General features: G+C 42.2%; 2 protein-coding genes across 2 annotated transcripts in view; both read right to left on the minus strand.

Moving 5' to 3' along the window:
• The window catches only part of LOC127183873 (tripartite motif-containing protein 43-like), a 4852-nt gene extending 2218 nt beyond the window's left edge, over window positions 1-2634 (minus strand). The window contains exons 1-4 of the mRNA XM_051139973.1: window positions 2224-2634; window positions 1576-1671; window positions 789-1019; window positions 84-106 (exon numbers count right to left, since the gene is read on the minus strand). Coding sequence (XP_050995930.1) covers window positions 84-106; window positions 789-1019; window positions 1576-1671; window positions 2224-2634 — 761 coding nt within the window. The remainder of the gene's footprint in view (window positions 1-83; window positions 107-788; window positions 1020-1575; window positions 1672-2223) is intronic.
• A 36260-nt stretch (window positions 2635-38894) lies between these two features.
• LOC127183874 (tripartite motif-containing protein 43B-like) lies at window positions 38895-44692 on the minus strand. The gene is made up of 6 exons (XM_051139975.1): window positions 44282-44692; window positions 43645-43740; window positions 42863-43087; window positions 42194-42216; window positions 41463-41560; window positions 38895-39391 (listed from the first exon to the last, which is right to left on the minus strand). The coding sequence occupies exons 1-6, from the start codon at window positions 44690-44692 to the stop codon at window positions 38895-38897; spliced, it is 1350 nt and encodes a 449-aa protein (XP_050995932.1).
• Window positions 44693-72089: the final 27397 nt, after the last annotated feature.

The following is a 72089-nucleotide window of genomic DNA, read 5'->3' on the forward strand; positions in this document are numbered from 1 at the left end:
AATGAGTATTTCTATATGAAACAGATTGGTAGTTTTATAGCAGAGTTCAGAGTATCCTGTCTTGCACTGGGAACTAAACTCACCTCATGAACATGGCCTCCAAATCCTGCAAAGAAAACAAGAAAAACTTAGTTTTCTGAAGGAATTGCATACAATGATGAATATAACATTCCTATAAATGTTAGTCATCATCACACTGATCGACCCTGCAAATTATTTTCCAGCCTCAGGATAATGTCCACCCTGCAGGTTAGCAGAGGGGGATTCTTGGTGAGAGCAGAAAGTAGGCCATCATGCACCACAAATAAAGACCTTAAATCAAAACACCAACCTCCAAAATAACCCTCAAAATACAGCTTGTAAAAACTAGAAATTAAGTGAGAGAATTCTTTAACTGTGCACGATGTCCAAGGAGCATGAAAATGGAGAATTTGCTGACAGAAACAACCTGATTTGGGCAAACTACAAGAGCTAAAGTGAGGTATAGATGAGGAATCTACAGACACAAGGTCAACAGGCTTGTTCTTCTAAGAGAAATCAATGGCTAATGGCTGAGTTGGCCAAACATCTTCCTACAGTTACTTCCAGCTTCAGTCTCCTACCCACCATCCACGGAGTTGACATTCTCTTCTCTTGTTCTATGATAAAATTTAGTTTCTCTGGATTGCCCATAAAACATCATCTCCCTGAGAACAAGTGCAGGTTACACAGAAAGCTCTCTTAAATGTGACATTCAACAGTGTGGGACTATGAAAATGCATGCTTTTCATGCACGCTTCCATGCTCACCTGGAGCAGCAGCACATATGGCTGCTGGGACATCGTCATCAGCTCTTGATACATCTCGATCAGCTGATTCCTCTTTTGGACCATCATGGCTTCACTTTTCCTGAGTTCCTCTAAAACAGTTTGGCCTTCATGGTTCACACACTCTAGATGCTGCCTTTCTTCCTCATAGAGGCGTGGGTGCAGCTTCCTGTACTCTGTCCTGATCATCTCTTTCCGCAGAGTCACATAGTCCTGAAAGAAAAGGGACATTCTAGAGCTATTTACAGAGTATTTTATCCTCTCCACTGACTCTGTGTATGTTTAAATTTGACCAGTGCATCTTATCACTCTGCTGCACACACTGATTTATTGTGCCCACTTTTCAGAATTGTAAATTCTTTGAAATCATTTATTTCTTCTTTATAATAAAACAAGCAGACAATCCCACTCTTTCCTATAAGCATTTTCATCTATGAAAGGAGATCTGGAGCTACTTAAAGAAAGGGAAATTGACAGTTCACATCTTTATTCTAATGTTGAACTCTGCATGCATTAGTTAAACATCATGGGGCACTTATAGAGGTGAATGCAGTGTGTGCACTGTCAGCAGTTCACTCATTAGCCTCAAACTTCTCTGACACATGTTCAGGGCATCCTTCTGCAGACAGGATTGTATTTTACACTAAAACCTTGAAGGGAACAGAAAATGTTTTCCTGGCATCACATCCCATGTCTTAGACTCAAATGACAAATGACCTAGTTTGCAATATCTGCCTCAAGCTGCTTTAAGCTTCAGTCTCATACTCACCATCCACTGAGACTTCACTCTTTTCTCTGCCTCTAGATTCTCCTGATTTTCTTGGGTCTTCTCCCATAAAGATGCCATCTGCTTTAGAAGTCTCTCCTGTCATAAAAGTAAGTATCCGGTTTAGATAAATAGATACTGGTAAATGACTCTTCAGCAAGGAACACAATACTTTAGGGAGAGTAGAAGGATGATAATGTTATTTTTTACTTTTGGTAACTATGAATTCTAGACATCAAACTATAGAAATATTATATATAGCAGTACTCATTGCTCAGTGGAGTGATTAATAAGCCTTACAGATGTGTGGATGATTTACATTGCATTTGGATGCCAAGATGTTTCTCTCTAGATAATTCCAGTGTACTTTCTACAATTTGTCTCCAGTTGTAAGTACTTTTTCCACACATCACTACCTTAGTTTTCTCAGCAATGGCCTGAGCATAATGTACCAACTAACTATAAATGATCTTTACACTTGTGGTTTTCCCAAGCGATGTTTACATTTATCATCACTCTTCCTCCATTAGCTATTTTAAAATTCCACCATTCAGGACACAATGGCTTCCCCATACTGAGGATAGGCATCTTCCTGTGCTCAGCTAAGCTCCTGCTCTCCACTTTTCATGTTCTCTCAGAAACATCACTTACCATTTGCCCCTCAGAAGCTGCTTCAATGGGACAGTGTCTGTGACCCATGTGCTCCTGGGAGTCAGAACACAACTGACAGAGGGGGATCCAGTTCTCCTCACAGAAGATCCTCTTTGTCTCCTTGTGGGTCACACACCTGTGCTCCTCAGAGCTCAGGTACTTCATGAGGCTGTGTTGTCTGGCCATGGACACCAGCCTCTTCAGAAGAATGTTGGTTCTGAGATCCTTCTGCTGGGATGGATGCCTACAAGTGGGGCAGGGAACAGGGAGCTGCTTGTCTTCCCAGGAAAGGCAGAGGCAGGCCCGACAGAAGCTGTGGCCACAGCTGATGGTGACTGGGTCTGTAAGGCTGTCCAGGCAGATGAGGCAGGTGAGCTCTTCCTTGAAGGTTTGTGAGATGTCTGACTCCATTTTTCCTAGGAAAGAAATCAAAATGCCTACTATTGGACCCAAGGGAAGCAAGAGACTACAGAAACTCTGATTTACATTTTAATTGAGTTCTGTTTATGGGAAAAGTATCTTCTTTTTCTTTTATGACCAAGAGAAAACTAAGCATTGGATTGTGGGTGCATATGTTTCCTGTTTCACTTTCCCTGATGGAAACAGAGATTGATCTCATGGCCTTCTGTGTCCTCCTATCTCCTTTTACCAGGTGACAAAGACCAATTTGACACCTGGGTTCAAGGTCAGAGAAAAATTATCAGTGTTTAGGGTTGGAAATATATATATATATATTCACACACACACAGACATATGTACCTGTGCCCAAACACATTAGTGCACACAGGAATTCCCTCCCATACCCATGCCCCCACATGGTGGAGTGCTCAAATTCCTTCAGTTTCCCAGGGTGACCTGACCCTGCAGACATATGTAGGTAAGACCCTCCTTCTTCATTGTCTAAGAAAACACTCCCCACCTCACAGCTTCTCTAGGAAATGCATGGGTTTTATCTCTGATTTTAGCTTTAGATACTCAGAATCTACTGTCTCACCACTGATACTGGGAGGCGTTACCATTTCCTCTCTCTCTGCTACACAAACCCTGAGAAGAATCAGAATCTATGTGGGTCCTAATCCAAGGGGGTGGCCACCACTGTGGGGAAGAAAAATGACAGCAGCTCTAGGCAGCTGCTCTCCTGGGGCCAAATACAGGAAGTAGGAAACAAGGAAGGCCTGTGCTCAACTCCTCTTCTCCTTTTCCTTCAGTCTGAGACCTCATCCCATGGGATGGTACAATGATCTCAGCAACATTTAGGGAGCATCTTGCACCTGAAGTGAATCTAGCCTGAGTCATCTTTCACAGACCTGTCCAGTCATTTCTATATCAATCCTAAGTCACTTCAGATTGAATACCAGGTAAATGTTTTGTGGAAACTTGTTTGCTTCCCATGGACATAATTCCTGGTTGAGTTCATTGGAAGAAACCTAGAGGCACAAGTGAAGCTGTCATGACTATTTGAGGCTCTTCTATCTACACAGCAGGGGCCTACTTTCTAGCTCTTTTAGCTTGTTATGTTTTTCAAGACAGGGTTTCTCTGTGTAGCCCTGGCTGTTCTTGACTCACTTTGTAGACCAGGCTGGCCTCAAACTCACAGATATCTGCCTGCCTCTACCTCCCGAGTGCTCAGATTAAAGGCATGTGCTACCACTGCACTGGTCTCTTGTACCATTAACAGGAGGAATTAATCTTGGTTTGATTAAGCCAAATGTCCTTCAAATATCTTAAGCTTCTTGATATGAAAACAATGGAGTCAAATGGCTTTACGTAAAAATACGCTATACCTCAAAAACAATATTAATATTCATCATCAAAATTTTGTTTAGCAAAGCAGCTGGACTCCAGTGCTTCCTCCTTTTTTATGTTTATTTTCATTTTCTTTACTTATTTTTTCAGACAATGTTTCCCTATGAATACATGACCATTCTGAATTCACTATGTATACCAGGTTGTTTTTGTACCCAGAGCTGGGACTAAAGGCTTTTGCAAACTCTCTCTAACTACTTATTTCTGAACTTATCTGATGGTCATATAGTTCTACTTTTTTTTTTTCTGTGCATTTTAGTTCACTCCCAAATAATTTGTAAATGCACTAAAGTAGCAAAAATTGAAAACAGTAGCAAAAAGATCCAACATTTCATGCACAATATAGAGCTTTGAAGAAAATAGATGAGTTAGTTTTCTCTACTTCAGGTACAGTTAGCCTTCCAATCTAACAAACCAATCTACAGAAAGAATGGACAGTCCCTTTCAAGATGGTAGACACCTATCATCTATGCTGAGATTTTCCTATGATTTACAGCAGAAAAATATTGAACAGATTTCTTTTTCCAACATTTATATTTAAACTTCTAGACTACCCCAAACAATCTCTAAATCCTGGCGTTTGTCATGAAATTCTCAACTTTGAATTGTCACATATTAGATGTGTATTCATTATTTAGAGGTCATGATTTAGCTTATATGCAATATATATAGAATAAAATGCTCAAAATGGTGTGGAATTTGGACAAAACTCAAAATTACAAATGTCTTATAAAAATGCCTCTCGGGATAATACATCACAGTAACTAGTGTTTGCATAATGAATTTTTAAATATTTGTAAATTTCACCCAAATTATATTCCAAGGAAGATGACCAGATGGGAACAGACTCATTTTAGCCAACTAGTTCCATTTCTAAGCAGAAGCCTCAAGTGGGTAATTAATTTAAACTAGTAAATATTAGTGCCCTTTCCCCTGCAAATGTGTACTCACCCAAACAACTGTCTCTGGCCTCAGCCATGTTTCTTAGGGACTCAGTAACAGTAGCTCAGCCCTAGGGTCAGATCACCAGCTTGTGGAGGTGACCGATCCTTCAGTGTCTGGAGTCAGATGGTGTGGAAACACACACTCTCTGGTCTGGAGAAGAGTGGAGCTTGCTGGGTCCTGGAGTCTCCTTATATACAGTCTCTAAAGACCCCACCCACTTCCACAATCCTGTTTTATCTAAGCTTCCAATAGATTAGCATAATCCTAAATGGATGGAAGCTGGGATAATCTGGGTTTCCAATGCCACAGCAAATCTCCACCCTGAGGTTTCCTGAGTCACTGCTTATCTGGGTGTGGCAGCTCACACCTTTAATCCGAGATTCCAAGGATCTGGGCTGCTGAGGCAGGAAGATTTTAGGTCAAGACCTACATAGGATATATGGAGAGAAATTCTCTACAATAGTAAATGAAGAAGAAGAAGACCAAGAAGAAGAAGAAGAAGAAGAAGAAGAAGAAGAAGAAGAAGAAGAAGAAGAAGAAGAAGAAGAAGAAGAAGAAGAAAGACTTTACAATGAATCAGCTATACATAAATATTTTGTGGTTTACTTATATTTTGTTTTCCCTTTGCTTTTCCTAAGAGAAGGGGTGATGTCATCAGTCTGTAGTTTTAGCAACTCTCTAGAAGAAAATTTTAAGTGGCTCTTCATGAATTTTGTTGAGCTTATTTTTATCATGTTCACTTCAACAGTGACTCCTTTAGAGTCTATCCCCTTTGCCCTCCTAATTTCTGCTTTGTAAAAACACAAAAGAAAACAACAAAAATTGAAATGGAATGTTAGTTCAGAACATGGCTGTTCTGGTAAGAGATCCCATCCAAAAACCACCTAAGGTCTATGTGATCCAGCTGGCAAGGGATCACACTCAAAGATCTAGGTCTGTGCGATCTGGCTGGAATTCAAACACACCTTTTATCCAGGAGACAGAGACAAATAGATCTGAGTTCCAACCAGCCTAGTTTAGAGTGTCAGGTAAAGAAAAGCTAATATCCAGGCATGTTGGTACATGCCTCTAATCCTAAACAAAGGTAAAGTGAGTTTGAAAGTGATGCCTAATTGATTGGCAAAAAAAAAAAAAGCTGACAATTGAGAGAAGATTTGACAGAATAGCATATGCCCTACTCTCCTGAGAAGAAAGAGGAAAGGGAAGCTACTTAATGGAGCAATGCAGAGAGAGAGAGAGAGAGAGAGAGAGAGAGAGAGAGAGAGAGAGAGAGAGAGAGACAGACAGACAGACAGACAGACAGACAGACAGACAGACACAGAGACACAGACAGAGACACAGAAATAGAGAAAGAGACAGAGACAGAGAGGGAGAGGTAGTTTTACCAGGACAGTTATAGAGAGATGGGTTGCAGAGAGAGAGAACTCAGGTGCAGAGGGAACAGTCCAGAAAATGAGAAGATGCCAGAAGATTAGAACAGATTGCTGAGTTAGTTTAAGACCAGGCAGAGCAATTCAGGGCTGAGAGAGAATCCAGATTACATAAATCCGCTGGGAGAAGAGTTTGAGGCAGAAAAGCCTACATGAAGCAGCCAGCTCAGAGCACAGAACGAACAAATAAGCATGAGTTTATTAAGCAGTAAGTCGCAGAGGATGTAGCAGTCTAGGCCTAGGTTAGATCATGTGGAGCCTTCCAGGAGTAAGCTGAGGTGACTAGAAGGAGGCAGTAAGCCTTCTAGACCACAAGTGTACAGGAGAGTAAAAGTTAGTTTTACAAAAAACATGTTCCTATAGATAATTCTGTTTCAGTTCCCACTGTGAAAAGTGCCCTAGAGTCCAAGCATGCCCATCTCTCTCATAATCTAGTGTTGTGGTAACCAGCCACAGAACCCCATGGAAATGCTGTATATGTGAAATCACTGCAACAGGCCCTTGTGTTCTGCTGCAATTTCCCACTGGATATAGTATTTTTCTGTTTTTACAGGAGTAAACTCCCTGAAATGTTCGTGTGGGTTCCTCTATGAGAAGGGATTTTCTCCAGCCAATTCCTGGCAAGCTTAACACCGACTCTCAGTCCAATCTTTGGACATGCTCAGTGGTCTCTGAGTGTTTTCCCCTTAACACTGTTGTGTGTGTTGTCTTCCCCCTTTTAGTTTGTTATACTGAGATTATTGAATACTGTTTAGGTGTTATTATCCTTTAAGAATACCATCTCAAGGACTGGATTCAGAGTAGGTATTAGTTAAATTTTTTTTTTATTATGGAGTATTTTTTGTTCTCCATCCAATGAGACTGAAAGTTTCTCTGGGTATAGAAATCAGGGTTGCCATCTGTGTAAATTCTAGGATGATCTCCTGGTGGGAAGGGTTGGTTGAGTATACCCTGTTGGTAGAATTGGCTATTCCTGCCAGAGATAGGTTTATTGGGTGGGAGGCTACATGTAGTTAAAGTAAAGAAATCTAATCACACTATTGCATTCATAGGCATTCAAGTTGGTTAAACTCTGATGAGAAATTTTAAATTCTCTGTTCAACTTTTGTTATTTCAGTTATCTTACAAATTATTTCCAAATGGAGTGTCTGATGTCTGGGAAAAAATGCCAAAGGAAGAAAGCATGGCCATCAGATAACAATGGAAGCACTGAAGTCACAATTTTTTATTAATTTATTCTTGTTACATCTCAGTGGTTATCCCATCCCTTGTATCCTCCCATTCTTCCCACCCTCTCATTTTCCCCTTATTCCCCTCCCCTATGACTGTTCCTGAGGGGGATTTCTCCCCCTGTATATGCTCATAGGGTATCAAATTTCTTCTTGGTATCCTGTTATCCTTCCTCTGAGTGCCACTAGGTCTCCCCCTCCAGGGGACATGGTTAAATATGAGGCACCAGAGTTCATGTGAAAGTCATACCCCACTCTCCACTCAACTGTGGAGAATATTCTGTCCATTGGCTAGATCTGGGTAGGGGTTTAAAGTTTACTGCCTGTATTGTCCTTGGCTGGTGCCTTAGTTTGAGTGGGACCCCTGGGCCCAAATCTGCCTATCATAATATTCTACCTGGAGGTTTCTAGGACCCTCTGGATCCTTGTACTTTGCTATTCTCCCATGCTTCTCTCATCTAGAGTCCCAATAGGATGGCCTCCCCTCTGTCCCCGTTTCCTGGTAAGTGACGGCTTAGTCATAAATTTTTTACTAAACTAGTCAATATCAATGCATATTGGTTTTCATGTATATGGGACCACCTGAAAGAGCTATTTGACTCCATCTGTGTCAAACACCAAAAGTTTAAGTTCTTTGGACAGAATTTGCTTCAATCAAACCAAAATCGCTTTTACTTTAGATATTTAAAGAGGTGGGAAATGGGCACCTGTTGGTTAGATAGCCAAGTCTCATGCAATCAGGGGAGTTTCACTTAGGCCCCAAGATTTTATCCCATAACTAGGAGGGCTCCCCTAGTACCAACATGATGGCAATTAGAATAGTGATGGAAACCTCTGGAAGGGTCTATGATGAATTTGTATCATTCAGTCACTTGAGTTGGGAAGCTCCTCCATAAATGGTGGTGTGATCTTCTACACCTTCCCTGCACTGGGCTCTGAATTGAAGAAAAGGGGAAAAGGAGCCGAGCAGCAAGTGTTCCTGCCGTGCCTGCTTCCTGATGTCTTTGGGATGCCATGAGGCCAGCTGCCTTGGGATCCTCCCACCATCCTTCCCCAACATAATGGACAATATTCTTTAATCATGAGCCCATATACATTCTTAGTCTTGTTAGGTATTTGAAACAGAAAAGAGAAAATTAACTCATAATGACTTCAAGTTTCAAGAGGTAGGATACAGGGATCTAAAGGATTAAGGTACTAAAATCACATTTCAAAGCACAGAATTTGATAAGGACAGTGTGAGGTACCAGTTTGGTTTCTGGAATAGACAACAACAAAAAAAGGACGTGATTTACTTACATGGCAACGCAGTTGTACAGCTGAAAGCTTCCAAGTTCACAAATAATAAAGATAGATAAGTTTGAGAAAAAAAGAACTTTCAGTCAGATATGAAAATGAATGGTGGGGGAATTATGAGAAATATCATATGGATCTCCTCTCTCTCTCTCTCTCTCTCTCTCTCTCTCTCTCTCTCTCTCTCTCTCTCTCTCCTCACCTGGTTTGTTCGTTCATTTGTTTGTTTGTTTGTTTGACAGAGTGTATCTGTGTTATAACACTGGCTGCCTTGGACTCACTCTGTAGACCAGCTGGACTGAAATTCACAGAGATCTGCCTGCCTCTGCCTCCCAAAAGCAGGAGATTAAAGGCAGGAGCCACCATGCTGCCCTGGTACTGTCCCTCTCATCCCATTAGGAAATTTTAAGCCTTAAACCAAGGACAAAAGACTGATGGAAGAACAATACCAAAAAAAGATGGATGGGCACCACTTTGAATCTAATTTGGAGAATTCTAGAGCAAAATATTAGATGAATTGGGTTTTTTAAGAACGAGTCGCACTGTGGGCTAAGCTTAGTGCAGAGCTTTGTAAACTTTCTCTTGGTTGAGCTGAGGATTATAGAAGGTGAATACATTGAGAAGGCTTCCGGTATTGAAGGGTTGCTGTGTTTGTCCTTTGAGTATTCTCATTTTAGACCTGGGTTTGGTTTCTTTGTTTGTTTGGTATTGGTTTTTCTTTGGGACAGAGTTTTTCTGTGTAATCTTAACTGTCCAATACACTAGAAGGGGCTGACCTTGAACTCATAGAGATCAGAATGTCTCTGCCTGGAAAGTGCTTGAATTAAAAGGCATGTACCTCTACTATCCAGCTATACCTCTTTTTATCTGCATCAACAGTTTACTAATTAAGCCCCTGTGTGGTGCCGCAGGCCTTAATCCCAGAACCAAGCCAAGGTTGTTAGAGGGATCATTGTGAGCTTGAGGCCAGTCTAGTTTACAAAGCAAATCCAGAACAGCCAATGGTACATAGAAAAACTCTTTCTGGGACAAATAAAAAACAAACAAAGAAAAAAGTCTTCACATGATTTCAAATATTTTGCGTCCTTTTTTTTTTTTGATTTTGGTTTTTTGAGCCAGGTTCCTCTGTGTAGCCCTGGCTATTCTGGACCTTAATCTGTAGACTAGGCTGGCCATGAACTCACAGAGATCCACCTGTAAAGCCTCCCAAGTGCTGAGATTAAAAGTATGTGCCACTGCCACCCAGCTTCTTTTGAGTTCTTTATGTATTTTAGATGTTAGCTCTGTAGGCTGCTTTGCTCAATGAAGTTGTCCTTTGCTCTGCAGTAACATGAGGTCATTTCCTGTCCCAGTGAGTTTAAGAGAATTGTCCACATTCTCTTTTCTCACATTCAATGTATCCAAAAGAGGTCTTTGATTCATGTAGACTGACTTCTGTACAGTACAATAAACATGGATGTATTTTGAATCTTTTTTTTTTTTTTTTTTGGTTTTTCGAGACAGGGTCTCTCTGTGTAGCCTTGGCCACCCTGGACTCACTTTGTAGACCAGGCTGGCCTGGAACTCACAGTGATCCGCCAGCCTCTGCCTCCCGGGTGCTGTTATTAAAGGCATGCGCCACCACGTATTTTGAATCTTTTACATGCAGCCATCATTTTGACTAGGAAATGTATTGAAGATGCTGTCTTCTGTTTTTGCATGTGTAGCTCACTTCTTTCACATTTAAAACTTAGGGGTTCATAGGTGTAATAAATTATACATGGATCTTCAGTTTGATTACATCAATCATTGTGTCTGTGTCTATGCTAATACCAAAGTATGTCTAGTTCTGTAGCTCTGGAGTACAATTGGAACATAGGCATACTGATATCTGTAGAAGTTCCTTTATATAAAAAAAAAGAAGTTCCTTTATTATTCAGGATTATTTTAGCTTTCTTTCTTTTAATATTTTCATGTAAATCTGAAAATTGTCCTCTCAATATCTATAACAAACAGTGACCTGGCAGTGCATTTGGAACCTTTACTCCCAGCATCCTAGAGGCCGAGGTAGGTAGATTTCAGTGAATTTAAAGCTACTCTGTTCTACAGAGGTAGTTCCAGGACAGCCACAGTTATACACACACACACAGAGTCACAAAAAGGAAAAATAGAGGTGTCAAATTAAAATAAAATTAGCCAACACCATAGATATTTGTGCTTGACACCATTAAGATAGAATCCAAAGCCTATACGATATACTTATGGTGTTAGAATCCAACTGAGGGTCCTGAGAAGACTTTGTTTTAACCTGCTTAAATTCTAGAGCCCTTCCCTTGAGACTTACTTCAGTTCCTAGCATAAATGTGGCTCCTCTGCTAACACCCGCTACCATTCTTAGCATATCAGAAATTATTTAGTCTCCAAGTCACAATTTTGATTATAAGATGAAATTACTCTACCTGCCTGGGAGCTTGATAGCTTTTTACTTACATTTCAATACTTGTTGAACATTCTGCTTAAATTAATGATCTATGTTCTATTTAAACAATACCATAATACCCTGCTATGTTCCTTTCACCCAGAGCAGTGGGGAATAGAAAAATCCCTGAGCCTATATTCTAGCCAATCACCTTAAAATGCTATGCCTAATCATCTGGGTACGTTATGCTCAGAAAAAAAAAATCAATTCTTCTTATGTTCAGCTAATCTAAATGATGCAATGATGACATCTCCCTTGTTTTCCACCTAGTTACATTTTTTCTCTTTTAATAGATTTATTTATGTTTTATACAATGTTCTGCCTGAATGTACTTATGCATGCAGTAGAGGGCATCAAATCATATCATGAGTCGTTGTGAGCCACCATGTGATTGCTGTGAATCGAACTCTGGACCTCTGGGAGAGCAGTCTATGTTCTCAACCTCTGAGCCAGCTCTCCCGCCCAACAAAGCCTGCCTTAGAGTCAGGCTAATGTCATGGTCTGAGTCCCAATTTTGGACTGTGGCCCTAACCAGTCCACTCTTCCATGTGAGGAATTCAAACAAACTTCCATAAATATGAGACTGATCTTCAAATGGTCATCCATTGGCTTTTCCTGAGCCCTCACAACAGTAAAAAAACAGCATTAGCACTGAACTAGAGCCTTAGTTCTTTTAAGCAATTCTGACAAGTATTCAAAAACTGATAAAAAAAAAAAAACACAAACAAGAAAAAACGGCTTAGTTCTGAATCACAGGTGATAGCACAGCACAAAACTGGAAAACAGCTGAGCTGCACATCCAAAACAGTCTTGGGACCTCTCAGACTGAAATTGGGAAGGTTCAGAAAAAGCCTCCCCTGCCACCATCCCGGATGCATACCCTCCTCCCCCTTCACTGGCTTAGGAACCACAAAACAAGAGCACTTCGGACTCCTCCAAATGCCAGGAGTGCAAACCCCTGGGGAACAGAAGATAAGAGGCCCAAAAGGACCTGTGACAGAAGATGCTGTGGATACAAATCACAGACTTGGGGCCTTCTCAGACTGTACAATTGGGGAGGGTAAGAAGAAGCTCCATCCCTACACCCATCCACACCATGGCTGGACTTCACCTGGGGCTGGAAATTACAAACTCTAAGCTCTCTGCACTCTTCTGAGTACTAGAGACGGTAGACCCCCTGTGAAACAAAGCATCAATACAGTGAGAACAACACAGCATTTTGGCCTCCAAGCCACTGTTCTACTCTGGCTGATTCCACAAAGGAGAACAAATAGTCAGAGGAACCCGACTAAGTGACAGATCCTAGGTGACAGAGCTAAGATCAATCTAGCTCCAAAAGGACAGTATCTGCCAATCCAACAAATGAAGCACCTGTCTTCCCTAGGTACTCACCCCTGTGACTCCTAGCTTAGAAATCCCAAGCCTCCTCAGCAGATGCCTCTGGGAAAGAATAAGAAGACAAACAATAACCAGGACAATATAGTTCCACCAGGAAGCACAGAAAACAACAGTTACTCCAATGTAGGTGCATCTCAGGAAAATGACCTTAAAGCTATGTTTATACAGTTCTTTAAAAATTATGAAGAGGAAACAAGCATATCTGTCCAAGAACTACAGGAAGAAACACATACATCACTATAAGAAAATATTAAAACAGAAAAATTCATGATACAAATCTTCCAGTAAATCAAAGATATCATGAGATGGCATACCCTCAGGATTATAGTAGAAGAAAAGGAAGATGGCACATTACAAGGACCAGAAAATATTTTCAAGAGTATCATAAAGGAAAATTTCCACAACTTAAAGAAAGAGATAACATTGAACATATAAGAGGCCTACAGAACACCAAATAGGCTAGACTAGAAAAGAAACGCCTCTCATCACAAAATAATCAAACCACGAATCAGCAGAATAAAGAGAAGGTATTAAAATTAGCAAAGGAAATTGCCCAGTAACATATAAAAGCAGACTCTTCAAAATTACTCATGGCTTCTCAACATAGACCATGAAAGCCAGCAGGGGTGGCACTGAGATCATCCAGACATCAAGAGACCACAGCCGTCAACCCATGCTAGTTTATGCAGCAAAATTTTTAATCATCATAGATGTTAAGGGATGTTCACAATGGGAAGAGTAAGGGGATAGTGATCTGGAGGTAATGGGAATGAATTGTAATAAATGAAATATGCATTTAAAACATTCTGGCTGTGCAGAGGAGAGACCTAGTGGAAGGCAAGCTGAGTCTGCTATGCACTGCTGAGCAGCTCCACAGAGTAGAGCCTGCCACCCACCTGTGCCCTTCTTCCAGTATTACCACCCAGAGCCCTGCAGGGATCCTGACACTGAGACTCATCCCTCTGACAAGGACTTGGCATTCCAACATGGCAGCACCGAGATGTGCAGTGTCTGATCTGCAGGGAAGGGATCTAAGAAGCTACTGGGAGCCACAGACCACTGTGGGAGGTGGAAATCACTGGGTGAGACAGATCTGCATACTGCTGACCACCAACCCACAAGCAAGTCTCTGCTCCTGACGTCCAGAGAAACACAGAGGAGGGCTGACCAGTCCAGACAGCCTGGACCACAGACTGCCTGTGACCTGGGAGCTGTGGCCTTGCTCAGCAGCCCAAATTTGATAAATGGGACTGAAATCATCCTGGCAATGGAGGTTCAGACCTCTTGGCCTAGGGAAATCTCAGGGAAATGGATGGATCTGTCCTCAGAAATTCCCCTGCCCCAAGCCAGTCAACAAAAAGCCTAGGTGCCACGTGGGGGCACAGAAGGCTTTGGACACTGTGACCAGGCTCAGAGCATGGTCTGAGACTTGAGTCACTACCAGCAGGCACAGACCAGGGGAGTGGGGGATCACTGCAGAGGCAGACTTTCATGGGCAGGTCTGACCTCCCGCCAGTCAGAGGCACACAGGGGAAGGCAGGCCAGTCCCCAGAGCTGTGGCCTTGCTGGGCAGTGTGAACTTGGTTAATGGGACTGAAATCATCCTGGCAGTGAAGCATGATATCTCCGGGATAGGGATATCCTGGGGAAAAAGGTGGATTTGTCCTCAGACACCCTCTACTCCACACCAGGAGCTACCTCTCAACATCAGAGTTGGCAACATGACTAAAGGCCTGCTTAAAAACATAAGCAATAAAAACCAAAACAATATGTCATCTCCTGATCCATACTATCCCAAAGAAATCAACCCGAAGAACTCAAATACAATTGAAATGCATGAAAATGACCTCAAATCCTTAGTAATGGATGTGATAATGGAGGAAATGAATAAAATACATAATCAAATGAAGGAAGATGCAGCCAAACAGGTGGAAGACATAAATGAGGCCAATAGAGAGGCATTGGAAAATTTTCAGGTCAATACAAACAACCAGATGAAGGAAACCGATAAAACAATTCAAGATATGTAGGCATATAAAGAGGCAATGGAAGAAACTCAGGAATACACAAACAATCAGGTGAAAAAAATCAATAAAACAGTTTAAGATCTGAAGATAAAAATGGATACAATGATAAAGACACAGACAGAGGACCAACGGGAATGAGATAGCCTAGAGAGGAAGGCAAGCAACACAGAGTCAAGCTTCTGTAACAGAATCCAAGAGATGGAAAAATGAATCTCAGGGCTAGAAGATACAATTGTAGATCTTGAAGCAACCGTCAAAGAAAATGCTAAATCAGAAATTTTATGACACAAAACATCCAAGAATCAAGGACACCGTGAAAAGAAGAAACCTGAGGATAATAGGCATTGATGAAAGAGAAGATGCCAGGCTCCAAGGCCCGGAAAATAGGTTCTACAAAATCATAGAAGAAAATTTCCCCAATTTAAAGAAGGAGATGCTTATAAACATACTAGAGGCCTACAGAACACCAGATAGAATAGACCAGAAAAGAAAAACTTCCTACAACATAAAAGTCAAAACAGAAAACATACAGAACAAAGAAAAATTATCAAAAGTGGCAAGGGAAAAGGGCCAAGTAACATATAACGGCAAACCTATGAGAATTACACCCGACTTCTCAGTAGAGACCAAAAAACCAGATGGCTACCAAAAGTACACGTGACTTCTCAGTAGAGACCATAAAAGCCAAATAGGCATGGACAGAAGTCCTTCAAACCCTAGGAGACCACAGATGCCAGGCCAGACTACTATACCCAGCCAAGCTATCAATAGCCACTGATGGTGAAAAGAAAATATTCCATGACAAAACCAAATTCAAATATTACCTATCTACAAATCTGGCTTAACAGAAGTTACTAGAAGGAAAGCCTCCACACCAAAGGGACAAGCCACATCCAAAACTACACAGGAATTAGATAACCACACTGTTACAAAACACAACTACACAAAGTCTCTACTGTAATCAACATAAAAATTAAGGCTTTGAACAGTCACTGGTTATTAATATCTCTTAACACCAAGGTCTCAATTCTCCAATAAAAAGACACAGGGTAACTAAATGGATGCATAAGCAAGATCCAAAATTCTTCTGCATTCAAGACACACATCTCAGCCACAAGGATAGACATTACCTCAGGCTGAAAGGCTGAAAAAGGTATCCTAAACAAAGGCACAACAAAGAAAAAGAATGTTAGACCAATTTCTCTTATGAACAATGATGCAAAATACTCACTAAACACTCGCAAACCAAATACAAGAAGACATCGAAGATATTCTTCACCATGACCAGGTAGGCTTCCTTCCAAGCATGGAGGGATGGTTTAATACATGGAAATCCATCAATGTAATCCACCATATAAACAAATTGAAAGAAAAAAACCACATGATCATCTCATTAGATGCAGAAAAAACAATTGATAAATTCCTACACCCATTCATGTTTAAAGTCTTGAAGAGATCTGCAATACTAGGCACATACCTCAACATAATAAAGGCTATATACAACAAGCCAATGGCCAATATCAAATTAAATGGTGACATAGTTGAGGAAATTTGGAGAGATCAAGGATACTAGGAACATAATTCAACAAAATAATGGCTATGTACACCAAGGCAATGGCCAACATCAAATTAAATGGAGAGATACTTGAGGAAATTCCTCTAAATTTGGGGACCAGCCAAAGTTGCCCTTTCTCTCCATATCTCTTCTATATTGTACTTGAAGTTCTAGCCAGAGCAATAAGAGAACAAAAGGAGATTAAGGGATCCAAATGGGAAATGAGGAACCCAAACTATCCCTATTTGCAGATAATATGATAGTGTACATAAGTGATCCCCAGAATTCCAGCAGAGAACTCCTACAGCTGATAAACACCTTCAGAACATTGGCCGGATACAAAATTAACTCTAAAATGTTAGTAGCCTTCCTATATACAAAGGACAATTGTGCAGAGTAAGAAATTAGGAAGACTACACTCGATCACTATAGCCACAAGTAATATAAAATATCTAGGAGTTACTCTAACCAAGAAAGTAAAGTACATGTTTAAAAACATTTCAAAATTCTGAAGAAAGAGATTGAAGATGACATGAGAAGATGGAAGAATCTCCCTTGTTCATGGATTGGGAGAATTAACATAGTAAAAATGGCCATCTTACCAAAAGCAATTTACAGATTCAATGCAATCCTTATTAAAATACCTACACAATTTTTTTAAAGACACTGAAAGACCAATTATCAACGTCCTATGGAAAAACCAAAAACCCAGAATAGCTAAAACAATCCTGTACAACAAAAGATCCTCTGGAGGAATCTCCATTCCGATCTCAAGCTGTACTATAGAGCAACAGTAATTAAAACAGCATGGTACTGGCACAGCAACAGGCTGGTTGATCAATGGAGTTGAATCAAAGGCTCAGAACTGAATCCACACATATCCAGTCACTTGAATTTTGACAAAGAAGCCAAATCTATTCAATGGAAAAAGGATAGCTTATTCAACAAATGGTTCTGGTCTAAGTGGATGTCTACATGTAGAAAAATGCAATTGGACCCTTATTTGTCACCATGCACAAAACTCAGGTCCAAGTGGACTAAAGACCTCGACATAAAACGAGAGACACTAAATCGGTTAGAAGAAAAAGTGGGGAACAGGCTGAAACACATTGGCACAGGAGACAACTTCCTGAACAGAACATCAACAGCCCAGGCCTTAAGGTCAACAATTGATAATGGGACCTCATGAGGCTGAGAAGCTTCAGTAAGGCAGGAGACACTGTCAAGAGAACATAGCGACAGCCTACAGACTGGGAAAAGATCTTTTCCAACCCTTCGTCAGACAAAGGTCTAATATCCAAAATATATAAAGAACTCAAGAAATGAAAGACCACCAAACCAAATAACCCAATTAAGAAATGGGGCTCAGGAGGTTCCCCTCAGTCACAGTCATAGGGTAAGGGGAGTAAGGGGAAAATGGGAAGGAGGGGGGAATGGGAGGATATAAAGGATGGGATAACAATTGAGATGTAATATGAATAAATCAATAAAGTATATTTTAAAAAAGAAATTGGGCTCAGAACAAAACAGAAGTTTCAAAAGAGGAATATTGAATGGCTGAGAAACACTTAGAGAAGTGCTCAACATGTTTAGTTATCAGAGAAATGCAAATCAAAACAACTCTGAGATTCCATCTTACACCCATCAGAATGGCTAAGATCAAAAATTCAAGTGACACCACATGCTGGCGAGGATGTGGAGAAAGAGGAACACTCCTTCATTGCTGGTGGGAAGGTAAACTTGTACAACCACTTTGGGAATCTATGTGGTGCTTTCTCAGAAAACTGGGAATAGGGCTTCCTCAAGACACAGCTATTCCACCCCTTGGAATATACCCAGAAGATGCTCCACCACACAACAAGGATGTATGCTCAACCATGTTCATAGCAGCCAAAGAATGGATAAAGAAACTGTGGTACATTTACACTACAGAATACTACTCAGTATAAAAAACAAAGAAATCGCGAAATTTGTGGACAAATGGATAGAACTAGGAATGATCAAACTGAGTGAGTTACCCCAGAAGCAGAAAGACTCACCTGTTACATACTTAGTTATAATTGGGCACTAGCCCAAGAGGCATGTCACATGAAAGTCTTCACTTACCAGGAGATTGGGATACTTGTGATGACATCCTCTTGGGACTCTAGGTGAGAGAAGTATAGGAGAATGGGGAAATAGAAGGATCCAGAGGGTCCTAGAAACCTACAAGAAGAATGCCATGATGGGCTGATCTGGGTCCCAGGGTTATACACAAACTACAGCCCCAACCAAGACAATAAGTGGAGTAAAGAACGAACCCTTTCTCAAATCTAGGCAATGGACAAGACATTCTCCACAGTTGAGTCAAGTGTGGGAACTGACTCTTCCGTAAACTCTGGTACCCCATATTTGACCGCTTTCTCATGGTGAGGAAGCCTGGTGGCCCTCAGAGAAAACATAAGCAGGATACCAAGATAAGACTTGAGAGCCTACCACCATATAGTGGGAGAGGAGGCCACCCTTGGTCACAGACCTAGGTGAGGGAAATGAGTGAAAGTGAAAGAGAGGGAGGAAAGGGAGGATGCAAGGGGTGGTAAAACAATTGAGATGTAATCTGAATAAATTCATTAAATAAAAAATGGAAAAAAATCACAGCTGCCAAAGAAAAGGATGCAACAAACAGGGACCAACCATAGTGTAGACCTAGACACTTGGCTCAGTGCCAATTCATAGGCAGCACAGTCTCCTTATGGGTCTCCCAGTGTGGATCATTTGCCCCTGGCTGGGCATCCTGGCCAGGCCTTGAAGAATGTGCATGCAGGTAGTACAGATGAGATTCAATGAGCCAGATCAGGTATCAGGGGAGGAGGGTCTGCCTGTTGTGGGGACTAGGGAAGGGAGGGAGAGAGGATGAGTGAGGAAGGGTGTGATCAGGAGGTGATGAGGGAGGGGACTACAGTCAGCATATAAAGAATTAAAACTGCAGAACAAGCAGGTAAGTCCTATTCCTAACCTCACTACATGGGAATAGCACTGAGAACAGCTGAGACATGAATGTCTATGCACAGAAAATGCTTCTTATAGGTGACAGAATCCCTGTGACTTAGGATTAGATGCCGTTCTTCATATGGGATGAATGGAGATTTACAGACGTCTTTCTACTGCTCATGCAAAGAGCAGAAACTAGTGGTGATTGTTTTGTGCACCCTGCACACCTCATATACTTATGGTTGTAAGACTGTTTAATGCAAGTGACACATCATATGTTTTCAGAACAAAAGAACTGCACTTTGACGCTGGATCAGACCAACCAGGATTCATTCCTCTAAGCATGCTGGACACTGACACCCTGTGTCCTTCATGATCCAGCTCCAAGTGCTTCAGTTTCTGGTCTCTATCAGAACAGGACAGCTCCTAAGACAGCATTGAAGAAAGCTTCTGTTGTCAATTGGTCCAGCATTTCAGACTGTCACACACAGGACTTCTATTAAGCCAGGAATCTCTCAATATTTAGAAACTTGGATCACAAGTGCAATTCCTAGTGGGTTTAATCATTTTCCCAAATTTTGTTTGGGCCCCTACAAAGGTATTCGTGGTCCCAAATCAGCCAGAAGAAATCCTAAGAGAGCAAAGCCCCAGTTCCCTTAAGGGGTTTGGGTAGGTTTTTGGTTATTTTCTTGGGCTATAGATGTTTCTTTTCATTGGAAGTTTGAAATATGTTTCTATGTCCCTTATCCAGAGAGAAAATGAGGTTGGACTCAAGGATATCTCTCTTTTCCCTTATTTCTCTTTCTTAGGTTTGGAGATAGAGGCTGAAAAGAAACAAGAGGGAATAAAAAATGTATAGGCATGATGAGACAAAAAGTAGATTATTGATTCAGCACCTCAACTTAAGGCATTATCTGTGCTACCAAGGTTATTTTTAATTCATTGGTATAGAAATTTGTATATTGATGCAAAGTAAGTTTAATTTTGATACATTGGCATAGAATTCAAATGTAAGATTATTCTTCAAACAATAGACATATACTTCTATGCTATATGAGGTATCATATCTATACCACTCAAGGAGAATACAAGGTTTACCTCGAGTTCCTTGAAAGTGCTATTGCAGGCTATCTAGGCACTATTCTCTCTGCAGTCAAAATGAGGACATTTTGTCCAGTGGCTTGGTTGCCACATTTGAAGCCATCTCCATAAGGAGGCTCTTTGATGTTCATCATCTTCTTTGAGGTAGTCTGGGTGTTGCCAGGAGCTTGCCTGTCTTTTTGTCAAAGAATCCTGAAAACAATAAATACATCTTTAAATGTCATATTCTGTAGGACTCTGATGTTTCTGAAGTCCTTATCTAGCTATTTTACCTTATCTGTCTATAGAATCAGACCTATCTGTTATGCCTAGGATGTATATTCTTGTGAGATAAATAGACTAGTAATTGACATGACCATGATTGGATCAATTGACAATTAACGTGTCTAACTAACATTCTGAACACCCTGCAGTAGCACTTGAGTGCTATAGATACCTTACCTCATATTAGAGTAGAAATATATACATATATTGTGTGAAAAATAGTCTCAATTGATGTGGCCTTGTTCTCTTTTGGTTTCTTCTGGCTGATTTCAGATGAATAATACCCTTGTAGCAGCCTGAAGAATTTGAGAAAATGGTTAAACCAGAGAGGAATACCGTTTGTGCTCCAGTTTCTGAATATTTAGAGATTCCAGGCTTAATAGAAATCCTGTGTGTGACAGTCTGAAATGCTGGACCAATTGGGAATGGAGCCTTTCTCTGATGCTGTCTTGGGAACACTCTTGTTCTGATAGAGAACAGCAACAGAAGCACTTGGACCTGGATCATGAAGGATGCAGCATGTCAGTGCCCAGCATGCTGAGAGGCACGAATCCTGTTAGGTCTGATCCAGCTCCAATTCCAGTTCTTTTCTTCTGAAAACATATAATGTCTCACATGCATTATACAGTCTTAAACTTATAAGTATATGAGGTATGTGAGGCCTACAAAACAATTGACACTAGTTTCTGCTCTTTGCATGAGCAGTAGAAAGGCATCTGTAAATCTTCATTCATGCCATACAAAGAATGACATCTAATCCTATATCACAGGATTCTGTAACCAGTAAGGAGTGTTTTCTGTGCAGAGACATTCATGTCTCAGCCAGTCTTAGAGCTATTCTCATGTAGTGGGATTAGGAAGAAGAATTACCTGCTTGTTCTGCAGTTTTAATTCTTTACATCCTGACTATAGTCCTCTCCTTCATCATCTCCTGATCCCACCATCCCTCCCCTAGCACCCAGAGCGGGGGCCCTCCTCCCCTAATAACTGATATTGCTCATCAAATCTCATCTGTCCTACATGCATCCCGATCCTCTGTGGCCTGGCCAGGATGCCCCGCCATGAGGGAGTGATCCACACAGGGAGACCAGAGGCCATGTCAGAAGCAGTCCCTACTCCCCATATTGTGGGACCCACAAGTAGACTGTGTTGCCTATGAACTGCTATTGAGAAGAGTGTCTAGGTCCTCGCCATGCATGATGCTTGGTTGGTGCATCATATTCTGGGGCAGCAAGGATGTTTTAAATGCATATTTTATTTATTATAATTTGTTCACATTACCTCCTGATTGCCTTCCCCTCACTCTTATCTTCCCATTGTCACCCTCCCGCCTCTTCTGCTCGTTCCCATCCCCTAGACCTCTGGAAACAGCCTATTATGTCACATCAGGATAGTCTGCATCCCCTTCCACTGTGGGTTCACTGGGCCTTCTTGCCTTGGGGTAGTAACCAAATAGTGGGCACTAGAGTGCATGTCAGAAGCTCCTCACCAGCCCCCTCACCCCAACATGGGAATCAGCAGTTCATTGGCTACATCTGAGAAAGGGGTCTTGGTTCTCTGTATGCATTGTCCTTGACTGGTGCATCAGTGTTTGCAGACCCCCCTGTACCCCAATAGGTAGGCCTTGAAGGGCTCCCTGTGGAGCTCCTGCTTCTTGCTCGACCTTCCATCTTCCCCACTCTTCCCTACAACTCTCAGCATTCTGCATAGATTCCAGCTTCTAGATCCAGGGTCTGTCTGGTTCAATCCCCAATTGGGTGGAGTCTCTCAGAGGACATCTATGTTGGCCTAATATCTACTTATAAGTCAGTATATACCATGTGTGTTTTTCTGGGTCTGAGTTACCTCACTTAGGATGATCGTTTCTAGTTCCATCCATTTGCCTGCAATTTTCAAGATTTCCTTGGTTTTAATAGTATTCCATTCTATAAATGTACCTCAGTTTCTTTTTCTCTTCTTCAGTGGAGGAACATCTAAGTTGTTTCCAGATTCTGTCTATTACATATAAAACAGCTATGAACATAGTTGAGCAAATGCCCTTGTTATATGGTGCGGTATCTTTTTTGCATATGCCCAGGAGTGGTATGGCAAGGTCTTGAGGTAGAATTTCACCAATTTCCTGAGAAAGTGCCAGATTGAATCGCAAGTGGTTGTACAAGTTTGCACTCCCAAAAGCAATGGAGGAGTATTCCCCTTTCTCCCACCAGAAGGTATTGTCACTTCTGTTTTTGATCTTTGTCATTCATATAGGTGTAAGATGGAATCTCAGAGTCATTTTGATCTTCATTTCCCTGATGACTAGGCATGTTGAATATTTCTTTAAGTTTTTCCCAGCTCTTTGATTTGCTGTATTGAGAATTCTCTGTTTAGCTCTGTACCCCACTTTTCAATTGGGTTATTTGTTTTGGTGGTGCATAATTTCTTGATTACTTTATATATTTTTGATATTGGACATTTGTCAGATGTAGAGTTGGTAAGGGTCTTTTCCCAGTCTGTAGGCTGATGCTTTGTTTATTTGACTCTGTTCTTAGCCTTATGGAAGCTTTACAGTTTCATGAGGTCCCACTTATTAATTGTTGCTTACAGTTGCGTCAAGATACTTTATATTGTTTCTGGCTACTGTGAAGGATGTGATTTCACTAATTTCTTTCTCAGTCCATTTGTCATTAGTATACAGGAGGGCTACTGACTTTTTTGAGTTTATTTTGTATCTTGCCACTTGGCTGAAGGGGTTTATCACATGTAGGATTCCTTCATTTGAATTTTTGGGGTCATTGATATATACTACCCTATCATCTATGAATAGTGAATCTTTAAATTCTTCCTTTCATATTTCTATCTCCTTTTTTTTTTTTTTTTTTTTTTTTTTTTTTTTTTTTTGAAGGCTTAACAATTTATTTACTCCCATATTTTGTCCAAAATATCTTTATGTCTTAAATTTATTAATAGTTCCCATGTTAAAATCTTTATAGAGCAACATGATGAATACACGACAGTAGAATATATTCTTATCAACCCAGTATTTCTTTCTTTACAGATCCCATCCCTGCTTGTCTGCAAGCTTAATACTTTTGAATGGATGATGAATACCATGTATGCCAAAATAGATTTCATGTATTTATTTTAAAGTGTTGGGTCTTGTTAAATAGGAAATTTTCTCTGAATGGGGTTCATTTTGAGCATTTTAGCCTACACTGTAGGTTGGACTTCATTCTGGGACTGTTTTAGCCCTTTAGTAAGAAATAAACACTCTAGTATTAAGCTGGAACCTATTAATTATTCATGAAATCATTAAACATCAATAGACATTCAGAAGTTTCTTCATGAGAGATGACCTCTTCTGCATCCTCCAATTCTCGTTTGGTGCATATACAGGACTCTTTTTTTTTTTTTTTTTTTTTTTTTTAAGTCATCATTTTTTTTTTATTAATTTATTCTTGTTACATCTCAATGTTTATCCCATCCTTTGTATCCTCCCATTCCTCCCCCCCCCCATTTTCCCATTATTCCCCTCCCCTATGACTGTTCCTGAGGGGGATTACGTCCCCCTATATATTCTCATAGGGTATCAAGTCTCTTCTTGGCTACTTGCTGTCCTTCCTCTGAGTGCCACCAGGCCTCCCCCTCCAGGGGACATGGTCAAATGTGAGGCACCAGAGTATGTGAGAAAGTCGTATCACACTCTCCACTCAACTGTGGAGAATGTTCTGACCATTGGCTAGATCTGGGAAGGGGTTTAAAGTTTACCTCCTGTATTGTCCTTGGCTGGTGCCTTAGTTTGAGCGGGACCCCTGGGCCCAAATCTGCCTATCATATTTTTCTACTTGTAGATTTCTAGGACCCTCTGGATCCTTTTATTTTGCTGTTCTCCCATGCGTCTCTCATTTAGAGTCCCAATAGGATGCCTTCCCCTCTGTCCCAGTTTCCTGGTAAGTGAAGGCTTTCGTGAGACATGCCCCTTGGGCTAGTATGCAGATATAAGTGAGTATATACCATTTGATTCTTTCTGCTTCTGGGTTAACTCACTCATTATGATCATTTCTAGCTCAATCCATTTATCCACAAATTTCGGGAATTCCTTGTTTTTAATAGCTGAGTAGTATTCCATAGTGTATATGTACCACAGTTTCTTTATCCACTCTTCTACTGAGGGACACTTAGGCTGTTTCCATGTTCTGGCTATTATGAATAAGGCTGCTATGAACATGGTTGAGCAAATTTTCTTGTTGTGTGCTGGAGCATCTTCTGGGTATATTCCAAGGAGTGGAATAGCTGGGTCTTGAGGAAGCCCTATTCCCATTTTTCTGAGATAGCACCAGATAGATTTCCAAAGTGGCTGTACTAGTTTGCATTCCCACCAGCAATGAAGGAGTGTTCCTCTCTCCCCACATCCACGCCAGCATGTGGTGTCGCTTGAATTTTTGATCTTAGCCATTCTGATGGGTGTAAGATGGAATCTCAGAGTTGTTTTGATTTGCATTTCCCTGATGACTAAGGAGGTTGAGCATTTCTTTAAGTGTTTCTCAGCCATTTGATACTCCTCTGTAGAGAATTCTCTGTTTAGTTCCAAGCCCCATTTCTCAATTGGGTTATTCGGTTTGGTGGTGTTTAATTTCTTGAGTTCTTTATATATTTTGGATATTAGACCTTTGTCAGATGTAGGGTTGGTGAAGATTTTTTCCCAGTCTGTAGGCTGTCGCTTTGTTCTCTTGACAGTGTCTCCTGCCTTACAGAAGCTTCTCAGCCTCATGAGGTCCCATTTATTAATGGTTGACATTAAGGCCTGGGCCGTTGGTGTTCTGTTCAGGAAGTTGTCTCCTGTGCCAATATGTTCCAGGCTCTTTCCCACTTTTTCTTCTAAGTGAGTTAGTGTCTCTGGTTTTATGTTGAGATCTTTAATCCACTTGGATTTGAGTTTTGTGCAAGGTGACAAATATGGGTCCAGTTTCATTTTTTTACACATAGACCTCCAGTTAGACCAGCACCATTTGTTGAAGATGCTATCCTTTTTCCATTGAATGGATTTGGCTTCTTTGTCAAAAATCAAGTGACCATATGTGTGTGGATTCATATCTGGGTCTTCGATTCGATTCCACTGATCAACCAGCCTGTTGCTGTGCCAGTACCATGCTGTTTTAAGTACTATTGCTTTATAGTACAGTTTGAGATCAGGTATGGAGATTCCTCCGGAGCATCTTTTATTGTACAAGATTGTTTTAGCTATTCTGGGTTTTTTGTTTTTCCATATGAAGTTCAGAATTGAACTTTCAATGTCTTTAAAAAATTGTGTAGTTATTTTGATAGGGATTGCATTGAATCTGTAGATTGCTTTTGGTAGGATGGCCATTTTTACTATGTTAATTCTCCCGATCCATGAGCAAGGAAGATCACGCCATCTTCTCAGGTCATCTTCAATCTCTTTCTTCAGAGTTTTGAAATTTTTTTCATACAAGTCCTTCACTTGCTTAGTTAGGGTAACTCCTAGATATTTTATATTGCTTGTGGCTAATGTGAAGGGTGTGGTTTTCCTAATTTCTTCCTCTGTAAGCTTGTCATTTGTGTATAGGAAGGCTACAGACTTTTTTGAGTTAATTTTGTATCCAGCCAATTTGCTGAAGGTGTTTATCAGCTTTAGGAGTTCTCTGGTGGAGTTTTGAGGGTCACTTATGTACACTATCATATCATCTGCAAAGAGGGATAATTTGACTTCCTCCTTTCCCATTTGGATACCCTTGATCTCCTTTTGTTGTCTTATTGCTCTGGCTAGAACTTCGAGTACTATATTGAAGAGATATGGAGAGAGTGGGCAGCCTTGCCTTGTTCCCGATTTGAGAGGAATTTCCTTGAGTATCTCACCATTTACTTTGATTTTGGCTATTGGCTTGCTGTATATAGCCTTTATTATGTTGAGGAAAGTGCCTTGTATCCCCGATCTCTCTAAAACTTTAAACATGAATGGGTGTTGAATTTTATCAAATGCTTTCTCTGCATCCAAGGAGATGATCATGTGGTTTTTTATTTTCAGTTTGTTTATATGATGGATTACATTGATGGATTTCCGTATATTAAACCATCCCTGCATGCCTGGAATGAAGCCTACTTGGTCATGATGAATGATATCTTTGATGTGCTCCTGTATTCGTTTTGCAAGTATTTTATTTAGTATTTTTGCATCTATGTTCATAAGAGAAATTGGTCTGAAATTCTCTTTCTTTGTTGAGTCTTTGTGAGGTTTAGGTATCAATGAGACTATGGCCTCATAGAATGAATTTGGTAATTTTCCATCCATTTCTATCTTTTGGAGTAGCTTGAAGACTATCGGTATTAGCTCGCCCTTAAAGGTCTGGTAGAATTCTGCACTGAAACCATCTGGCCCTGGGCTTTTTTTGGTTGGGAGACCATCGATGATTGCTTCTATTTCTGTAGGGGAAATGGGACTATTTAACTTGTTTATCTGTTCTTCACTCAACTTTGGCAAGTGAACTTGATCAAGAAAATCGTCCATTTCCCTTAGATTTTCAAATTTTGTGGCGTATATGCCTTCAAAGTAGGATCTTATGATTCTTTGAATTTCTTCAGTGTCTGTTGTTATGTCTCCCTTTTCATTTCTGATTTTGTTCATTTCAATACTGTCTCTCTGCCTTTTAGTTAGTTTGGCTAATGGTCTGTCTATCTTGTTGATTTTCTCAAAGAACCAACTTTTGGTTTTGTTGATTCTTTGGACTGTTTTCTTAGTTTCTAATTTGTTAATTTCAGCCCTGAGTTTGATAATTTCCAGGCGTCTACTCCTCTTGGGTGTTTCTGCTTCTTTTTTTTCTAGGGCTTCCAGTTGTGTTGTTAAGATGCTTATGTGCGATGTTTCCAATTTCTTTTTAAAGGCACTTAGTGCTATGAATTTTCCTCTTAGCACTGCTTTCAATGTATCCCACAAATTTGGGTATGTTGTTTCTTCATTTTCATTGAATTTCAGAAACTCCTTGATTTCTTTCTTTATTTCTTCCCTGACCCAGGTGTCATTTAGCAGAGAGTTGTTTAGTTTCCACAAACGTGTAGGCTTTTTGTTATTTCTGTTGTTGTTGAATTGCAGCCTAAGAGCATGGTGATCTGATAGGATACAAGGTATTATTTCAATCCTCTTGTATCTGTTGAGGCTTGCTTTGTGACCTACGATGTGATCAATTTTGGAGAAGGTTCCATGGGGTGCAGAGAAGAAGGTGTATTCTTTCTTGTTTGGGTGAAAGGTTCTATAGATATCTGTTAGATCCATTTGACCCATGGCATTGGTTAATGATGTTATTTCTCGGCTTAGTTTCTGTTTCAATGACTTATCCTTCAGTGAGAGTGGGGTGTTGAAGTCTCCCACTATTATTGTGTGGGGATCGATGTGTGGTTTAAGCTTTTTTAGGAGATCTTTTACATATGTGGGTGCCCTTGTATTGGGAGCATAGATGTTCAGAATTGTGATGTCATCTTGGTTGACTTTACCTTTGATGAGTATGAAGTGTCCTTCCTCATCCCTTTTGATTAATTTTGGTTGAAAGTCTATTTTGTTCGATACTAAAATGGCTACACCTGCTTGCTTCTTGTGACCATTTGCTTGGAATATTTTTTTCCAACCTTTTACCCTGAGGTAATGCCTTTCATTATGGGTGAGATGTGTTTCTTGGATGCAGAAGAATGTTGGGTCTTGTTTATGTACCCATTCGGTTAGTCTGTGTCTTTTTATTGGAGAATTGAGGCCATTGATGTTGAGAGATATTAATGACCAGTGACTGTTAAGAGTCTTAATTTTGATGTTGTTTCCAGTCGAGCGTTTGTGTAGTTGTGTTTTTGCCATGGGGTAGTTATCTATTTCCTGGGTAGTCTTGGTTGTAGCTTGACCCTTTGGGATGGAGTTTTCCTTCTAGTACCTTCTGTAAAGCTGGGTTTGTGGATAGGTACTGTTTGAATTTGTTTTTGTCATGGAATATTTTGTTTTCTCCATCAATGGTTATTGATAATTTTGCTGGGTAAAGTAGTCTGGCCTGGCATCTGTGTTCTCTTAGGGTTTGCAGGATCTCTGTCCAGGCCCTTCTGGCTTTTATGGTCTCTGCTGAGAAGTCAGGTGTAATTCTGATAGGTTTACCATTAAATGTTATTTGGCCCTTTTCCCTTGCAGCTTTTAATATTTTTTCTTTGTTCTGCATGTTTTGTGTTTTGATTATTATGTGGCGGGCAGTTTTTCTTTTCTGGTCAATTCTATTTGGTGTTCTGTAGGCCTCTTGTATGTTTATAGGCATCTCTTTCTTTAGATTGGGGAAATTTTCTTCTATGATTTTGTTGAGAATAGTTTCTGGGCCCTGGAGTCTGATGTCTTCTCTTTCTTCAATGCCTATTATCCGCAAATTTCTTCTTTTCATGGTGTCCTTAATTTCTTGGATGTTTTGTGTCAGGAGTTTTCCAGATTTGGCATTTTCTTTAATGGTTGATTCAATATCTGTGATTGTATCTTCTAGCCCTGAGATTCGTTCTTCCATCTCTTGGATTCTGTTAGAAAAGCTCACCTCTGTGTTGCTCGCCTTCTTCTCTGAGGTCTCACGTTCTCGTTTTTCTTCTGTCTGTGTGTTTATCATTGAATCCATTTTCATTTTCAGATCTTGAACTGATTTTTTGATTTCTTTCATCTGATTTTTTGTATATTCCTGAGTTTCTTCCATTGCCTCTTTATAGGTCTTCAGAGCTTGAACCGTTTTAGTTATTTCTTCCATCTGGTTGTTTGCATTTTCCTGCAATTTTTCCAGTTCCACTCTATGTGCTTCTTTTATGTCTCTCACCTGTTTGTCTGCGTCTTCCTGCATTTGATTACGAATTTTATTTGTTTCCTCCATTATCATCCTCATTACTAAGGATTTGAGGTCATTTTCTTGTATTTCCGTTGTATTTGAGTTCTCTGGGTGGTTTTCTTTGGGATAGCTGGAAACTGGAGACGCCATGTTGTTTTGGGGTTTTTTGCGTATGCTTTTTCGTTGTCCTTTAGACATCTTGCCGTCTTTGTTTTTGTTGGGTAGCTTCCAGAGTTGAATGGAGGGTGTCTGATGATAGATTCACTTGTTTTCTTACGATTTCCCTAGGCTGCGAGCTCAAAGCTTCACTGGTGTGGATGTTAGGAGGTTAGCCCTGTTGTTCTGGTCTCTCACAGCCAGTGATCCTCAGTCCCTCTCTGCTGTGGATCCTGCAATTGTTCTGGGTCTCTGAATGAGCGTTGGGTCAGGCCAAGGTATCCACAGCCTTCTGTGTTCCCTGCCAAGTCCAGCCAGGAGCACTGGGACCGAACCACGGGCAGAACTCAGCTAGATTCTCAGGGCCAGAACCGTCTGCCAAGCTCAGCTAGGGATTTTGGGCCCAAAATGCACACAGGGCCCAGCCAGAATTTTTGGGCTGGGACTACGCACCAAGCTCCACTAGGGCCTTTTGGCCCAAAGTGCGTGCTGTGGTCAGTTATTGACTCAGGGCCCGAACTGACCACCAATCTCAGCCAGGAATTCTGGATTCAAACTGTACACTGTGTCCAACCAGAGTCTTAGAGCTGGTGGAACCGAGAGCTCTGTCCAGCCTGTGCCACAGCAGGAGAACTGCGGCTGCTCTGAGTTAGCGCCAGTGGTGGAACAAGTGCTCCGCCCGCACTGTGTCCCCGCAGGGGAGCTGCCGCTGAGCTGAGGTGGTGCCTAGGATGGAACCGAGCACGTCACCAAGCCTGCGCCACAGCAGGAGAACTGCGGCTGCTCTGAGTTAGCGCCAGTGGTGGAACAAGTGCTCCGCCCGCACTGTGTCCCCGCAGGGGAGCTGCCGCTGAGCTGAGGTGGTGCCTAGGATGGAACCGAGCACGTCACCAAGCCTGCGCCACAGCAGGAGAACTGCGGCTGCTCTGAGTTAGCGCCAGTGGTGGAACAAGTGCTCCGCCCGCACTGTGTCCCCGCAGGGGAGCTGCCGCTGAGCTGAGGTGGTGCCTAGGATGGAACCGAGCACGTCACCAAGCCTGCGCCACAGCAGGAGAACTGCGGCTGCTCTGAGTTAGCGCCAGTGGTGGAACAAGTGCTCCGCCCGCACTGTGTCCCCGCAGGGGAGCTGCCGCTGAGCTGAGGTGGTGCCTAGGATAGAACCGAGCACGTCACCAAGCCTGCGCCACAGCAGGAGAACTGCGGCTGCTCTGCGTTAGCGCCAGTGGTGGGACAAGTGCTCCGCCCGGACTGTGTCCCCGCAGGGGAGCTGCCGCTGAGCTGAGGTGGTGCCTAGGATGGAACCGAGCACGTCACCAAGCCTGCGCCACAGCAGGAGAGCTGCGGCTGCTCTGAGTTAGTGCCTGTGGTGAAACCAAGTGCTCCGCCCAGACTGTGTCACCGCAGGGGAGCTGCCGCTGAGCTGAGGTAGTGCCTAGTGTGGAGCAGCGTGCTCAACTAAGCCTGCGCCACAGCAGGGGAGCTATGGCCACGCTGAGTTAGTGCCTCAGGCAGAATTGTTTGCTGGGCCGGGCCAATACCCGGGACTCTGGGGCCGAACTGTCCGCCGAGTCCAATCTGGGTCCAAAGGCTCCACGCGACCCAAATCCTGCCCCGAGTCCCCTCTCCCGCAGCAATTCCCACCAGCCACCACACCAATCGCCTCCACCGGAAGGCTATGAGCTGCAAACCTCAGCCGCCGCTGCTGGTGCCGCTGGTGCTGCCGCCTCTACCGCTGCCGCTCCGATCAGAGAAAAACCACGCTCCTCCCGTGTGCAGGGGCACGCAGGTCCTCCGCACCCTGGTCCCTCTGAACCGTGGAGCACTCCCGCTGCCGTGATGTTCGGACCTCGGTGTTCCTGGCTCAGAAATCTGTGCAATTCCCTGAATTGTTCACTGGAGCCTCCAAACGCGGTCCACACTGCTCGCCGCCATCTTGGATCCCCCCTATTTCTATCTCCTTAATCCCTTTAGCTGTCCCATTGCTGTAGCTAGGACTTCATGTTGAAGAGGAGCAGAGAGAGTGGACAGCCTTGTTGTGTCCCTGATTTCCATGGAATTGATTTTAATTTCCTTCCTTTTAGTTTGATGTTGGATATAGGCTTGCTCTGTATTGTCTTTACTATGTCTAAGTAAGTGCCTTGTATCCTCAATCTCTCTAAGACTTTTAACATGAAAGGGTATTGGATTTTGTCAAATTCAGTTTCAGGATCTAAAGAGATGATCCTGTGTTTTTTCCCTTCAGTTTGTTCAGATGGTTGATTACATTGATGGATTTCTGTATATAAAAGTACTCCTGCCTGCCTGGGATGAAGCCTACTTGGTTATGTTGAATGAGATATTTGATATGATCTTAGATTCAGTTTGCCAGTATTTTGTTGAGTATTTTTACATGTATGTTTATAAGGGAAATTGGTCTGAAATTCCTTTTCTTTTTTGGTGTCTTTTTGTGGCTTAGGTATTAAGGTGACTGTGGCTTCGAGAATGTGTTTGGTAGTGAGCCTTCTGTTTCTATTTTGTGAAATAGTTTGAGGTATATTGGTATTAGTTCTTCTTTGAAGGTCTGGTAGAATTCTGTACTGAATCCTTCTGGCCTTGGGCTCTTTTTGGTTGAGAGATTTTGAAGACTACCTCTATTTCCTTACGGGATATAGGAATATTTATTTTGTTTGCCTGATCTTGAGTCACCTTTGGTAAGTGGAATTTATCAAGGAAATTGTCCATAACATTTAGATTTTCAAATTTTGTGCTATATAGGCTTCTGAAGTAAGACTTAATGATTCTTTGGATTTCTTCAGTATCTGCTGTTATGTATCCCTTTTCATTTCTGATTTTGTTCATTTGAGAACTCTTCCTTTGCCTTTGAGTTAGTTCAGCTAAGCATTTGTCTATCTTGTTAATTTTCTCAAACAACCAGCTCTTGGTTTCACTGATTCCTTGGATTGTCTTCTTTGTTTCTACTTTTTTATTTTAGCTCTGAGTTTGATTGTTTCCAGCCATTTACTCCTCTTGAGTGTATCTGCTCCTTTTTTTGGTAGGGTTTTCAGGTGTTTCATTAAGTTGCTTGTATCCAATGTGCCCCATTTCTTTCTGTAGGCATTTAGTGCTATGAACTTTCCTCTTAGCACTGCTTTCATTGTTTCCCAAAGGATTGGATATGTTGTGCCTTCATTTTCATGTAATTCTTGGAAGTCATTAATTTCTTTCTTTATATCACTACTTTCTCAGATGGCATTGAGTAAAACATTGTTTAGTTTGTCATGTGTTTATAGGCATTTAATGAATTCCATTGTAGTTAATATTCCGATTTAGACCTTGGTGTTCTGATAAAATGCAGGGGATTATATCAATTTTTTGTATCTCTTGAAGCTTTTGTTGTGACTGGTTATATGGTCGATTTTGGAGAAGATTCTGTGTGTTGCATAGAAGAAGTTATACTCTTTTGTGTTGGATGAAAAGTTCTGTGGATGTCTGTTAGCTCCCTTTGTTTCATGACCTTTGTTAGCTTTATTATTTCTCTATTTAGTTTCTGTCTTGAAGATCTGCCCATCTTTGTGTTGAGATCAATGTGTGATTTAAGCTGTAAAAGGGTTTCTTTTACAAATGTGGGTGCTATAGTATTTGGGGCTTAGATATTCAAGATGGTAATGTCCTCTTGGTGGATTTTTTCTTTAATGAGAAAAAAGTGTCTTCTCCATCTTCTTGAACAATTTTAATTGAAAGTCTATTTTATCAGATACTACGTTGGTTACTCCAGCCCGCTTCCTGGGTCCATTTGCATGGAAGAACTTTTTCCAGCCTTTGCTCTCAAGTAATGCCTATTTTTGTTGCTGAAGTGGGTTTCTTGAATTCAGCAGAATGATGGATCTTGTTTCTGCATCCATTTTGTTAGTCTGTGTCTTTTTACTAGAGAGCTGAGGCCATTGATGTTGACAGATACTAGTGAGCATTGATTGGTGGATCCTTTTATCATGGAGTTGGTGGTGATTATGTAAGGCTGTGCCCATTTTGGTTTGGTTCTTGTGAGATTATCAATATACTTGTGCTTTCTTGGGTATAGTTGACCTCATTGTGTTGGAGTTTCCTTCTACTATCATTTGTAGATCCATATTGGTATTTAGATATTGTTTAAGCTGGGTCTTGTCATGGAATATATTGTTTTCTCCATCTATAGTGATTGAAAGTTTTGCTGGATATAGTAGTGTAGGTTGACTTTGGTGGTCTTTTAGTGTCTGGATGACCTGAGCCCCAGCCTTTGTGGCTTTCATTGTCTCTGTTGATAAATCAGGAGTATTTTTGATGGATCTGCCTTTATATATTACTCAGCCTTTTTCTTTGCTGCTTTTAATATCTTTTCTTTGTTCTGCAGACATTTGTTTTGATTATTATATGGAGGGAGTAGTTTCTTTTCAGGGCTAGCCTATCTGGTGTTCTGTAGGCCTCTTAAGTATTCAAGGTTATCTCTTCTTTAGGTCGTTGAAAATTTTTTCTATGATTTTGTTGAAAACATTTTCTTTTCATTGTAACCTGCCATCTTCCTTTTCATTTACTCCTATATCTTGAGGTCATGCCTTATCATGGTCTCCTTGATTTCTTGGATGCTTTGCAACATGAATTTTTCTGTTTTAATGTTTTCTTTGATAGATGTATCTATTTCTTCTTGTACTTCTTGGATAAATCTGTTCATTTCTTCTTCATAATTCTCAAATAACTGTATAGCATAGCTTTAAGGTCATTTTCTTGAAATCCAGCTTCTTGGGAGTAACGGTTGTTTTCTGTGATTTCTGGTAGAACTATATTGTCCTGGTTACTGTTTGTCTTCTTATTCTTTCCTTTAGGCATCTGCTGAGGAGGCTTGGGATTTCTAAGCTAGCAGTCATGGGTCGAATACTTATGAAAGACAGGTGCTTCATTTACTGGGTTGGCAGATACTGTCCTTCTGGAGTTAGATTGATCTAAGCTCTGTCACCTAGGATCTGAGATTTAATAGGTTCCTCTGCCTACTTGTTCTCCTTCGTGGAATCAGCTAGAGTAGAACAGTGGCTGGGAGGCCAAAATGCTGTGTTGTTTCCACAGTTTGGATCCTTTATTTTGAAGGGGGCCTACCCTCTCTAGTTTAACTCATAGGACTGAAAAGTGCTTAGTTTGTAATTCCCAGCCCCAGGGGAAGTCCAGACATGGTAGGATGGAGGTAGAGGTGTGGGCTTATTATTCTCCTTCCCAACAGTTCAGTCTGAGAAGGCCCCAAGACTGTGATTTGGATCCACAGCCTCTTCTGTCACAGGGATTTTTGTGCCTCTTAAACTCTGTTTCCGAGGAGTTGGCACACCCTCCAGCATTTGGAGGAGTGCAGGGTGCTTTTGTTTTGTGGTTCCTAAATGGGTCTCAGAGGGGGATAGGTTGTACATCTGGGATGGTGTTGGGGGGAAGCTTTTTCTGCACCTTTCCAATTTTCAGTCTGAGAGGTCCCCAAGACTGTGTGTTGGATATGCAGCTCATCAATTTTTGCTGTTCTGTGCAGTGCCACTGCCACTGATGCAGAACTCTTGTTCCTTTTGTTTCCATTCCATCTGTGGGCCTCATAGTCGGCTCAGAAAAATTTTTATAAGTAGTTTTTTTTCTTATTTTGGCTTTGTTTATTAGTTTTTGTGTACATGTCAGAATCGCTTATTAGGCCTAAGGGTCTAGTTTGTGCTAACGCTGTTTTTAGTTGTTAGGGTTTAAGGAAAACGACGGGATGACCACGTGAACATCAGTCTCAGATTTATGGAAGATTGTTTGAATTCTCCACATGAAGAACAGACTGGTTATGGCCATGGTCTGAAATTGGGAATCATACCATGGCATTGGTCTGACTCTAAGGCAGGCTTTCTTGGCTTGGAGAGATGGCTCAGAGGTTGAGAGCACTGGCTTCTCTTCAAGAGGTCCAGAGCTCAATTCTCAGGAACCACATGGTGGCTCACCACCACCTATGACATGATCTGATGCCCTCTTCTGTCATGCACATTCAGAGGACATTCAGGCAGAATACTGTAGCAATAATAACTAAATCTTTTAAAAAAGAAAAACTGTAACTAGGTGGGAAACAAGGAGGATGTCAGCATTACATCATTTAGATTAGCTAAACATAAGAATTGATTTTTTTCTGAGTATAATATACCCAGGTTGCTAGACAATTTAAGCTGATTGGCTAAGATAAGATATAGACTTTGGGATTTTTCTGTTCCCTACTGTTCTAGGTGAAAGAAACATAGCAGGGTATCATGGTTTTTGTTTAAATAGAATATGAATCATTAGTTTAAGTAGAATGTTCAACAAGTATTGAATTGTAAGTAAAAAGCTATCAAGCGCCCAGGCAAGTAATTTTGCTTTATGATCACAATTGAGACTTGGAGACTAAATGGTTTGATATGCTAAGAGTGGTAGCTGGTGCTAGCAGAGGAGCCACATATATGCTAGGAAATGAAGTAAGTCTCATGGGAAGGGCTCTGGAATTTAAGCAGGTTAAAACAAAGTCTCCTCAGGACTCTTAGTGGGTTACAGTGTCAAGCACAAATATGTATGGTGCTGTCTTTCTTTTAATTTGACACAGCTATTTTGCTTTTTTGAGACTGTGTGTGTGTGTGTGTGTGTGTGTGTGTGTGTGCGTGTGTATGTGTGTGTGTAGCTGTGCCTGTCCTGGAACTAGTACTGTAGAGCAGGCTGGCCTCAAGTTCCCTGATATCTACCTACCTCTACCTCTACCTCCAGAATGCTGAGAATATGGGTTCCAAATGCACAATCAGGGCACTGTTTGTTATAGATTTGAAAGAACAATTTTCAGATTTACATGAAAATATTAAAAGAAAGAAAGCTAACATAATCCTGAATAACAAAGGAACGCTTCAGATATCACTATCCCTGTGTTCCAATTGTACTCCAGAGCTATAGAAGTAGACACTTTTAGTATTAGCATAGACACAGACACACTGATAGACATAATCAAATTGCAGATTCACATATAAATTATTACACCTATGGACCCTTAAGTTTTCTTTTTTCAGTTTTTCTTTTTTTAAGTGTTCAATGTAAAAAAGCAAAAAACACATGCAGAAAGAGAAGACAGCATATTCAACACATTTCCCTGTCAAAATGGGTGGCTGCATTTAAAAGACTCAAAATATATCCATGTTTATATTACTGCACAGAAGTCATTTTAAATGAATCAAAGACCTCTGCCAGGTACTTTGAATGTGACAGAAGAGAATGAGGACAATTCCCTTGAACTCATTGGGACAGGAAATGACCTCATGAAAATGAAGAGCTTCATTGAGCAAAGAAGCAAATCCATGAAGAATTCAAAAGAAGCTGGGTGGCATTGGCACATAACTTTAATGCCAGCACTTGGGAGACAGAACAGTCTACAGAGTGAGTTCCAGGACAGCCAGGGCTACACAGAGGACCCCTGTGAAAAAAATAAAAAAAAAGTGGAAAAATAGGACAGAAAATGTTTGAAATCATGTGAAGGCTTTTTGTTTTGTTGTTGTTGATTTGTTTTGTTTTTGTTTTTGCCCAGAAAGGGTTTTTCTGTGTACCCTTGGCTGTTTTGGATTTGCTTTGTAGACTAGGCTGGCCTCAAACTCACAATGATCCCTATAACATCCTGGGCCCATTTCTGGGATTAAAGGCCTGCACCACCTCAGGGGCATAATGAGTAAAGTATTGATGCAGTTAAAAATACAGGTGTAGCTGGCCAGTAGAGGTGAATGCCTTTAATCCCAGCACTTGCCAGGCAGAGACAGGATGATCTCTATGAGTTCAAGGTTAGCCTGGGTTAGCCTCTTTGACAGTCTAGGGTACACAGAAACACTCTGTCACAAAAAAATACCAAAACCAACCAAACACCAACAACAGAAAAAACCCAGGTCTGAACTGATACTATCAAAGGAGGAGACACACCAACCCTCCACTCCAGGAAGCCTTCTCTCTATACCCACCTTCTATAATCCACAGCTCACCCATGAGGAAGTTCAGGGAGCTGTGCACTAACCTTAGCTCACAGCCCAACTCTTTGCTTAAAGTACCAAATCATCTAGTGTTTTGCTCTAGAATTCTCCAATGGAGAGCCTAAATGGCTCCCAGCTGTCAGCTGCCCTGGGATTAAGGCTTAATTGCCTGAGGGGATGAGAAGGACAGTAAGGGGCAACATGGTAGCTCCAGCTTTTAATGTCCTGGGAGGCAGAGGCAGGCAGATCTCTGTGATTTTGAGGCTTGCCTGGTCTACAGAGGGAGTCCAGGACAACCAGGGCTGTTAAGCAGAGAAACTCTGTTGAAAACAAAAATAACAAAGAAAAAGAAGAAACAAACAAACTGGGTGGGGAGGGTGATGAGAGGGGGTGGGAACAAAGAGAGAGGAGGACTGGAGGAGAGGAGGAGGAAGGACAGTAACAGTACCATATAACTCATATTTACCGAACCACACATTTACCTATCTGTCTTTGAAAGTTCCTTATTTCTACGAGTTATCGCTCTTTATTATTTTGAGCTTTGAAGCTTTTAGCATTACAGTTGACTTCACATGTAAGAAAATCACCTCCTATTTTTGCTGTCTGTCCCAGAAAACACACAGGGACCTCACACTGACTCTATCAAATGCTTTGTTTTGACCTGTGATTTTACCATCTTAATCATTTAGATCCCAGTGTCCCACCTCCTGTTAAAACTTGGATGTATATTCTTGTGATATAAATAGACTAGTAACTGACATGACCATGATTTGAGGAATTGACAACTAACTTCTCTAACTAACTCAATTCTCTGGTGGGACTGAAGAGCAAATAGGTTAGCTTCAGAATTATGCTTAGTTGTTTAGGGGTTGAGATGTTTTTAGGTCTAGATAAATGTTTTAAGTTGATATAGATGAGATAAGATAGATACTCATTTTCTTTCAGAATTTTAGGCTCACCAAGATAGGAAAATGTTTTATTCAAGGTTGCCAACTAGAAATAGCCAAAAAACTATGAGTGTAACATTAATACAGTTCCTAATTCTTTCATAGTTCTTCATGCTCTATGTAGTGTATTTTGTATGTGTGTAATAATCTAAGTGTCTATGCAAAAAAAAATAATTTGAAAAAGAAAAGGAAACATAGTCAACCACTTTAATAGTAGCAATGAAAGGATAACATTAGGTAAGGAAATACTTAGGAAACACTAACATTGTGGATTAAAGCTTCCCATGATCATGTATGGCTAGTGCAGAAGAAAGGCCTGACAGGGGGATGGAAGGTTCCAGGAGGGTAACTGTATATGAGGGAACTCTTGGCTACATTCAGGAAGCTGACACATCCACCCTCACAGTCAAGGAGCACGCCAACCTGGCCCACTGGCTTCTCTACATAGTGGTGGATTCCTGGGAAGCTGGAGAAGAGGGTGTAATGAGTATCCACCTTCACACACAAGAGGAGAAATGAACTCTTAGATTCAATCTGGTGCCTTGTGTCCATTAACCAGTCATCCTGACAGACCCCTACAACCCAGTCCCAGGAATCTCTCAAATCGATCTCCCAGTAATATTTCCCAGAGGTGAAGCTCTGTGATCCCCGGGCAGCAAAAGTGTGTCCAGTAGATTCCACAGTCATCCCATGACGCTGAGATCTCGAACAAAATCTTTTCATGTTATGTAATAATCGGTCCATGTTGTAAGTGAATATCGAAACATTTTCAAAGGCAATGTTCACTGTGGGAAGAGGCAACAATTTAGTTAAAATGACCATTTACATTTCTCAAGTGAAAGAGGTACCTGGACACTTCCTGAATAAGACTAGAGAGTTCCACGAAAGCCTTCACTTACCAGGAAACTGGGACAGAAGGGAAGGCATCCTATTGGGACTCTAAATGAGAGACGCATGGGAGAATAGCAAAATAAAAGGATACAGAGGGTCCTAGAAATCTACAAGTAGAACAATATGATAGGCAGATTTGGACCCAAGGGTCCCACTCAAACTAAGGCACCAGCCAAGGACAATACAGGAGGTAAACTTTAAACCCCTTCCCTGATCTAGCCAATGGTCAGAATATTCTCCACAGTTGAGTGGAGAGTGTGATACGACTATCTCACGTACTCTGGTGCCTCACATTTGACCATGTCCCCTGGAGGGGGAGACCTGGTGGCACTCAGAGGAAGGGCAGCAGGTAGCCAAGAAGAGACTTGATACCCTATGAGAATATATAGGGGGAGATAATCCCCCTCAGGAACAGTCATAGGGGAGGGGAATAATGGGAAAATGGGGGGGGGGGGGGATGGGAGGATACAAGGGATGGGATAAACATTGAGATGTAACAAGAATAAATTAATAAAAAAAGAAGAAAAAACACAGAATAGCACAGGAAAGGGCACTGTGTTTTTCAATAACTACAAAATAATTGATTCACGGTAGGAATTACGACTTTTAACCTCATGCTCTTTTTCTTTATTTATTTATCTGAATATTTACCTCTCTTATATCTCTAAACAGTTTTCTACAACATAAAATTTATCTCAAGATTTATAAGAAAATTGTATAAACTTTAAAAAATATTTAATTTTAATTTTAATTTATGTACATGTGTTGGTGTAGGGGTGTCAGATCTTGGAGTTACAGACAGTTGTGAGCTGCCATGTGGGTGCTGGGAATTGAACCCGCTTCAGAAGTGCAAGCAGTGCTTTTAACCACTGAGCCATCTCTCCAGCCCCGTGTAAACTTTTTGTAATTCAGAATTTGTGAATTCGTTGCGTGTTGCTTAAAATGTTTTAAATATGTAACCAAAAAGTCATGTTAAACATGTAAAAATAAAAAGTGTGTATATAGTTAAAAAAAAAAGACTAAAGAGTTAAATGTGTCTCAAATACTTCAATGCCAAAAAATTCCACATGAAACAGAGTAGAATCATGATTTTAAAAAAATTTTCATGCTGTAGAGAAGGGAGTTTCAGCTTATTTCTGTCAGGTGACTTTTAATTGCACTGGGAAATTGGAAGACATATGTACTTTATTGAGGTCCACAGCATAGGTTGTTCTCCATAAAAAGTTATTTCTAAGATTAGGCAGTAAATGTTGGTACTTCTATTTGTATGTCAGGAACCCTGTTTCTACTCAAGGAAAGGCTAAAGATGCATTAGAAGTGGTTCCTAGGGAGTCACTGGTCTAACTTTAACCCCTTGTTCCTCTGATGTTCTTGCCCTGTGAGGTTGAATTCCTATTTCAGTACTCAGGCACTGCCTCATATCCTGTCAACTTGTTTTATTTTCTTGCTCTGTATATAGTTTTTTATGTTCATTATTCAGTTCTCTTTGATACAGAGTCTTGATATACATTTTTGTCTGGTCAGGGACTCATTTAGTTGACAAGTCTAGCCTCAAACATATGGACCATCTTCATGTCTCTAAGTTTAATGTTGTGATTACAATGTATACCACTATGTTTTTACTCTAAGATGTGTAGTTTACTTCAAAAATTCAACTGGTAAAATGTTTGTGAAAAAAAAATCAAATATTTGCAGTGTTGGGTATACTTCATATGACTTAGATGATGACTGAATTAATTTATCTTTCCTTGTGTCTCAAGGAACAACAGATAATGTATTTTCAGCCTGGATCAAATATTAATAATCATGAACAATTTTGTTTGTAACATGACCCTGTGAATAAATAGAATTATACATGTGGGTTTCATAGGCATATCATTCAGCAGAGGTAAAATGTTTGTGTGTACAAAGCTTATCTCACTGTTGAAGGGCATCTCTGGTCATTACATCAGTTCTGACACTCACCTCGGAAGCAGTTGGACCTTTCAGTGAGTCCAGTGATGGGCAGGGCCCTGAGTTCTGGTTTCATAGGCTGGGGCAGGCACAGCTGTACTGACTCACTCCTGCAAGGAGAAGAAGACATTGATCTGCCTGGTGCTAAAGACATCATCACAGAGATCAGGAGAAATCCTGACTCCAAGTTCAGTCAATGGCTCAGGGGTTAAGTCCCTATGCACACAAGCCTGACAACCTCAGTTCAATCTCTGGAACCCATGGTGGAAAGAGAGGACTGACTCCACATATGTGCAATGCGCACACACACACATGTGCTTTCATAATTCCATTTAATAAAAACACTGGAACATCTTTCAGACAAGCACTTCCTATATCATAGGCTCCCTGTGATCAGGGTTCCCTAGTCCCCCTAGAATCTCCTATTTACTCTTTGTGAAGCCCTTCCTGCTACCTGTCCTTTCTCCATGCTCTCTGCCATTTCTTCTATACCAGGAAACTACAGCCCATGAGCCTCAACGTTTATGATTTCAAAACTAGAAATCTTACCATCTAGTCCTCTTGCTACACTTCCATGTGATAGAGAAAGCAAAGGTACTTTCTGGAAATGAGGTTTCAAGTCATATACATGACAACAATTTCAAACACATCACCCAAACAAATGAGTATTTCTATATAAAATAGATTGGTAGCTCTATAGCTTAGTTCAGAGTATCCTGTCTTGCAGTGGGAAGTAAACTCACCACATGAACATGGCCTCCAAATCCTGCAAAGAAAATAAGAAGAACTTAGTTTTCTGAAGGAATTGAATACAATGATGACTATCAAGTTCCCATAAATGTTAGTCATCATCACACTGATCGACCCTGCAAATTTATTTTGCAGCCTCAGTATAATGCCCACTCTGCAGGTTAGCAGAATGGAATTCTTGGTGAGAGCAGAAAGTAGGCCTACACACACCACAAATAAAGACCTTAAATCAAAACACCAACCTCCAAAATAACCATCAATATACAGCTTGTGAAAACTACAAATTAAGCAAGAGAGTTCTTTAACAACCTGATTTGGGCTTTCAGAGAAGCAAGCTACAAGAGCAAAAGTGAGGTATAAATGGGGAATCTATAGACACAAGGTCAACAGGCTTGTTCTTCTAAGAGAAATCAAATGGCAAATGACTGAGTTGGCCAAATATCTGCCTACAGTTACTTTTAGCCTCAGTCTCCTACCCACCATCCACAGAGTTGACATTCTTTTCTCTCGTTCTATGATAAAATTTAGTTTCTCCAGATTCCCCATAAAACATCATCTCCCTGAGAACAAGTGCAGGTGATACAGAAAGCTCTCTTAGGTGTGACAGTCACCAGTGTGGGACTATGAAAATACATCCTTTTCATGCACGTTTCCACGCTCACCTGCAGCAGCAGCATGTATGGCTGCTGGGACATCGTCATCAGCTCCTGATACATCTCGATCAGCTGATTCCTCTTTTGGACCATCATGGCTTTACTTTTCCTGAGTTCCTCGAAAACAGTTTGCCCTTCGTGGTTCACACATTCTAGATGCTGCCTTTCTTCCTCATAGAGGTGTAGCTTCCTGTACTCTGTCCTGATCATCTCTTTTCGCAGAGTCACATAGTCCTGAAAGAAAAGGGACATTCTAGAGCTATTTACAGAGTATTTTATCCTCTCCACTGACTCTGTGTATGTTTAAATTTGACCAGTGCATCTTATCACTCTGCTGCACACACTGATTTATTGTGTCCACTTTTCAGAATTGTAAATTCATGAATTCATTTATTTCTTCTTTATCAATAGAACAAGCAGACAATCCCACTCCTTCCTATAAGCATTTTCATCTATGAAAGGAGATCCTGAACTACTTAAAGAAAGGGAAATTGACAATTCACATCTTTATTCTAATGTGGAACTCTGCATGCATTAGTTCAACATCATGGGGCACTTATAGAGGTGAATGCAGTGTGTGCACTGTCAGCAGATCACTCATTAGCCTCAAACTTCTCTGACACATGTCCAGGGCATCCTTCTGCAGACAGGATTGTATTTTACACTAAAACCTTGAAGGGAACAGAAAATGTTTTCCTAGCATCACATGCCATGACTTAGACTCAAATGGCAAATGACCAAGTTTGCAAATATCTGCCTCAAGTGGCTTTAAGCTTCAGTCTCATACTCACCATCCACTGAGACTTCATTGTCCTCGCTGCCTCTAGATTCTCCTGATTTTCTTGGGTCTTCTCCCATAAAGATGCCATCTGCTTTAGAAGTCTCTCCTGTCATAAAAGTAAGTATCCGGTTTAGATAAATAGATACTGGTAAATGACTCTTCAGCAAGGAACACAATACTTTAGGGAGAGTAGAAGGATGATAATGTTCCTTATTTTTTTTGCTTTTGGTAACTATGAATTCTAGACATCAGACTACAGAAATACTATATACAACATTACCCTTTGCTCAGTGGAGTCATTAATGTGCCAGACTGATGTTTGGGTAATTTATGTCTGATTTGGATGCCCAAATTGCAGTGTACTTTCTGCAACTTGTCCTCAGTCCTAAGTACCTTTTAAACACACTGATGCCTTAGTTTATTCAGCGGTGGCCTGAGCGTAATGTACCAACTAACTATAAATGATCTTTACACTTGTGGTTTTCCCAAGCTATGTTTACATTTATCATCACTCTTCCTCCATTAGCTATTTTATAATTCCACCATTCAGGACACAATGGCTTCTTCATACTGAGGACAGGCATCTTCCTGTCCTCAGCTAAGCTCCCACTCTTCACCTTTCATGTTCTCTCAGAAACATCACTTACCATTTGCCCCTCAGCAGCTGCTTCAATGGGACAGTGTCTGTGACCCATGTGCTCCTGGGAGTCAGAGCACAACTGACAGAGGGGGATCCAGTTCTCCTCACAGAAGATCCTCTTTGTCTCCTTGTGGGTCACACACCTGTGCTCCTCAGAGCTCAGGTACTTCATGAGGCTGTGTTGTCTGGCAATGGACACCAGCCTCTTCAGAAGAATGTTGGTTCTGAGATCCTTCTGCTGGGATGGATGCCTACACGTGGGGCAGGGAACAGGGAGCTGCTTGTCTTCCCAGGAAAGGCAGAGGCAGGCCCGACAGAAGCTGTGGCCACAGCTGATGGTGACTGGGTCTGTAAGGCTGTCCAGGCAGATGAGGCAGGTGAGCTCTTCCTGGAAGGCTTGTGAGATGTCTGGCTCCATTTTTCCTAGGAAAGAAAACAAAATGATGACTACTGGATCCAAGGGAAGCCAGAGACTGCAGAAAATCTGATTCAAATTGTAATCGAGTTCTGTCTATGAATAAACAGTCCTTGTTTGTTGTATGACCAAGAGAAATCTAAGCATAGGATTGTGGGTGCATGTTTCCTGTTTCACTTTCCCTGATGGAAACAGAGATTGATCTCATGGCCTTCTGTGTCCTCCTATCTGCCTTTCACCAGGTGACTAAGGTCAAACTGACACCTTGGTTCAAAGTCAGAGAAAACCTTTCAGTGTTTTGGGTGGGAAATATATATATATATATATATATACACACACACACACACACACACACACACACATATACATGCACGCAAGCTCCCATACACATAGGCAGGTGCACACACACTCACCCCCCCACACACCTATTCTCTTGCATGAACGCACCCACCCACCCACATGGTGGAGTGCTCAAAGTTCTTCAGTTTCCCAATGTGACCTGACCCTGCAGACATATGTAGGAAAAACCCTCCTTCTTCATTGTCTAAGAAAACACTCCCCACCTCACAGCTTCTCTAGGAAATGCTTGGGTTTTATCTCTGATTTTAGTATTAGAAACTCAGAATCCACTGTCTCACCACTGACACTGGGAGGCGTTACCATTTCCTCTCTCTCTGCTACACAAACCCTGAAAAGAATCAGAATCTATGTGAGTCCTAATCCAAGGGTTTGGCCACCACTGTGGGGAAGAGAAGTGGCAGCAGCTCTAGGCAGCTGCTCTCCTGAGGCCAAATACAGGAAGCAGGAAACAAGAAAATCCTGTGCTCAGCTCCTCTTCCCTTCTTTCAGACTGAGACATCATCCCATGGGATGGTGCAATGATCTCAGCAACACTCAGGGAGCATCTTGCACCTGAAGTGAATCTAGCCTGAGTCATCTTTCACAGACCTGTCCTGTCATTTCCATGTCAGTCCTAAGTCCCTTCAGGTTAAATCTGTGAAAATGTTTTGTGGAAACCTGTTTGCTTCACAAAGACACAACTTCTGCCCAAGTTCATGGGAGGAAACCTAGAGGCACAAGTGAAGCTGTCATGAGTATTTGAGACTCTGCTATCTACACAGCAGGGGCCCACTTTCCAGCTCTTTTAGCTTGTTATGTTTCTCAAGGCAGGGTTTCTCTGTGTAGCCTTGGCTATTCTCCACTCCGTAGACCAGGCTGGCCTCAAACTCAGAGATCTGCCTGCCTCTGCCTCCCAAGTGCTGGCATTAAAGGTGTGTGTCACTACTGCATGGATCTCTTAGTTTTACAGGAGCAATTAATCTTGGTTTGATTAAGCCCAATGTCCTTCAAATATCTTAAGGTTCTTCCCTTGAAAACAATGCAATTAAATGGCATTAGCTAAACATCCTCTATACCTCAAAAAACAATATTAATATTCATCATCAAAATCTTGTTTAGCAAATTGACTGAGACGCCAATGCTTCCTCCTTTTTTATTTTCATTTTCTTTACCTTTTTTTTTTAAAGACATGGTTTCCCTAAGAATCCATGAACCTCCCAGATTCACTATTTAGACAAGGTTGGCTTTGAACCCTGAGCTGGGATAAAAACTTGTACAAACATTGCCTGGCTACTTATTTCTAAACTTATCTGATGGTTGTGGTTTTCTACTTTTTTTCCTGTGCATTTTACACCTCACTCCAAAATAATTTGTAAATACAATGAAATACCAAAAGTTGAACAGTGTTGAAATATTGCGTCTTTTTTACCAAAATCTAGTTTATGAATGAAACGGGTAAATTAATTTTCTCTACTATAAATACATGTAGCCTTCCAATCTAAAAAACCAATCTGTAGCAAGAATAGCCACGTCTTACAAGATGGTAGACTACTAGCAACTATCCCTGAGATTTTCCTATAATTTACAATAGAACATATTAATATGTTTTCTTTTGCTAGGTTTTGTATTTTAACCTCTATACTGCCCCTAAAATATCTGTAAATCCTTGTATTTTTCAAGCCATTTGGAACATTAAATTATTACATATTATATGCTTTTCCATTATTTAGAGGTTATGATCTTGCTTACATACAGTACATAAAGAATAAAATGCTCACAGTATTTCAGAATTCACAGCTGGGCATGGTGTACATGCCTGTAATCCCAGCACTCCGGAGGCAGAGGCAGGAGGATTGCTGTGAGTTCAAGGCCAGACTGGTCTACAATGAGTGTCCAGGACAGCTAAGGCTACACAGAAAAACGCTGTCTCAAATATATATATATATATATATATATATATATATATATATATATATATATATATATATATATTGTATATGTATACATATATATATACACACAAAACAAATACATATATATAATTTAGACAAGACTCACAATTAAAAAGTAAGCTGGTGGTAGTGGTGGAGTACACCTTTAATCCCAGCATGGGTCTCTGTGAGTTCGAGGCCAGTCTGGTCTACAGAATGAGCCCAGGGCAGCCAGGGTTACAGAGAAACCCTTTCTTGAAAACCCAAAAACAAAACAAAAAGGAAAGAAAGGATGGAAAGGAGGAAGGAAGGAAGGAAAAGAAATGTATCTTGTAATTTCTTGTCAGCATAATACATGAGAGGAATTAACTTTCACCCACATTATAGACCAAGGAAGAGAACAAATGGGAACAGGATCATTTTAGCTAATTAGTACAGTATCACTTCTAAGCAGAAGCCTCAGTTTGGTAATTAATTCAAACTAGTAAATATCAGTGCCCTTTCCCCTGCCAACTGTGTACTCACCCAAGCAACTGTCTCTGGCCTCAGCCATGTTTCTTAGGGACTCAGTAACAGTAGCTCAGCTCTAGGGTCAGATCCCCAGCTTGTGGAGGTGACCGATCCTTCAGTGTCTGGAGCCAGATCGTGTGGAAACACACTCTCTCTGGTCTGGAGAAGAATGGAGCTTGCTGGGCCCTGGAGCTTCCTTACATACCCTCTCTAAGATGGGTGTGGCAGCTCACACCTTTAATCCCAGAGTCCAGGACCTGGGCTACTGAGGCAGGAAGATTTTAGGTCAAGGCCGACCTAGCATACAGAGAGAATTTGTCAAAGAAGAAGAAGAAAATGACAGTGATTTTACACCAAATTTTGCTGTACCTAAATATTTTGCAATGTGCTTATATTTTTGCTCTTGCTAAGGTAAAAAAATGATGATGTCGTCAACCTATGATTTTAGCAAAATTGTCAACATTAACAATATTTTACTGGCTCTTAGAGAATTTTGTTCAACCTATTTTTATCACGTTCCCCTCAGCTGCAAGTCCTTTAAAATCTATCCACCTTTTCTACAAACACAACTTTCTGTTCATTTTAAAAAAGATTTATTTATTTTATTTATTACGTATGAGTGCTTTATCTGCAGAAGAGGGTATCAGATTACATTATAGATGGTCGTGAGCCACGATGTGGTTGCTGGGAATTGAACTCAGGACCTCTGGAAGAGCAGGTGGTGCTTTTAACCACTGAGCCATCTCTTCAGCCCCTCTGTTCATTTCTTTAATGTATTTATTTTCTAATTTTATGTACACTAGTGTTTCACCTGCATGTATGTCTGTGTGTTGGATCCCCTGGAACTGGAGTTACAGACAACTGTGAGCTGCCTGTGGGAATTGAACCTGTGCCCTCTAGGAAAGCAGCCAGTGCTCTTACCCATCGAGCCATCTCACCAGCTCCAACTTTCTGTTCTTTAAAAACACAAAACAACAACAAAAATAAATGCTCATATATATCATTCTATTTCAGTTCCCATTGTGTGGTGACACTGGAGGTCAAGATGCCTGGCTCTCTAGTTCTCTAGCCAGAGAACCCCATGGAAATGTCGCAGATGTGAAACAGCTAAGAACCAGCCACAGGCCATGGTGGCACACACCTTTAATCCTAGCACTAAGGGACTCAAAGGCAGGCAGATCTCTCTGAATCCCTGGGCAGCCTGGTCTACAAAGCACGTCCAGGACAGCCAGGGTTTGTTACACTGAAGAACCTTTTTTATTTTTGAAAAATCCTTTTAAAAAAACCTACAGCATTTTTCTGTCCTCCCCACTCTCACAAAACAGGGTTCCCTATAGCTTCGGCTTTCCTGGAGCTTGCTCTGCAGACCAGGCTGGCCTAGAACTCACACAGCTCCTCCTAAATCTGTCTGCCGAGGACTGGGATTAAGGGCGTGCACCAACCATCAGCCTGAAGCTACAACATCTCAGTCAGATCCAGTTCCGGGTGTTGCACCTGGATGCTGTGTTTTTGTATTTTACTCTTAATATGTTTTTCGTTGAAATAAAACCACATCGCTTTCTCAGTCCTCTTTCTTTTTACACGAGTCTTTATATAAACTGGCACCAGAAGGTGAAGCTAAAATTTAAAATGGATCCTCATACCTCAAAGATCCAGATTGCGCTGGCCAGGCGTGGTGGCACACGCCTGTAATCCCAGCACTCAAGAGGCAGGCGGATCTCTATAAACTCAAGGCCAGCCTGGTCTACAAACTGAATCCCGGACAGCCAGGGGTACACACAGAAACCCTGTCTCAAAAAACAAAAACAAAAACAAAAAAATCCACATTGAGGTGGGTCTCTTCATATGATTCAACCAGGGAAAAAATCCCATCCTCTTGGGGTTTAGTGGATCCCAGATGAGGTCAAATAGACAAGCAAGGATAGCCACGCAGAGGGCTGAGCACTTAGGACTGGCTAATCAAGTCAGGGAGCTCATCCCTGATAGAGGCTAAGTCTTTGTCTGACCTTCCATATCAACATATCGATTGCTCTGGCCTTGTTTCGGCAGCCACTTCTAGGAGAGACTGTTTCTCAGCGAACTCCATGGTGCTCTGGTTCTTCCTGTCTTTCTGACCATCTTCCACGTGGGTCTGGAGCCATTGATGCCAGCACTAGGATATATCCGATGGGCTGGGATCCCCATGAGCTGTTGTTTTGGTTTGGTTTGGTTTGGTTTTTTTTTTTTTTTTTTTTTTCTTTTTTTTTTTTCTTTTTTCTTTTTTTTTTTTTGCAGAGGTACACACAGAAACCCTGTCTCAAAAAACAAAAACAAAAACAATAACAAAAACAAAAAAAATCCACATTGAGGTGGGTCTCTTCATACGATTTAACCAGGAAAAAAATCTCATCCTCTTGGAGTTTAGTGGATCCCAAATGAGGTCAAATAGACAAGCAAGGATAGCCATGCAGAGGGCTGAGCACTTAGGACTGGCTAATCAAGTCAGGGAGCTCATCCCTGATAGAGGCTAAGTCTTTGTCTAAACTTCCCACTTCCATATCAACTTATCGATTGCTCTGGCCTTGTTTCGGCAGCCACTTCTAGGAGAGACTGTTTCTCAGCGAACTCCATGGTGCTCTGGTTCTTCCTGTCTTTCTGACCATCTTCCACGTGGGTCTGGAGCCATTGATGCCAGCACTAGGATATATCCGATGGGCTGGGATCCCCATGAGCTGTTGATTTTTTTTTTTCATTCTGTCCAGTTGTGGTATTTTATGAGTATCTGCCTATATTGCTTCTTTTATATGTTATTGTAAATAATCTTTACTAGGAATTTCTAACTGGATTTACAATCAGATGTTTTGTTTAATTTGATAGTAAACCAAATCAATGATAAATTAATGTTTCTGCAATTATGAGATCAAGGGAAGCATAAACAAAGCTACACAAGAGGACTGGCAGGAAAGGAGCATTTACAATTATTTATATGTCATGCCTGTTTCCCACACTGTGCTGTTTTTAGCATTTTTGTTTTGCTTTGTTTTGCTTTGGTTTCTTGTATTTGGTTGCTGTTTTGGTTTGGTTTTTTGAGATAGGGTTTCTCTGTGTAACCGCCTTGGCTGTCCTGTACTCACTTTGTAGACCAGGATGGCCTCAAACTCACAGAGATCCTCCTGCCTCTGCCTCCCAAGTGGTGAGATTAAAGATGTGCAGCACCTCGCCCTGCGCTGTCCTGAGTATTTAGAGAGCACATGGAACCATAATGAGTATGTTAAGATGGAACCTAAGGACTGTGTAAAATGGTGAGGAGGAAGACTGTAAAATTACACGCAATTTGCCCATTAATTCCTAGATGGCAGGAGTGGATTTGTCAGGCTGGCAAGATTTGTTCCTAAGTGGAGTTTCCAGGAATTCTAAGGATGAAGTCAGGCCACGTACTATCATTGATGCTACAGCTTTTATGTAGCCTCTTCCTGATGATTGAAGAAAAATCTCTATAGTGGGATGAGTTACTGGATAGGAGACTTGAAGATGCAGCCCCTCCCATCACCTTAGGCAATTTTCTTTGCCTCTAAAAGCCACAGCCAGATGCCAGACAGCCTTAACCCTAGGTGAGCAGACTGGTGGAAGCCATTTAGAATCTACTTTGGAGAATTCTAGGGCCAAAAAAAAAAAAAATCATTGGTTCTTTTAACCAAACTGTTGGTCTGTGAGCTAAACTTTAGGCAGAGATCCTAGGACCTCTTCTTGGGTGAGCTGAGATTAGGAAGGGATGGGATACAGCCTTCCTGAAGTGGAGGGTTGATGAGTTTCCTCTTTTTAGAGTTCTTCTTAGATGTAAGCACTATTTTGACTGGGTTATTTGTTTTCTTAATGTCCAGGGGTTGTTTTTTTTTTTCTTTCTTTACATATTTTAGATATTAGCCCTTTATTGGATGTACAGTTGGAAAAAACCTTTCTGTAGGTTGCCACATTGTCCCACTCATGCTGCCCTTTGCCAAATAGAAGCTCTTCAGTCCTGGTGGTCCCATTTATTCATTGTATTTGGTGGGAGGGTTGGTTTGGATTGCATTGGGTTGGATTTTTTTTTTGTCTTCTTTGTTTTGTTTTGTCTTTTTGGTTTTCTGAGACAAGGTTTCTCTGTGTTAGCCTTGGCTATCATGCACTCACTTAGTACACCAGGCTGGCCACAAACTCCCAACAATCTGCCTGCCTCTGCCTCCTGAGTGCTGGGATTAAAGGCGTGTCATTGTTGTTTTTATTACCTGTGCTATCAGCGTTCTGTTCAGAAATTCATTTCCTGTGCCCTGAGTTCAAGGCCACTACCCCACTTTCTCTTGTATCATATTCAGTATATCTGGTTGAGGTCTTGAATCCATTTGGAGTTGCGTTTTGTGTAGGGTGATAAATATGAATCTATGTCCAGCTTCTACAGGCAGCCATAGAGTTTGATTGTCCTGCACCATTTGTGGAAGATGCAGTCTTTTCTCCAGTCTGTATTTCTGGCTTCTTTATCAAGAATCAGCTGTCTATAGTTTGATTCCATTGATCAACATGAATGTTTTTGTGCAAATACCATGTAATTTTTGTTTTATTTTTTAATATAAATCAATAGTTATGATAAATGCACAATTATGTATACTGAGTCCATTTAATGTTACAATAATAAAGAAGCAGTCTGGAGGCAGATGGAGGTAGATCACTGTGAGTCTGACGCCAGTCTGGTCTACAGAATGAGTTCCAGGACAGCCAGGACTACACAGAGAAAACCTATCTGGAAAACAAAACAAAACAAAACAAAACAAAACGAACCATGGCCCGGCGAGGTGGTACATGCCTTTAATCCCAGCACTAGTGAGGCAGATGCAGGCTTTCAATACCAGCACTGGGAGGCCAAGGCAGGCCTAAATTTAATCCCAGTACTCAGAGGCAGATCACTGTATGCTCAAGGCCAGGTTGCTCTACAAAGACAATTCCAGGACAGCCAGGGCTATTTACACAAAGAAACCCTGTCTCAAAAATCCAAAAAAGAAAAGAAAACCCCAACAGAACCTCAATATTGTTTTACCAAATTTATACCACTTTCTCTATCCCGACTATTTAGTCTTTTTGGAAGACCTCGTAATTTTCAGGAGTTTCATATTTTTTTGTGTTGACCTTTTTTTCCCCTCAGATATATTCTCTTCATATGCTGAACAGGCAAGGCTGCAAATGACAATCTTTACTCTTTAGGGAGGAATACACATGTGTGCCTGACTGATATTGCTCCACCCTGACAATATCACTGACTTCTCGTGGGAGGGGGTGGGCGGGCAACAGCATATACAGAGTACAGAAGCATCTGCAAAGAAAGTCACATAGGAAAAGCAGAGACTCAAGCACTTATGTTGAGTCTTTCTGTTAAGTACAGATGCTCTGCTTACAGCTCTCTGCTTATCTTTTTAATGAACTACACATCATTTTCAACTCTCCTGACATAGTAGGCCTAGTTTCCACAGGAATGCTTATTAGATTAGGGAATAGTTCAGCTGACTGCATGTCAATGTTTTAGACAAAATAGACCAAGCTCTCCCATTCAGGTATTATGAAATAGATCAGAAGGGATTCTGATAATTTGTTAGAACCCGAAGGATGACACCCAAGGCTCCACATACAAATGGACACATGGACACACATAACCTAAGGACTTGGGATGTTGTTCAGCAGTAGAATGTGTAGAAGAATGTTAATTCAGAATGTGGCTGTCCTGGCAAGAGATCACATCCAAAGGTCTTCTGGGTCTGTGTGATCTGGCTGGAATACAAACACGCCTTTAACCCAGGAGCCAGAGGCAAACAGATCTGTGTTCAAGACCAGCCTGGTATAGAGCAAGCATCAGGGAAAGCAGAGATCCAGCATGGTGGTACATGCCTTTAATCCCAAACAAAGGTACAGTTAGTCTGTAGAAGGAAGCACCCATGTGTAAAAATGATGTCTAGTTGAGTGGCAAGGAAAAAAAAGTGACAAATCAGAGATTTAGATATGGGCATATCACAGAATAGGATATGCCCAGCTCTCAGTAGGATAGAGTGAAAATGGAAACTACATTAAGAGGCAGTTTTTCAGAGAGAAGAGGTAGTGTTGGGGTTTTGTTGTTGTTGTTGGGTTTATGTTTTGTTTTAACCAGGACAGTAATAGAGAGATGGGTTGCAGAGATAGAACTCAGGTGAAGAGGGAACAGTCCAGAAAATGAGAAGAAGCCAGAAGATTAGATCAAATTGCTGAGTTAGTTTGAGGCCAAGCAGAGCAATTCTGGGCCAAAAGAGAAACCAGATTAAATTAGTCATTTTGGAGGAGAGTTTTAGTCAGAACAGCTGAGTTAGACCAGCCAGCCCAGAGCTCAGAAAGAGCATGTAAAGGTGAGCTTATTAAGCAGTAAGTCTCAGAGGCTAAAACATTCTAGGCCTAGACTAGATCATAAGGAGGCTAGTAGCTTCCAGGACTAGGCCTAGTTTAGCAGAAGAAAGCAGTTAGCCCCCCCCCCCAGGTAACAACTGAGCCAAGAGAATAAAAGTTACCTTTTCAAGAATGCTGCTACTAACCTGAAAGCTACAGTGTGTGTGTGTGTGTGTGTGTGTGTGTGTGTGTTTGTGTGTGTTTGTGTGTGTGTGTGTGTGTGTGTGTATACAGACACATACATATGCAGAGGACCTGGTGCAGACCCATGTAGGCCCTTGCTGCTTCAGTCTGTGTTAGCTCATATGAATTTCCTCAGTCAAGGCATAGGCCCTTGTTCTCCTGATTTTCTCCATCCTTTCTAGATCCTATACTGATGGGGGCACTTTCAGCAAATATGGCCATCTGGACCTCCTCTGTTCTGCTTGACAAAACCTCCTCTGCTCCCTCCCTTTCGGTGACCTCTCGGAGAACTCTCCAGGAGACCTCCTGTCTTTAGCTTTCTCAATAACCAGATATAGATCTGTTCCACCTAGGTTAGCTCCAGTCCTACTGTCCCAAGCTTCTTGGAAACTGCCAGCGCAGGGCTATCTGACCATGAAGGGAACATTGTGTGATATACAGCAGCAGGGGGCTGCTGCCCTTGTGGTATGCAGCAGCAGGGGGCTGACCTCGCTCTCACCCTAGCTCCCCCTCTGCCCCCACCCCACATTCTGCCTTGTGCTTGTAAGCAGCCTGAGAAAAATAAAATTGTGTCAGCTTGATCAGATTCTTTGACTTGCTGTTTGTTCCTTGCATCTCTTGTCCCCCCCCCCTTTCTCTCCCTAGGGGTCCGTGGGTCTCAGTGGACTGTCCGGCAGGTCTGGACAACTGGCACCTCCCAACGTGGGGCCTGACACGACGCCTTTGGAGAGAACACCGCCCCACTATCAGTGGAAAGGCCGGCATTCAAGACTTGGAGTCTCCTGAGCGGTTCTCAGGCAATTGGTAAGTTGCAGGCGGTGCATGTCGTAAGTTTCTAGTGCATATCATAGATTTCTCTTTCATTATGGGAGAAGCAATTTCTCGATGCGATCGCTTTGTTTCTGGGCTTAAAAATTCACTCAAGACGCAAGGAACTAAAGTTAAAAAGAAGGATCTTACTAGGTTTTTTAAATTCTTAGTTGATATCTGCCCATGGTTTTCACAAGAAGGGAGTATTAGTGAGAAAAAGTGGTGGTGAAGGGTTGGGGATTGTCTCCAGGATGATTATCGTACTTTCGGTCCTGAAAAGGTGCCTGTGACGGCTTTTAGTTACTGGAATCTCATTAATGAAGTCCTTAAGACTCATCATAATTGGCCTGATGTCAAAAATGTAATTGAGGAAGGAGAGCAACTCCTCCATCGGTGCTCCCGGTTTCCATCTGCGAGCTCTCGGTCCCGGCCAACGACTCCTGAAGGGAGCCAGACCCACAAGCTGAGTCCTGATTCCGAGACGGCTGTTGGGTGTTCCAATTCCTCTGTTTCACTCTCCCCACCTGCCCTGTCTCGCCCTTTGCCTCTGCTTACTGGCACTGCAACAGTATATCCTTCCCTCATTGATTTTGGAGATGATGAACCTCTTGACCTTGGCAATGATGCCTCCCTGGGAGAAGAAGCCGCACGATACCATAACTCTGACTGGCCACCTGTGAATTTGGAGGCGACCCTAACTGTGTCCAAGGAGGCAAAACCTGACAACACTCCCTCCTCAACTTTAGCTAACCCTAAAACAAAATATTTGGGGGATCCTAAGGCTCTCTCTGTTTCTTTTCACCCTCTGCCTCGCTATGGTCCCCAGCCACTTAATCAGATTTTCTAGTCTGTCAGGCATGAACGGGCACCATTGCTGACCTCTCGACCCTCTCTGAGCTAGTCTGTAACCGACAGGAACAAATTGTTCTCCTTAAAACACTTAGGGATCTGGACCAACAGCTCGCTGCTCTCTCATTTTTGGATGGTGAGGCACTCTCTGAACAGCCACCCCACACTACGCATGCTTTTCCACTTTCACTTCGTAGCAGTATGACCATTCCTAGTGGGGGTGCAATACCTGCTCGCCAGACATCAGGACATTTTCCCGGGGGCCAGAAGGATAGTGAAAGAGAGGAAACGGATGAGGGAGAGGCCAAGGAAGGCACTTCAGGCGATCCAGAAGCTCCTGAGGAGGAGCATCCTTTGATCTATACCCCTCGATCCTTGTCTGTTATAGAGAAAATGAAAGCAGCAGTGACAAAATATGGTGCAACAGCGCCCTTTACTCTGGCCTTGTTGGAGGCTTCTACAGAGGCCTGGCTCACTCCTAATGAATTTAAGCAACTTGCCCATGCCTCCCTTGAAGGAGGAGACTTTCTACTATGGAAGGCTGAATTCCAGGAGGCGGCACAAGACTTATCAATGAGAAACGCCCGTAATGAAGGCACTCGAGATTGGACCGCAAATAAAATATTGGGTGACTCCTCATTTGACACCCTCAATGAACAAGTTGCTTATACTCCTGGCCTCCTGACACAGGTGAGATAAGCCGTCCTTGGTGCCGGGAAAAAGCTCCCTTCATGGGGCTCTGCCTGATTTTATCAATCATCTTAATGAGACTGTGAGCCGCTTGTTTGGACCTCAGGATCCAGAAAACCCTTTTATCAAGCAGTTGGATTTTGAGAATGCTAACCCGACATGTCAGGACGTTCTTAAGCACCACCGAAAAGGAACTCTTTCTGATTACGTCCGACTTTGTGCAGGTATAGGTCCCAGTCATGCAATAGGCCTGGCCATTGGAGCTGCCCTTCAGAAGGCTGGTCTTGGTTCTCGTTCTTTGCAAAAAGCCTGCTTTAATTGTGCTTTGCCAGGGAATGTCCCCGGCCCCGTAAGACCATGGAAAGTGGCCAAACTCTCCTCTCAGGTAGACTAACTAACACACCCTTGACTGCCCAGCTCCAACCAGCCACAGTCTGCCCACGTTGCAAACGGGGACGTCACTGGGTTATTGAGTGCCGCTCCAAGACTGATTTACAGGGCAATCCTCGTGGGTCGGGAAACTTTCCTCGGGGGCAACCTCCAGCCCCCATCAACTGAGCGAACCCCGGAGGAATTGGGTTTGTTCCGGCCAACATGCTACCCCAGAATCCAGCATTGACATTCACCCCAGCCTCGGGGCACCACTCCCAATGCCCCCCTCTGTCAGCCCACAGTCCATTTCAGATCTCTGGCAAGCAAATGAAAACAGCCCAGGATTGGACCTCTGTACCACCACCGACACAGTATTAACACCCGAGGAAGGTACTAGATAACTTCCTACTGGAATATTTGGTCCCTTGCCCACTAATACCTTTGGTCTAATCATTGGGCGTGCCTCTTCTGCCTTAAAGGGCATTCAAGTTCATCCCAGTGCCATTGATTCTGACTATTTGGGAGAGTACAACTCTTGGTCTCTGCCCTACAGGGACCCGTATATATCCCTGCCGGTCAAAGCCTGGAACAGGCCCTGCTCCTTCCTTTAGAGCCTGGGCCCTCTAAGGCACTAACTAAAACCCGCAATCTTGACCCTCCATCCACAGAGGCATTCTGGGTGCAAAAGATTTCTCCCTCCAAACCTATGCTCACTTTGTTTCTTACTGGGAGGTCATTTAAGGGGCTCCTCGATTCCGGAGCTGATGCCATGGTAATAGCATATGAGCATTAGCCAAAACATTGGCCCTTGACGGAATCAACAACCCATTTGCAGGGAATTGGACATTCTCAAAATCCCCTCATTAGTGTTTCTGCAATCAGATGGTCAGATCAGGAAGGCAATTCAGGGATTGGTCACTCCTTTCATTATCCCAGACCTTCCTGTCAATCTCTGGGGCAGAGACATTTTGTCTCACATGAATGTGTTGATGCTTAGCCCCAATGAAACAGTAACTAAACTCATGATGAACCAAGGGTATCTACGGGGTCAGGGACTGGGCACTCACGCCCAGGGCAGAACAGCCCCCACAGAGACCTCTCCAAAAAGAGGAAGAGAAGGACTTGGTTACCCTTTTTTCTAGGCGGCCTTGCCATAACTGCACCCCTACATGCGGACAAGATTACTTGGAAGTCTTCGTTCCCGGTTTGGGTTGACCAATGGCCCCTTTCCAAAGAAAAACTCGATGCGGCTACACTGTTAGTGCAGGAACAGCTTGCTACTGGACATATTGAGCCCTCCAACTCACCCTGGAACACTCCTTTATTTGTTATTAAAAAGAAATTAGGAAATGGAGACTTCTACAAGATTTACGAGCAGTAAATAAGGCCATGGTAGTAATGGGAGCATTGCAACCTGGTCTTCCCTCCCCCTCTGCCATCCCTCGTGATTTCCATAAGATAGTTATTGACCTTAAGGATTGTTTTTTCACTATACCCCTCCACCAGGAGGATTGTTTTTTCACTATACCCCTCCACCAGGAGGATTGTTTTTTCACTATACCCCTCCACCAGGAGGATTGTTTTTTCACTATACCCCTCCACCAGGAGAATTGTTTTTTCACTATACCCCTCCACCAGGAGGATTGTTTTCTTACTATCAGGAGGATTGTTTTTTCACTATACTCCTCCATCTGGAGGGTTGTAGTCACTTTGCCTTTAGTCTCCCTCAGATTAACTTCCAACAACCCATGTCACAATATCAATGGGAGGTGCTGCCCCAGTGGATGGCTAACAGCCCTACCCTGGTTCAAAAGTTTGTAGGACATATTATACAACCTGTGAGGGATGCTTGGCCTTCTATTTACATCCTTCATTGTATGGATAACATCCTCTTGGAAGACCCTTGTCCACGAGGGCTTCTCACCTGTTTTCAACAACTTTAGTGTGCTCTCTCTGCTGCCAGGGGAACTCCCCTCCTTTGGGTCCCTCTGTCCTCCTCCCTCTCAAAGGTCCTTGCCACCTATGCTTCTTTGCCTGCCCAACTCATAATAAAAGGAAGAAGGACGTCCAGACAACTCTTTGGTAAGGAACCTGATTTAATACCTTGGCCATATACGGCGGATCAAGTAAACCGGCTCCTCCAAACTTCCCTAGATTGGGGCAACGCCCTTGATTCATTCACAGGACAGATTGATAATCATTATCCTGAGGATCCCCTCATTCATTTTGCCCAACTCCATCCCTTTGTCTTTCAAAAAAAAAAAAAAAGCAGTTCACAGGCCACTCATAAATGCCCTCTGGTGTTTATCGATGGTTCCTCAAATGGCTGTGCAGCCTATGTGATTAACGGAGAGACACACACCTTCTTTACTGATCTCTCCTTGGCCCAATTGGTTGAGCTCTTTGCTGTGCACCAGGTCTTCAAAACCTTTCCCCAAGCTCCTCTTAATATATATACAGATAGTGCATATGTGGCACATTCTGTTCCCTTATTGGAAACTGTGCCTTACATTAAAGCCTCTTCACAGGCCTCCTCCCTGTTTGCTGAGATACAAAAACACATTCAAACTTGTACCCCTCCTTTTTTCTCACCCACCTCCAAGCCCACACTGGCCTTCCTGGCCCTTTGTTGGAAGGGCAGACACAGCCACCCACACCGATGCTTTTGCTGTGACCCTTTTCGATCCATTAACCCAGGCAAAGCATGCCCACTCCCTTCATCATCTCAATGCCACCACCCTGCATCTTATGTATAAAATAACTGGGGAACAGGCAAGGGAGATAGTAAAGGGTTGTCATACTTGTGTTTCCCATCTCCCCGTTCCCCACTTGGGTGTTAACCCACGTGGATTGCTCCCTAATGCCCTGGCAAATGGATGTTACTCATTTTCCACCTTTTGAAAACTCAGATACCTTCATGTCACTGTTGATACCTCTAGTGGCTTCATTTTTGCCTCTCCTTTGTCGCGTGAGGCCTCTAAGGATGTTGTTACACACACACTCCGTTGTCTCTCCGTGATGGGCTTCCCTAAATCTATTAAAACTGACAATGGCCCAGGATACACTGGTAATAAATTCCAGGCCTTTTGTACCTCTCTTGGCATCAAGCATATTACAGGCATTCCTTATAATCCCCAGGGCCATGGCATTGTTGAACGGGCACATCAAACACTTAAAGACACCCTCCATAAAGTGAAGGCCCATTCCCCAATTCTCTACCATACGCCTATGCCCCATAATTGCCTCTCACATGTGCTCTTTGTCCTCAATTTCCTTACTCTCAACCAAAATAGCAAATCAGCTGCCGACCGTTTATGGCACGCTGGCTCCCAACATGGTCATGCTCGGGTCAATGGAAGGGCCCCGACCCAATCTTCATTTGGGGCCAAGGATTGGCTTGCATTTTTGACACTGAGGAAAATGGTCTTCAATGGCTCCCTATAAGACTTCTTCCACAAGTTAACCCATCGCCCAGCATGGAAGACAATACTCCTGCTGAGGCTCCAAACTTTCCTGTCTCCACAGAACACAACAATCCGGCCGGCCCTGACGATGATGTGCCTGTTATTCCTGTTCCTCCTGATGGGCCCTCTGCTTCACATGATCAGATTGGAACGACCTCAGACCAACATCCATTACCCCTGGAACTGGACTTGGGTGGTTCTCTCCGAGAGGGGTGATCCTGTCTGGTCTTCCTCTCGGATTTCTCCTGTTATTTGGTATCCTGACTCGTTGACCCCTGACTTATGTAAAATGGCGCTCAGTGCTGGAGTACCCTGGGGTTTGGAATTTCAACTTACAGCCCATTCTGCCCCAGAGAGAGACCTGCCTGGAAAGCCCGCCCCTTTTGCACCTCAGTTCGGGGTTTCTGCTCCTGTTGGGGCATCTCTGTCCCTTGCATCAGTACGCCCAGCGTCTGGGCTCAGTTGCTGTAATTCTCTCCGTCGAACCCTGATGCAAGAAACTGATTTTTATGTATGCCCCGGACCCCACCGCGGTAGGGCTCGGCATCACAAATGTAGTGGCAAGTTAGATTATTATTGAGCAGCTTGGAACTGTGAGACAACAGGCAGTGCTTATTGGAACCCGTCTTCCTCATGGGATTATATTACCTTAAAATGGGGCCTTTCCAAACCTACTAATCCTCTTGAGGCCACTGATGCTTGCAAACCATCCAACCGTAATACCAAGGGATGGTACCTGCCCTTCCAGATTAATATTAGTGATCCAGGTCGTCTTCTCGACTGGAATCGAGGATTTCATTGGGGCCTTCAATTATACCAACAGGGTACAGATACTGGGATCACCTTTTCCATAAAGCTTCTAAAAGAGACCCCCCTGCCCCCGCCAACATTCGCCTCAGGCAGTTGGGTCTAACCCTGTGCTAGTCCCAAAACCTCACAAACCTCTTGCTATGCCTACTCAGGTTCCCATACCTAAGGTTTCTCAGACTCCCACACTTTCCGTAGATATACCTTACTCCCCACAGCTGCCCACTACTCCTCCTCTTCCTTCAACAGCCTCCTCACACCTTGTGTTTACCCTTGTACAACAAACCTTTTTGGCCATTAATGCCTCTCATCCTGACCTCTCAGAAGAATGCTGGCTTTGCTATCATTCTTCCCCACCCTTTTATGAGGGCATTGCAGTCTCCTTGACTATACGGTGGCTTCAAATCATTCCACCTGCCGCTGGCATCAGCCCAATCCTGCGGGTCTCTCCCTCGAATGGGTATCGGGGACAGGAACTTGCTTGTTGAGACCTGGAACTCTCATTCCCACCTCCCTATCCTTCCTGTGTAACAGCACCCTGACTTACCCCATTATTTCTACATTTGCATGTGTTGTTCACCCTTTAGATACTTGGTGGGCTTGCTCATCGGGTCTTACGCCCTGCAAATTTGCTCCTAATCTCGTGGCACACAAGGCCTTTTGTGTTCTTGTTCAAATTATCCCGCGACTAACCTATCACTCTCCTCCTGAATTCTTTCACGTGTGGAACAAAGAAGAGTGGTCTCCTTCTGGCAATTCCCCTGACAACTCCACCTCGCTCCTCCATAGACGATCCCGGGAATCCATAACAGCGATCACGGCTGCAGTCATCTTGGGACTCTGGGCAGCGGGCACAGGTGCAGGGATCTCGTCCCTGGTTCTTTCCAGTCAATATTATTCTGAGCTTAGTGCTACTACAGATCAGGATGTTCGGGAAATTCAACAGAGCATGGAAGCACTCAGTGAGTCGCTCTCGTCCCTAGCAGAGGTGGTTTTGCAAAACCGACGAGGCCTTGTTCTTCTGTTCCTACAACAAGGGGGGCTCTGTGCAGCTTAAAAGAAGAATGCTGCTTTTCTTTTTTTTTTTTTTTTTTTTTTTTTTTGGCGGATAAAGCATGGCGCATAGAGTACAAGTAGGATTGGGAAAACAACAGAGAGGGAGAAAAGCGAATGCTGGTATAAACACTGGTTCTCTACTTCTCCATGACTGTCCACCCTTCTACCCTCTGTTCTCGGACAACTTCTTGGTCTATTACTCCTGATATCCTTTGGTCCCTGGGCCTTTGCTCAACTGACCTCCCTAATAAAGAGGCAGTTTGATGACCTGGCGGCAAAAGCTTTGCAGGTTCACTATCTGCGCCTGGCTGAGGCAGACTCTGAGGATGAAGCCCACAAAGACCAGCACTCCCCCAAAGACCATCTAGAGGGTGCAAGGATTAGCACCAGGGGGTTTTGCCCACACTCTTTTATTGGCAAACTCCTGAGAAACATGCCTGATTCCATAAAGGTTTGGCACAAAACCATGGCACCAGATGCCCCCTTTCCCCCACAAAGGCACTGGGGAGGTTGAGGACATGGTCAGTCCAGACAGACTGAACATTGACCTTTTAACGCAATGCCCATCTCTTGAGGGGGATCAGGCCTCTACTTCCCCCTCTGTTTTTGTTATGTACAGTAAAGGGGGAGATGATGGGGGTGCTTTCAGCAAATATGGCCATCTGGACCTCCTGTGTTCTGCTTGACAAAACCTCTCCTGCCCCCTCCATTTCAGTGACCTCTCAGAGAATTCTCCAGGAGACCTCCTGTCTTTAGGTTTCTCAATAACCAGATATAGATCTGTTTCACCTAAGTTAGTGTCCAGTCTCGCTGTCCCATGCTTCTAGGAAACTGCCAGTGCACTGCCACCTGACCATGAAGGGAACATTGTACAGTATGCAGTAGCAGGGGGCTGACTTCATTTTCACCCTAGTTCCCCCTCTGCCGCCACCCAACATCCTGCCTTGTGCTTATAAGCAGCCTGAGAAAATAAAATTATGTCAGCTTGATCAGATCTTTTTGACCTGCTGTCCATTCTTTGCATCTCTTGTCCCCCATTCTCTCCCTAGGGGTCCGTGGATCTCAGTTGATTGTCCAGCGAGTCCAGACACAAGGTCAGCCCCGTCTAGTGTCTTGGACAATTAAAGGTACACAGAAAAACCTCTGTCACAAAAATAGCAAACCCAAACAAACAAAACAAACCCAGGTCTAAACTGAGACTCAAAGGAGGGGACACACCAACCCTCCACTACAGGAAGCCTTCTCCCCATACCCACTTGCTATAATCCTCCGTTCACCCAAAAGGAAGTTCAGGGAGCTTTGCACTAAGTTTAGCTCACAGTGCAACTGCTTGCTTAAAAGACCCAAACCATCTAGTATTTTGTTCTCCTGAATTCTCCAGAGGAGATTCTAAATGGCTCCCAGCATTCTGCTGTCCTGGACTTAAGGCTTAATTGCCTAAGGGGATGAGAAGGACAGTACCAGGGCAGCATGGTGGCTCCTGCCCTTAATGTCCTGCACTTGGGAGGCAGAAGCAGGCAGATCTCTGTGAGTTTAAGGGCAGTCTGGTCTACAGTAGGAGTCCAACACAGCCAGGGCTGTTACACAGAGAAACCCTGTCAAAAAACAACAACAGCACACACACACACACACACACACACACACACACACACACACACTCCAATGGGGGAGCAGGGGGACAAAGAAAGAAAGGAGGAGGGGAGGGGGGAAGGAGGAGAGTATCATTACCATATCAGTGTTAGCTTGCCAGGGACTGGCTGGAGAACATCCCTTCTCACAGAGCAACCCCACAGGAACATTTCAGGGGGTTTACCCCTGTAATAACAGAAAAAAACCCTATATCCAGGTGGGCAATTGCAGCAGAACATGAGAGAGCAATTTCATGAGAGACAAGAGTATGCAGCTAACTGGGAATGTCCACCCTGAGATTCTAGACAGGGTTGGGTGCTTTACACAAGACTCTTCTGGGCAGTAGGACAAACCAAGGATAGCTTGAGCTGTGATAACATGGAGAAGCCTTTACCTCTTACAATAGGAATCAACAGACACTTTTTCATAGAGAACTCTCAACAACAATCTCATTTCTTCAATAAAAACACAGAGTCTGTGAGGGCCCCCCTTCTGCTGCATCCAAGAAACATAGTATAACACCATTTCAGGACAAAAGGATAGAAGAAGCTATTCCCAGGAAATGGGCCCAGGAAACAAGGCAACGTAGACATTTCTATATCTGAGGAAATAGACCTCAGGCCCAGATTCATCTGAGGAGCTAGAAAAGGGAACACTGTCCTCATCTAATGAAAAATCCAGTCAGGCATGGGGGCCCACACCTTTTATCCCAGCACTAGGGAGGTAGAGGTAGGGGGATTGCCGTGAGTTCGAGGCCAGCCTAGTCTACAAAAGGAGTCCAGAAGAGTCAAGGCTACACAGAGAAATCCTGTCTTGAAGAACCAAAACACAAAAACCAAAAAAACACACACAGAAAGAAAAATTCACCAGGAGGATCTTGCAATTCTAAATATCTATGTACTAAATTCAAGGGCACACAAGTTCATAAAAGAAATAGTACTGAAGTGAAATATCACATATTAACATTAACACACTGACAAAGGGAGACTTTAGTACTGCACTCTACCCAACACACAGGAAATCTGCAAAAAAAAAAAAAAAAAAAACAAAAACAAAAACAAAAAAACACCAAAAACAAAACAAAACAAAACCCCAAAAAACAAAAACAAACAAAGAAAAAACTAGACAGAGAAATGCTAAATGACATCATCAAACAAATGAACCTAAGATATTACACAGAACATTTACAAAACTCAAAGAATAGCTGCCTTCTTTGCACTTTGTTCATAACCAGAAGATATATATAAGCTACAGCCTTTCATCAAAGAAGCTTCCAATAAAAGAAAATGGAGATGATCACCGAATACCACAACTGATTACTAGGCAAAATGTCAACAGATTAAGGTGATCTCAACCCCCATATATACACCTATGTCTCAGCTCCTGCACCCGTGGCTCCAGAAACATCATGGAAGAAGGGCAAAAAGATTGTAAGAGCCAGACTACCAGGGACTCTGATGGGAACCAGTCTTTCCTAGAAATAGCTGTAGAAACAAGACCAGATAATGACTATGTTGGGGTTGGAGGGGACATTTTTTAAAAGGTGCCACTATTAGTCAAAGAAATTAGCTGCTCCCAGGAATGATTTCCCTAGCTGATCACTGAATAAAATGTGTTCAATCTACTCTTGAGTGAGCTTAGAGCTAATTAAAACCAAATAATTTTCTTTTTTTCCCCCTAGAATTCTCAGTGGTAGATTCTAAAGGCCTTCCACTAACCAGTTCAACTAAGGTTAAGGCTTTCATTCCAGAATTAGGCTGTCACTTTAGCTACAAAGAAAATTACTGAAGCAATGGGAGGGGCTCCAGCTCCTTGTCTGCCTTGAGGAAATTCTTGTCACTTTACTGATTTTAATGAAACCATCTGTAAGAAGCTCCAGCATTGGAAGCACCTGGCCTGACTTCATCTACAGGATTTCTGATAAACCCAATTAGAAGCAATCCTTGACTGAACCATATTTCTAGCTAGAAGACTCAAATACATTTTACATACATTAGAAATCCTTATCACTCTGAGAAATCCGGTCCCAATGTCCAGAGTTTAATGGATAATATACATGAAGTTTTAATATCTTCTCATATTTATATTCACTTTGGACTCCATCTTAACATAGTCGTTATGGTCCCTTGTGTTCTCTAAGGATTGATTGCATCTCAGTGTAGAAAACTGGCATGTCCATCAGTAATACTTAACACATTTTCCTGCCCAGCACCCTAATTAGGGATATCTGTCATTCCATTGATCTCATAATCATTAAAAATGAAGTTATCATTGATTTGGTTTACAATAAAGTAGACAAATCATTGTCCTGCAAGTGTAGTAAAAACAAACAAACAAGCAAACAGCCCTGCCAAGCTTATTTACTATAACACATTAAATAAGTAATACAGGCAGATACTTACAGAATACCACAACTGAACAGAATGAAAAAAATCAACAGCTCATTGGAATCCCAGTCCATCAGATATATCCTAGTGCTGGCATCAATGGATCCTCGCCCACGTGGAAGAGGGTCAGAAAGATAGGAAGAAACAGAACACCATGGAGTCTGCTGAGAAACAGTCTCTCCTATCAATAGCTGCAGAAAGAGGCCCAAAGCAATGGATATGTTCATGTGGAAGTGGGAAATTTTAACAAAAAGTTAGCCTTCATCAGGAATGAGCTCCCTGACTCAACACCCAGTCCAAAGTGCTCAGGCCTCAGGATGGCTATCCTTGCTTGTCTATGACTACATCTGGGATTCAGTAAACCCCAAGAGGCTGGGCTTTTTCCTGGTTCAGTCATTTGAAGAGTCTCACCTCAATCAGGATCTACTGAGGTGTGAAGAGCCACGTTAATCGTAGATGCACCTTTTAGTGCAAGCCTATATAAAGACTCTGTAAGAAGCCAACAAGACAGAGAACGTGCTCTCATTTTGTTCCAAATAAAAACATATTAGATCTAAGATAAAAATCCATAGCTTTAAGGTGCAAAACACTGAAGAATATCTGACTGAGATGTTGCAGATGAGGCAGATGGTAGTGGTGTACACCTGTAACCCCAGTATGTGGCAGGCAGAGTTGGAGGATCTGTATGATTTTCAGGCCAGCCTGGTCTACACAGCTAGTTCCAGGCAAGCCAAAGCTGCATGGAGCAACATGTCTGTGAGGGTGGAGAGGGGCAGAAAAATGTTACAGCATCCTTTTTGGTTTATGAGAATTAGCTTCACTGTGTAAGAAGCCCTGGTTGTTTTGGACTCTCTTAGTAGACCAGGCTGGCCTGGAACTCACAGATATCTCCTCACTCTGATTCCTGGCATCCTGGGATTTATGGCTTGTGCCACCATAGTCTGTTGCAGGTTCCTAGGGATCTCACATCTACAGCATTTCCATGAGATTCTGTGGCTGATTACCCTAAAACACTAGATTATTACAGAGATTAGCATGCTTGGACTCTAGGGCACTATACACAACAGGAACTGAAATAGAAGGATGTATATGAAATTTTAAAGTCATTTTTATTCTCCTGTTTACTTATGGTCTAGAAGGCTTACTGACTCCTTCTGCTAACTGAGGCCATGGCATGGAAGCTTCTAGGCTCCACACAATATAACCTAGGCCTAGCCTGCTTCATTCTCTGAGACTTATTGCTTAATAAACTCACAAGTACTTGTTCTTTCTGTGCTCTGGGCAGGCTGGTCCAAGTTGGCTTTTCTGCCTCAAAACTCTTCTCCCAGCTGACTTATTTAATCTACCTCTTCTCCCAGCCCAGAATGCTCTGCTTTGGCTTCAAACTAACTCTGCAATCTGCTCTAATCTTCTGGCTTCTTCTCATTTCCCTGTCTGTTCCCTCTTCTCCCTCTGCAATGCAACCTACTTCTATTACTGTCCTGCTAAAAACTGCCTCTGCTCTCTGCATTGCTCCATGAAGTAGCATCCCTTTCCTCTGTCTTCTCCTGAGTGTTCAGCACATCCTATTCTTTCAAATCTTCCCTGATTCGACACCTTGACTCAATTAGACATGACTTAACAACATGGGTGCTACCTTCTACTAACTAAATTTAGCTTTGTTTGTGATTAAAGGCAGGTACCCTCATGCCTACATCTCAGCTTTTCTTTATATATTACTGGATCTACACCAGATTGGCCTTGAACTGAGATCTATTTGCCTCTGTCTACTGGATTAAAGGAATGTTTGGATTGCAGCAGATCCCACAGACCTAGAAGATCTTTGAGTGTAATCCCTTGCCAGTTGGATCACATAGACCTAGAAGGTCTTTGTGTGGATCTGTTTGCCACAACAGCCATGTTCTGAACTAACATTCCACTTCAATTTGTTGTTGTTTTCTTTTGTGCTTTTAAGAAGCAGAAAGTAGGTGGAGGAAGGGGATAGACTTGAAAAGAATTACCGTTGAGTGAACATGATAAAATTGAGTTAAAATTCTCAGAGGCAATACAAATTTTATTCTAGACAGTGGCTAAAATCATAGACTGATGGCATCATACTTCCATAGGCAAACGTAAAAGCAAATTTTAGTAAACACAATATATTTATGTACACCTGATTCATTTTAAAATCTTCTTACTTCTTCTCTCTTCTTCTTTCTTCTTCTTCTCTTCTTCCTTCTTCTTCTTCTTCTCTCTTCTTCTTCTCTTCTTCATTTTTTTATTTTGGTGGAGAATTGCTCTCCGTATATCCTATGTAGGTCTTGACCTAAAATCCTTCCTGCCTCAGCAGCCCAGGTCCTAGGACTCTGGATTAAAGGGTGTGAGCTGCCACACCCAGATAGCAGTGACTCAGGAAACCTCAGGGTGGAGATTTGCTGTGACATTGAAAAACCCAGATTATCCCATCTTCCATCCATTTAGGATAATGCTAATCTATTGGAAGCTTAGATAAAAACTAGATGGTGGAAGTAGGTGGGGTATTTAGAGACTGTATATAGGGAGACTCCAGGACCAGCAAGCTCCATTCTTCTCCAGACCAGAGAGAGTGTGTTTCTACACCATCTGGCTCCAGACACTGAAGGATCGATCACCTCCACAAGCTGGGGATCGGACCCTAGAGCTGAGCTACTATTACTGAGTCCCTAAGAAACATGGCTGAGGCCAGAGACAGTTGCTTGGGTGAGTACACAGTTTGCAGGGGAAAGGGCACTAATATTTACTAGTTTGAATTAATTACCAAACTGAGGCTTCTGCTTAGAAGTGATACTGAAGTAGTTAGTTAAAATGATTCTGTTCCCATTTGGTCATCTTCCTTGGAATATAATGGGGTGAAATTTAACAGTTATTTAAGGATTCATTATGCACATGATATATTATACTGAGAGGCATTTTTATAAGACATTTGTAATTTTGAGGTTTGTCCAAATTCCACATCATTTTGGGCTTTTTTATTCTATATATCCTGCATATAAGCAAGGATTTAGAGGTATTTGGGGGGCAGTGTAGAAGCTAAAATATGTCTTGACATAAGAAAACAATTCAAGATTTTGTGTTGTAAATTATATGAAAATTTTAGCCCTAGTTGTTAATAGTCTACCTTCTTGTCGGAAGTGCCTAATCTTTCTGTAGATTGCTTTGTTAGATTGGAATGCTACCTATAGCTAAACAGAGAAACTAGTTAATCTATTTTATTCAAAACTCTAGATTCTAGGTCAAAGGTTTCCTCTTTTCAATACTGTGTTCAATTTTTGCTATTTCAGTGTATTTACAAATTATTTTGGAGTGAGGTGTAAAGTGTACAGAAAAAATTACCAGAGTAGAAATATATGACCATCACATAAGTTTAGAAATAAGTAGCTGGGGAGTGATGGCAACCAGCCTTTAATCTCAGCTCTGGGTACAAAGTCAACCTAGTCTATATAGTAAATTTGGAGGGTCATGGATTCTTAGGGAAACCATGTCTGGGAAAAGAAATAAGTAAATAAAATGAAAGTAAAGATAAAAAGGGAGTAAGCATAGAAGTCCCAGTATCTTTGCTAAACAAAATTTCGACGGTGAATGTTAGTATTGGTTTTTTGTTTTGTCTTTTTTGTTTTCTTTTTGTTTTTGTTGTTGTTTTCAGGTATAGAGGATGCCCAACTAAAGTCATTTGAATTGTTTGTTTTCAAAACAGGAAGCTTAAGATACTTGAAGGACATTTGGTTTAATCAAACTCAGATTAATTCCTTGTGTAAAAACTAAACGAGTCCCATGTAGTGGTAGCACAGGCCATTAATCCCAGCACTCGGGAGGGAGGAGCAGACAGATCTCTGTGAGTTCGAGGTCAGCCTGGTCTACAAAGTGAGTCGAGAACAGCCAAGGCTACACAGATAAACCCTGTCTTGAAAAACAACAAGCTAAAAGAGCTAGAAAGTGGGCCCCTGCTGTATAGATAGCAGAGTCTGAAATAGTCATGACAGCTTCACTTATGCCTCTGGGTTTCCTCCCATGAACTCAGGCAGGAGTTGTGTCTTTAGGAAGTGAAAGTTTTCCACAAAACATTTTCCCAGATTTAACCTGAAGGGACTTGGGGCTGACATGGAAATGACTGGACAGGTCTTGGGCTAGATTTTCTGTAGGTGCAATATGCTCCCTAAATGCTGCTGACATCATTGCACCATCCCATGGGCTGGTGTCTCAATCTGAAAGAAAAGGGGAAGAGGAGCTGAGCACAGGCTTTCCTTGCTTCCTACTTCTGTGTTAGGATGCAGGAGACCAGCTGTCTAGAGCTGCTGCCACATTTCTTCACCACAGTGGGAGCCAAACCCTTGGATTAGGAGCCACATAGATTCTTATTCTTCTCAGTGTTTGTGTAGCAGAGAGAGAGAGAAAATAATAACGCCTCCCAGTGTCAGTGATTAGACAGTGGATTCTGAGTATCTAAAGCTCAAATCAGAGATAAAACCCCAAGCAGTTCCTAGAGTAGCTGTGAAGGTGGGGAATGTTTTCTTAGACAGAAAACCAAGGAGAGTTTTACTTACATATGTCTGCAGAGACAGGTCAACCTGCGAAACGGAGGTACTATGAGAACTCCAACATGCGTGTGTTTGTATGTGTGTGAGAGGAGAGAGAGAGAGAGAGGGACAGAGAGAGAGACAGAGAGAGAGAGAGAGAGCCCGCCCTCGTGTGCATACACATGTACATGTGTGTGTATGCATGATATGTATGTGTATATGTATAGGAGGACACAGGAGGCCATGAGATCAATCTCTGTTTTCATGAGGAAAAGTGAAACAGGAAACATATGCACCCACCATCCTATACTTAGTTTTCCCTTGATCATAAAAGAAAAAGGAGTTTTTTTTCATGGACAGAGCTCAATTACAACTTGAATCAGATTTTCTGCAGCCTCTCACTTCTCTTGTGTCCAATAATAGTCATTTTGATTTCTTCCCTAGGAAAAAATGGAGTCAGACATCTCACAAGCCTTCCAGGAAGAGCTCACCTGCCTCATCTGCCTGGATAGCCTTACAGACCCAGTCACCATCAGCTGTGGCCACAGCTTCTGTCGGGCCTGCCTCTGTCTTTCCTGGGAAGACAAGCAGCTCCCTGTTCCCTGCCCCACGTGTAGGCATCCATCCCAGCAAAAAGACCTCAGAACCAACATTCTTCTGAAGAGGCTGGTGTCCATTGCCAGACAACACAGCCTCATGAAGTACCTGAGCTCTGAGGAGCACAGGTGTGTGACCCACAAGGAGACAAAGAGGATCTTCTGTGAGAAGAACTGGATTCCCCTCTGTCAGTTGTGCTCTGACTCCCAGGAGCACATGGGTCACAGACACTGTCCCATTGAAGTAGCTGCTGAGGGGCAAATGGTAAGTGATGTTTCTGAGAGAACATGAAAGGTGAAGAGTGGGAGCTTAGCTGAGGACAGGAAGATGCCTGTCCTCAGTATGAAGAAGCCATTGTGTCCTGAATGGTGGAATTATAAAATAGCTAATGGAGGAAGAGTGATGATAAATGTAAACATAGCTTGGGAAAACCACAAGTGTAAAGATCATTTATAGTTAGTTGGTACATTACGCTCAGGCCACCGCTGAATAAACTAAGGCATCGATGTGTTTAAAAGGTACTTAGGACTGAGGACAAATTGTAGAAAGTACACTGGAATTATCGAGAGAGAAACATCTAGACATTCAAATCAGACATAAATTGCCCAAACATCAGTCAGGCTTATTAATCTCTCCACTGAGCAAAGGGTAATGTATATAGTATTTCTATAGTCTGATGTCTAAAAGGCATGGATACCAAAAATAAAAAATAAGGAACATTATCAACCTTCTACTCTCCCTAAAGTATTGTGTTCCTTGCTGAAGAGTCATTTACCAGTGCTCTATTTATCGACACCGTATACTTACTTTTTATGACAGGAGAGACTTCT

The sequence above is a fragment of the Acomys russatus genome, chromosome 32 (assembly GCF_903995435.1).
Source record: "Acomys russatus chromosome 32, mAcoRus1.1, whole genome shotgun sequence".
Classification (NCBI taxonomy): domain Eukaryota; kingdom Metazoa; phylum Chordata; class Mammalia; order Rodentia; family Muridae; genus Acomys; species Acomys russatus.

What these genes read in the sequence shown, in the direction of transcription:
- LOC127183874 (XM_051139975.1), bottom strand. Translation starts at nt 44,692, where the DNA reads ATGGAGCCAGACATCTCACAAGCCTTCCAGGAAGAGCTCACCTGCCTC. An exon ending in CAGCTGCTGAGGGGCAAATG is followed by an intron (nt 43,741 to 44,281) that starts GTAAGTGATGTT and finishes CTTTTATGACAG; the next exon opens with GAGAGACTTCTAAAGCAGAT. An exon ending in CATACATGCTGCTGCTGCAG is followed by an intron (nt 42,217 to 42,862) that starts GTGAGCGTGGAA and finishes TTTTCTTTGCAG; the next exon opens with GATTTGGAGGCCATGTTCAT.